This window comes from Aegilops tauschii, chromosome 7 (genome assembly GCF_002575655.3).
Source record: "Aegilops tauschii subsp. strangulata cultivar AL8/78 chromosome 7, Aet v6.0, whole genome shotgun sequence".
Lineage (NCBI taxonomy): Eukaryota > Viridiplantae > Streptophyta > Magnoliopsida > Poales > Poaceae > Aegilops > Aegilops tauschii.
Window position 1 is genome coordinate 651,628,007 of NC_053041.3, and position 71,301 is coordinate 651,699,307.

Here is a 71,301-nt window from a genome sequence, read left to right on the forward strand (position 1 = left end):
TGCCTTGACATGCTCCATATGGCTGAACTTGTCCCACTCCGTGCCAGATTGTCCCGCGGCTACCGCAGAGAGCAACCATAGCCTGCAGAATAACTGCAAATGCCTTGCCTTTATGTCTCGCATGTATTCTGGGAGTTTTTCCATGGTGTAATCCTTCACGACCAGCCTCTCGAGTGAAGCTATATGCTCCAGCACCTTCAACTTTGGGCAGTTGTAAATGGTAAGCTTCTGCAGATTGGGGAGATTGGTGATCCTCTCCAGGTCAGGGCAATCATTCACGAAAAGCTCAACAACAGAAGGAAAGCTCTCAATGTTGCTGAGCTGCTTGATATGTAGTAGACTTAACATTTTCAAAGAGCTTGCATTGGAGGCAAGGCCTGGAGGAACATGCCTCAGTCTGCATTTACTGAGCACAAGTTCCTCCAAACGACGCATGGCTTGTACTTGCTCCTCCCACTCCCACTCCCCCCATTCCACCATGTCGAACAATCTCAATGTGTTTAACCTTGGAAATGAAGCTGTTGTCGCCTGCACGAATCCGGTCCCCACATGTTTGATGCATGGAGCACGAGAGACCTGTAGGAACTGCAAATTGGGGAGCTGGCATAACCCATTGGGAAGTTGTGTGCAACAAGCCAGGTCAGAAAACCCTATAAACTTCAAGTTGTTGAAGGGCACCATCGATGTTGACAGCATCCAAATCGGGAGTTGCTGGCCAAAATACCCCATCATTTCAAGATATTCTATACTAGGTGGAGGGCAGAGCTCATCAAACACCTTCTCGATTCGTCGCTGCTCTTCCTCAGAGACACCTTCTTTCTCTTTGACCAACCCATCATCTCCCAGTCTGCTGGTGCAATTCAATAACAGTTCATTAAGATGAATCTTCTCAGCAAGCCTAGCATTAGCAGCAAATGAGGCAGCAGATACATTCTCCAATTAATGTAAACTGAGAAGTCTGAGTTGGGAAAGAGAACCCAACTCGTCCAAACTGCACCAATCACCATCCATGTGGCCTCGAAACCCAGTCAGTTTCCTCAGACTTGTCAGACAAAAGAGCCCTCTAGGTATCATACTTGTGTAGGGAAGCCCAAGAAACCTCAGCTGGCCAAGCTTCACAATGCTATCAGGAAGATTTACCAAATTTACACATTGGTCAAGTCTAAGGAATTGCAATAACTTCATCTTGCCAATGTTCTCTGGAAGTACAGATATATCAGTACTTATTAGCTCCAAATACCTCAGGTGCTTGAGTTGATGCAACGATTTAACCAATATAGTCACATCTACAGATTTTATATATAAAGTCCGTAAACTTGAAAAAGTAACCAATGAATCACCAGGCTTCATCTTGATCTGGGTAGTTGAGATTAATGTTCTCACTGATTGTTGCGCCCGTAGAGATTTCCAGTCAAGTTCATCTGATTGAGATCGGCTAGTTTCTATGGACAACCGAAGAAACTTTTGTGAACTGAGTTCACTAACAATATCATTGTCTCTGTCGTGAGCTATGAGTGCTTCATCTTTAGTCATATATTGAGCAAATGAGCGAACAACATCATGCATGCTGCAAACCCATAGATCATGAAAATATGATTTATCTGGCTCAATAAGATTCCTAGATACCAACTCCTTGTAGTAGTTTCTTCCTAATTCTTCTAAATTACTAGAGTGTCCATGAATAAATCCTTCGCTTATCCACATCGCAACAACTTGATCCAGACTAAAAGCCTTACTTTTAGGAAGAAGAGAGTAGTATAAAAAGCACTGCTTCAAGTAAGAAGGCATATATTCATAGCTTAAGTATACTGCATAGTTGAGCTCTTCAGGCATTTTAGTTGTTGACCATTCTGAATCATCCAAAACCTGCTGCCAGTCACAGCGTAGGCCCCCTCTTTCACGCAAGAGTCCTCCCATTACATTAACAGCAAGTGGTAAATAACCACATTTCTGTATAATTTTCAATCCAATATCCTTTAGCATATTGATGTGGTCTTCATCTTTCTCACTTGAGAGTACCTGTAAACATACAGTACATGGTCGATATAATTAATTAACTTGCAGTACATGCAGTACCAAGATACTCTAAGGCGCTCAAATTTACCCCCTAAGAGACCATAGGAATAGTTGATGTATCTGTCCATTTATTAAGGTATGTTTGAATATGTAAATATTCAAAGTACCGAAGTACTTGCCAAAAAAGAACTTTTATAGGATGTACCTACTTATCTTGATCCTTTCCCTTTTACAAAATGGAATGTATTGCTGGAAAAATATATTTGTTTGCTAATCTCTCATCACCACGACAGAAAGTTGTACTCCAAATTCAGCAGAAACCATACATGATACATTATGTTATTAGTTCCAAATTTTATGTTCACATGAAATAATCTTATGTTTCGGTCACCTTCTAGTCTAGTAAATATTTGTGTTATAATATTTTACTGTATTTGTAGGGGTTCACCACAATTGTTATTCTTCCTACTTAAAATATTTATCATTTATTATATATCCTATGGCCCTGCTCAATAGCTGCACCCTACATCCGAAGTTGAAAAATAAGGTTGAATTTTAGCAACAAATTATTCATTACATGAACATACAACCCATATATCTTCACTTGTAAAAAGATGCATATATTAGTTATCCAAATTTATAATTATTACTCAAGGTCGGCTAAACAAAATCTTAGTGTCTTGAACATGTGTCATGTAGGCATAAATAAAATATGAAAATCCAGATGACATTGTTATATACTTCCGTGTTTAGCACCTGCTTTGTTTATCAGTAAAAGCGCAAAGCTAATATTATCCTATACAAAATTATTGGCAACCTCTTACCTTCCAACAGGTAATAGTACATACAAGCTATTGAACGGTGATTGACTACTCAATTCATTAAGAAACATTAGTGTTTAATTGCATACTGACCTGCGTCTTGAGCAATAACCAAGCATCGTCGGGTGCTAATGTGTCGATGTGGTGGTATGGCCATATAGCTGACACCCCTCGGGCTACACCTTCATCTCTAGTGGTGATGAGGACACGGCTGCCTGGAGCAGCAGCATTGACTAACGGCGTTTTGAGCACATCCTCCCATGCTCTATAGTTCCAAACATCATCCATTATCAAGAAGGTCTTGTGGCCAATCAAGGCTTCCTTGAGGGTTCGTTGAAGCGTGGCCTTTGCATTTCCAACTGGCTGAGCGTCTCCTCTGACTTCAATGATGGCTCTTCTCAGCAGCTCAACCTCGCTAAAGTTCTGGTTGACGCTCAACCATATCTTTTTGCTGAAGTCACCTTGGATGGCCTCATCGTTGAAGACCTTCTGGGCGAGGGTGGTCTTGCCAATCCCACCAACACCTACGATAGCAACCACCATACTGTTGTTGCTGGCCTCATTTCCAGAGCGCGTGATCTGGGTAACCAGTGCTCTTGTGTCTTCCTCGATCTTGTCCCCAACCATACTGGACCGGTCGAGCTCCCCAGATGTCTCCCGGCTAGGATTACCCTGACGAGAGGCATGGGCATTGCTGCTATGACAACCCTCATAGGAGCCAAGATTGATGAAGTTGAAAGCAGCGCTCCGCTCCTTGATGGAGTCGAGCTTTTGGTTGAGCGCCTTGATGCGGGTGCCGATCTCACGAGCATGGAAGGGATTTCTCATGCAAAAGAGCAAGGGATTGCAACACCCTACATATGTGGAGGAAGACCCACGCTCCATGGCCTTGAGCTGGCAGAGGTCAAGGATGTCAGCAGCTTCGTACATGGCGCGCTTGAGCTGCCCCACCCAGACATTAACAGTCTCGTCGGTGATGTTTCTCCGATCGGCGTCGGCTAGGAAGTTCTTGAGGTCCTTAAGCTTGTCGCCCAACTTATCGATCTCACCGGAGACACCCAGCATTGTTCCCACCTCATCCTGTACCACCTGCTTGAGCAGATCAACCAAGTAGGATGAAAATGCATCCAACACCATCGCCATTGAGCTTGCTGGTCAAGTGAAATCTGAGAAGGAGAGATGAGGAAAACAAGCAAGAAGCAATTAACTAGGTGCAGTTCATCAAAATAAACAAAAAAGTTTGGCTAGGTGTGAATGAATAAAGAAATTAAACTTGGACTACTTGAGCAACCTTTTAGGGCTCTGATCGTCCTCCGGCGCAGCCTGTGAACCTACACCAGCCGCAGAATGCAGAGTAGCTGGCTGTAGCAGCAGGGAGAAGGCAAAAGGATGTGGATGGAAGGACCTTTGGTTTTCAGTGCGCTGTTGCTTTACTTTTAGGCAGCATATTCCATTCCTGGTGAAGAGCATAAATGTGGATGGAAGGATGCCAAGCCACCATAGCAGTTAAGATGGTATGGGGGCAAAAGTTGGCAGCTTGAGCATCCCATTCCCACCAGTGGAGAGAAGCAAAGTAAAGCATATCTCCTTCCCAACAGTGGAGAGAAGCGAAGCAAAGCAAAGCATTTCCCAACAGTGGGGAGAAGCAAGCAAAGCATCCCATTCACATTCCCACCGGCCAAGAGAAACAAAGGAAAGCATCCCATTCACATTACCATCGAGCACCATGTTCCGGGACAGGGAAAATGAGAATCTTATGGCCCATGGCACGTCTTTGATTAGCATATGGGAGGGATGGACTGGAGCAATTCGGTTTACGAGTTGAATGATGAAAACCGAGCCCAACACCGAAATGCTGTCAAGTAGAAACAGAGGCAGTTATAAATTTAACCGCCACAGATCTATAGTCCAGTGAATACCGACCATTTAAGCCGCAAAGGAGGCCTCCACTCTTGTTGCAGACACTGCAAGGCAGCACATCGTTCAATCTTTTTTTTAACCAGTCTCAAGTTAACTTGTGCAATAAAAGTTACACTACACTTGCCGTCTCAAGAGTCGCTTATTCCAGTCTCAAGAAGGACCAGACCCACCAAAACACAGCCATGTACGTACAGCAGGCATTATACGTACACAGCAAGACATAACAACAGAGACCATAAATGTTCAGGGTTATGTATGAAGCATGTTGAGTACTTGTGTTGCTTATTCAGAGTAAAAAATGGTACCCCCCAGAAAATTTAAACATGAGCTGCCCATTTAACAAGGGTACAGGAACAAACCATGAGCTATCGGCTAGGTCTATCAGATTAATTGCCTTCTGAATAAGTGAACAGTATTGATTACCATGCATTGATATCAGTGGCATATCACAAACACTAGGTTTTTATTTCGAGGATGAAAGAATGACTTTGATATCAGCTGCTAGCAGATCATGACACAACAAATCGTGCTATATAATAGTAATAATTACCGCAGTGAGACTTAATATGTACGTAATAGGAAAAATGATACCAAATTATGCAGTGAGGATGGTCTGATCTACTAGCTCTGCTTAATTATTTTACCGCAGTGAGTACGTAATAGGAAAAATGGTACCTTAGAGGCTACCTCCAACAATCCATCAAATCACTTGGCCCCACTTGTCATCTAAGGAAAGCCCAAGAAAAGGATGATTGGTTGGATAAATGTGGTCCTATTTAGTCTTTTTTTCTAAAAAAAAATCACTGGGTCCACCTTAGAGGCGAGTTGGAGTTTTCATACATTGTGAGTTTTTTCATTTGGTTAGAGGCAAGTCATGTGGATCATATTTTAAAGGCAGGTTGCCTCTACACACTGGTGATGCTCTTAGGCCCAGCTTGCAGTTGCTGAACTGTAGTATACTATACTAAACTTATTTTATAATAATTTGTTATGAAAAAAAAGTCGTGAAACCAATGATCTGGTTAGCCAAACAGAACAATTGACAAAAAAACTGATTGGAAAAACTGGATTGTCATAACCCACCTCAATCAGCCTGACCTAACTGCCTAAGCACATTATTCTACATCAGTAGTGTGCTGGATTTGGCCCAATCGTGTGAATTAGTTCTAATTTCCAGTGAGTTCCAGAAAAAGTAAATTACAAAGGGATCCTCAATGATTCGGCGACATGTCCCGGGCATCCTTCCAACATGATTATACTCGAAGCAAAATACTACTACTACCTGGACTTTGCTACAGGATGAAATACCTACGTAGGGTGTAGAGGATTAGAGGAGATTAGAGGAGGGGATTAGAGGAGGGGGGCGGCTGGGAGGGGGGGGGGGGGGAGGGGAGCCCCCGGTCGCCTCGCTCGGGGAGGCGACGCGGGGGGTACGGGGGAGGAGGGGAGGGGGAGGGGGAGCCGGGGCGCGCCCGCCGGCGGCCGGGGGCGGCGGGAGCGGCGGGGGGAAACCCTAGCGGGAGCGGGAGCCCCGGTCTGTCACCGACGCGGTCTTCTCCCCACTCCCCCATGGGTTGTAATTTTGATACACGGTCTAAAAGTTACAACTTTTTGAAAACCAAAGGAAATGCAGGTGAAGGTAACTCTTGGTGTCATAGTGCCTTTTTTGTCCCACTCGCATAGCCATGTTCCTGCCCCTACATTTGGGCAATGCTATACCTACGTAGGGTGTTACGAAACTTTTACGTAATTAGCCAGTTGGCAGTTATTTGATGGGATTAGGGCATGTACAATGGTTTAGACGAGGCATGTCTATAATCTCTTTCCATGTCATCTCTAGACAGGCACTAACGACAACTACCACAATGGGATGTCTATTTAATTGTCTACGGAACTGCACGTTCTGTAGGAAACTGAAATACTAGCCAGTGATTCAGGCGGCTGCAACGGGGAACTAAACCATTGAGGAAGAAGATAAATTCAAAATTACAGACACCCTTGATACAACAGGGAATAGGTCGTCGATAGGAGCCGATTTTCTAGCGCTATAGATCGGCTGCAATTTTACCGACGGACTGCCCACCCTGCTAAAAATGACCGAGGGCGAGAGAATTAGAGAAGGAAGATTACGTAGCAACTTTGTAGGTGTATGATTATTGCCTATATTTAGCCCGTGAAAAATGCATGCTACTTGCTCCCTTTGCCAATCTGTTGATGGACGATGCCCCCACATCGCCGCGATCCAACGGCACGGAAGGATGTGTGCTCATGGAGCACAAAAATATAACTGCACTTTTGAGACTTGCTACTTTAGGCAACATATTTAGTCAAACATTTACCGCTCACAAAAAATCTAGTCAAACATTTAATTTGACAAGGCTGTTAGAGCATCTACAGCCGGGCACCCCAAGCCAGCCTCCAACGCCTGTACGGACAGCCCGGTTAGTGACCGGTCAAAAAAAAGCGACCCAGACTGGCCCCTCAAACTGGCATCAAATGACCGGGCTGACCGGCGCCCATCATATCCAGCACAAATAGGGGGCGGATATGAGGAGGCCCGGGCGTGACTGGGCGCATCCACCACATCGGATCCGGCCCATGCTGGCCCACCCGACCCCACATATAATCATCCTTATCCGCTCCCCGGACCAAACCCTAGGTACTCTACTCCAGTCCCCTCTACTCCCCTCCGTCCTCCAAGCTCCCGTCCAGCGATCTCCGGTCTTTTCTGGCATGGCAGGCAACCGATCTCACCCCGACCAGTCCGGATTCCTCAACTTCGACCGGTGTGTCGTCCGCATTGTACAACGCCACTCCCGGGCGGACATTGCCCGACCTACGGGGGGATTTGTCCGGCATGAGTCCATCGTGTCGGTGCATCGGGCATTCGGATCCTCCGTGGATGGACCATGGGAGCCTTCCAATCTCCCTTTCCCCATCACCGGTCCGCCGGAGTACGAGAGGTAACAGGGCCGATGTGCCTGCCGTGGGAAGAAGAGGATGAGGGTGGCCGAGGCCAAGCTCATTGCCGAAATGGAGGCGATTGATGCAGCGGCGCGGGCTGCCGCAGAGGTGGAAGCCATCTGCGCCCGCATTGTAAAGAAGTGGCAGCGTAGGAGCACGTGCGCCCTCGCCTGAGAGAAGAATCGGGCGGTCCGAGCAATGGCAGGAGGAGAAGGAGGACAGTGACGGCAATGAGCAGATCCGGGCTAGATCGATACTGCGTCTTCTACTTCGGCGAGAAGAACGGCAAGGGCACCGGGAAGGGTAAGGGCAACCGTGGATGATCTTCTCCATAGCTAGCATGTAGGTAGACCATGCCAAAATTTGGTAGTCCGATAGCATGTCCTGATGTAGTAGGCGGACGATGTGTGCAATGCATCACTACGTAGTTGCATGAGTTTGTATGGATTTACCAAGTCCGGCTGTAGATGCTCTTACATGCATGCATACATAGCATACATACATTAAATGAGTATGCACCGACAAATAAAGGTATATAAACACATAGATGCATACATAGCATACGTATATTATTGTCAAAAAATAGCATAAGTATATTATATATCCGATATAACAGCATCTTCACGCTTGATAAATAAAGATACATAAGCACATACATACATGCAACATAGCATACGTGTATTATCCGCTATAACATCTTGACGCTTGCTTGCTGCTTTGATGGCCTTTGACGCCGATGGAGGAGCTCCAGATTGGTGCCGATGCTGGAGCGGGCGATGAAGGAGCAGCTGCTAGCTAGAGCCACATCGTTGCTGCGAGGACATGGATGAGGACATGGACGGTCTTCCCGCCATTCCTGGCAATGGCGGGGGCATTCGATAGAGCGTGCTGGGCGGCGCCAAAGGGGCAGCCGTAATTGCATGCGTACTGGCATTGCTCCTGGGTCAAGTTCTTCCCCTTGACGGCGCAATCATGAAGGCACAAGTCCATGCACTCGTCAGCGCCCGCTGGCGCCAGGAGACATGCCATCATCATCATCATCATGACAAGGCCGCTCACGACGACGACGATCCTTGAAGCCGGGAGCGCCATGGATATATCCCTTTTTTTCCTTTCCTCGTTCCTGCATTCCTTCCTTCCTTCCTTATATGCATGCATGCTAATCATACGAGTAGGAGTAGGAGTAGGTAGGTAGCTAGGGACCGGCCGGGAGAGCTTCCAGGAGAACCACACGCGCGCATATATATATACCTTTTCTTTCTTTTTTAGCGAGGGATATCTATTTACCTTGTTCATCCTTCAAAGGGAACCACAAGCTAACCTTCTCTTGTTTTATGTGGAAGGAACGAAATAGATGACAAAACAAATAACACGCTGGCATATGTATGTTTTTCTTCTTTGTAACTTGTAGCTTCTTCGGTACGAGTACTTGCAACCAGTGCTATCTACAATAAAGAGAAACTTGCATATTGTCTTAACAAGAGATTGATTTAAACAAAAATCAATCCGGTGAGAAGATCGCACGCCTATTTCGACAAGAGGAAATCAAATTGTACCAATGATTCAAATCCGACCTCATTTTGGAGGGAGACAACAATACATGATACTAACCAACAACTCTCTAACAGCCACACACGACTTGACCAAGATCTTATCTATATCTATCTATCTATCTGTCTGTCTATCTATCTATCTATACCTCTACACCTATACTAATTAGTCACTCTCAAGAAATTACCACGTTAATCAGTAATTAGGAGTCGTTAATCTGGTGGGACCAAATTATTACGGTGTAGATTGATCCATCTAATTCTCGGTTAAAAGTTTCAGCAAAAGAAAAAAAAATGATCGGAAGGCCCACAAATCTCTCACGGTTGAAGAAAATAGAAGTCACCATGCGAGATTCCCCTAAGATATCTCTATCTACTCCACGTCTCTTCTCAAAAATAAAAACAAGAAATATAGTACTTCACGTATCTTATCACTCCCCATAGAAAAATAACCTGAACCAATCGTGTACACCTTGGAATCTCTCCTATCTCTCCTCACGTCCATGGAGCATGGACACATACGCGATACAATGAAACTTTTTTAGCAGAGGAACAATACCAACCCAACATTAATCCTGAGAAACCAATGCAAATTGACCTTCCGATCTGCGAAGAACTCTCTGGCCAGATTTACCAATGTTTCTCATGTATATTAAAAATGTACTCCCTCCGTCCGAAAATACTTGTCATCAAAATGGATAAAGAGATATGTATCTCAAACTAAAATACGTCTAGATACATCCCATTTTATTCATTTTGATGACAAGTATTTCCGGACGGAGGGAGTATACAAAAATAAACAAATATGTGTATGAAAAAAGTTATCATGCAAAAATGTTAATCAAGCATTTTAAAAGTGTTAAATGTGTATAGAAAAAATGTTGACCATGTATTAAAAAACATTAATCCAACATTTGAGAAATGTTAAATGTGCACACAAAAAATGTTTACCGTTTGTTTAGAAAATGTTGACCATGTATTAAAAAAATTAACCAAGCTTTTGGAAATGTTATAGAAAAAATGTTGACCATGTGGGAAATACGTACACTCTAACACTGCCGCCAGCAGCACATGCAAAGAAACCACTACTGCAAAGCCCAAGGTAAAATCATGTCACAGGCAGATACACTTAACACAAGAATTTACCAGTGTCTAGTTAACTTGTGCTATAAAAACCTCTCACCCCAAGAGTGGCATTCCTTTTGAACTAAGCTCGCAGCCTCAAGAGAAAGCTGAGCCTGGAAAAAAAAATTACCTGTCAGAAATCAGAACATATATACTTGACCTTGTCATGGGCAGGCTTATGAACGTAATTTAAACTATACTAGTGAAGAAGTATACACATAAAAAAAACAATTATGCACGGGCGTGTAAACGTACACAGGAAGGCATAACAAAAGAGACCACAAGTACAGTACTAGAGTATGAATTATATCAGATCAGGTATGCACCTGGGTTGGACGTATCAAGAATTTTCACTTTCCATGCATACATACACAGAACAGCAGTTAGATTGCTTGGCCAAAGCATGCAATGCTAATTGAAGCACTGCAAAAGTTAAATGTTTTGCGAACCACTTGATTGTTTTCTGAAATATGTCAGCAGTATCGATTCCTGGTGATAACACTGACGACATAAACCATTCTTTTATTTCGAGAATGAAAGAACAAACTTTGACATGCTGTGGGAATCACGACATTTCAACAACATCTTGCCAATAGTAGTAACAACTACCTGCCGGCAGTGAAACTGGACATGTAGTAAGAAAAAAAGTTACCAAAATTATGAAATGAGAATGATCTGAGCTAGCTCTGCTTTGTGTTCCTTGTCTTCGTCCCCTGAGCCAAACAAAAAAATGGAACCAACAAGAGTACGTAGAACATACAAGTGAACAAAGCAACCTGACTTGAACAAATTGAAATGTAGGAGCACTTGGACCAGAGTTCTCTATGCTCTATAGTCTGTACATAACATCAACAGTTAAACACTTCAAAAACTGCTTCAAGATTTTAACCCAAGACCGCATCGTGTTGTTTGCGCATGAAAGAAAACACCCTCTCTATATGACCTTAATCTCCTTGAGCCAAGCCGTGTGGAGCGGGCATGGGTCTGGCATCCCTTGGGCAAGGGCCTTTTCAGTGAGAGAGTAAAACCAGCCATTCCTCCACTTGAACTGCGACATCAAAATGCTTGCATGTTAATTCTTAAGAAAATAAATAAATACTACAGGTGAAGATTCCATTACATCATAGATTGGCAGGGGTAGGACTTGCCTCTTTGACGGCGGTCGGGAAGTGCGCCACGGCTCTCGAGTAAGCGCAGAGCCTCTCTTCCATGCCCTCGTCGAAAGATAGCCCCCGCTCCGCAGCCGCGGCAGATGCTAACTCCGCTATGAGGCTGGATACCTGCAAAAAATTAACATGAAGGGATCCTGTTGGAAAAAAAGAGTGTCCGTTGTTTCGCTTACCAAGTTGATCATAGGTAGGTCTGTGAAGTGTGTATTTTTAATTGCATTCTCAATAAGTTAACAGTGTTGATTCTCGGTGAAAGAATGTGCAGTGTTGATTCTCGGTGAAAGAATGTGCAGGCCAACAAGTGCTTGGACAGTACGACGAGCATTTCACACGATAGTCAGCCGATGTTTTCCATCAGGCCGTTCATAAACATACAACACTCACTGCCATTATGCATGTTTTGCCAACTGAAGGATAGACATCACAAATAGTCTTCATGCAGCTACAGTATTTTTTTACTCGACCCATAAATAAAAGCGTCAGGTTACAGAAAAGCAACTGAAACAATACAAATCACAAACACGCCGTCTCCATGCACCTACATTATTAATTGTCTTCTCGATCACAAAAGCTTGCTGTTGACGATATATAAGGTACACAAAAATTTGTCTTTGCCACATAGATTCATGTTTTTGCAGCATCGCTTCTAACTTAACTCAGCGGGGTTTAAGTCATATCAAGCTTTTCCATTGTCAAAGTATATAAGCTTGTCCCTCAAATGGATGTATCTAGCACCAAGTTGGGACAAGCTTTTTCGGACAGAGGGAGTAGTATTCTAGAGCTGCTAACTTAACTGTCCAAATCATGCAACCTATCGAAATGAATAGACAATCAAAGCGACATAGCCAATACAGGAGGTAAATACACAATTGCCAGTCAGTTACTCCCTCCATTCCATATTACTTGTCGCTGATTTAGTACAACTTTGTTTGTACTAAATCAGCGACAAGTAATATGGAACGGAGGGAGTAGTAGGTGGTAACATTCTGCTTTGCACACTGATTAAATGTCACCCTAGCAAAAGAAGGAACTAAGAAGAGATCTGCGACTTGAAGCACCATTAATAGCAAGGGGAAGAAAATACCAAATTCAGTGAGGAGAACGTTGTCGTTGTGCTTCTTATTCCTTGTTTTCATCTCCTGGGCCAGATGCAACTACTGCTTCTTGTTCCTCCTCTGCAGCCATTGTGTGGAGTAACCAACAACAAATGAAAGATGGAATCATTAGGAGGGAATTACAAATTAATTAAATAGACAAAGTGTTCAAACAAACACACCAAGACATGGTAATTTACCTCCAGATGCAATCAAATGCTGGGATAGTGCATCCCTCACACCGATGGCGTCCTCATCTGCTACCCGCCGCACTTGCTCGATGTAATTATCCTCCTGATCGCTCGGCATGCCTGCACCCACCTCCTCCTCCTCCTCCATGTCTATCACAATGTTATGCAACATGCAGCACGTGTGGATGGTCAAGAACACGTCGCGTTGATCATTTGGATGCCACCCTTCTCCCTGCAGGCATTTCCATGTGCCTTTCAACCTTGCCAGCGCCCTCAGTGCGACAGCTGTAGTTGCAGAGTGTATTCTCCTATCGAACTCAAGTTTGGAATCCGTGTCTGAGAGGTCATGGTAAGGTGTGAGTAACCAGGGACGGAGAGGATATCCTGCAGCACCAATGATGTATTCCCCGACATCCGAGCCATCTGATAACTTCAGCTTACTGCCATTCAGGCAAGAACCATCCTCGCCCATCTTGAAGAGATCTGAGTCATGCAAAACGCCCAATTGGTTCATCATGCTACCTGACAGCCTGAAGCGGGTGTTTGTGAACCTCATATCTGGATCAACGACAGCTTGCATTAGCGTGTCGGCATACTCTTCATGGTCACAATTTTGTGATCCAAATTTGATGTGGGTTGTATGTACAACACCACAACAATTTGGCAGGCCGTGGATCCTGTCAAACTTGCGCTTGATCATCTCCATTCTAGCGGAGCCAGGCCAGCTGAAGTGGTGCAAGGCTCGCTCCCACATAGCTTCAACAAACACCTGAGTTACCAGTGAGACAGTTGACTCGTTCACACCAAGAGAGGATCCTACAGTAACCGGTGGCTTGCCAGAGTTCAGCATTACCAGAGCGAGAGCTACTCGATCTTGTAAAGACAATGCTCCTCCATCAACAAACGTGTGATCCGTTGCCATCATATCTTCGAAAAAGGGCACCCTCACCAAGCTGCAGATGTAATTAAAGGTACTTCTTCTCATTTTGTACACAGACTCAAATCCTTGTGCATCCACCATACAAGATGATAAGGTTCCTGCATGGAAGGTAAAATACAAAAGTGGTTGGTTACATAATATGTAATTTGAAAGGCCAGAGGCAACATATTACTCTAGATTTGTTAAACTCAAGGTAACCTAGCAGACCAAGTAATTAATAATACTGCAACCAAATCAGAAAGTAGCCAATAAAGAACCCACACATGAAGCTGGTGCAATGGTTAAAACTTAAGTTGACAGTCCAGTACAACCATCTTTTTATATCATCTGAAACAACTCCTAGTCATGTGAACAAAAAAGGTAGTACGAAATATATTCCGTCATCATGCAACATATATGGATGAAAGACAAGAGACAAAATGAAACGAACTTACAAACTGCCAGAGTGAGAGTGCCCAAACAAATTAAGGCAAAGCTTGATCTTTTATTTATTGTAAGTACCTTCAAATACGGAAGAGCAGCTAATATTTGAATCCAACTTGAAGTTGTCTCTTCTTGTGTACAACACGTACCATTTCCTTTGGTTGTCTCCATCAGGCGAATATGCCTTGACATGCTCCACATGGCTGAACTTGTCCCACTCAGGACCAGATTGTCCCATGGCTACCGAAGAGAGCAACCATGGCCGGCAGAATAACTGAAAATGCTTTGGCTTTATACCTCGCATGTATTCTGGAAGTGTTTCCATGGTGTAATCCTCTAGGACCAACCTGTCGAGTGCAGGGATACTCCCCAGCACCTTCAACTTTGGGCAAATGGTGATGGTAAGCTTCTGCAGATTGGGGAGATTGGTGATCCTCTCAAGGTCGAGGCTTCTAACCACTGTAAGCTCAATGACAGAAGGAAAGTTCTCAAGGTAGCTGAGGTGTTGGACATCATGTACGTATAAAACTTTCAAAGCCATTGCATTGGAGGCAAGGCCAGGAGGAGCACGCCTCAGTTTGCAATTAATGAGCCAAAGCTTCTCCAAACGGGGCATGGCTTGTACTTGCTCCTCCCATTCCCACTCCTCCCATTCCACCATTTCTCTAAAGCTCATCTCTTTTAAACTCGGAAATGGAGTTGCCACGGCCTGCAAGAATCTAGTCCCAACACGCCTGATGCATGGAGCACGGGCGACCTGAAAGAACTGCAGGTAGGGGAGCTGACACAATCCATTGGGAAGTTGTTTGCAACAAGCTAGGTCAGAAAATGTGAGAAACTTTAAGTTGTTCAGGGACACCTTTGACGTGGACATCATCCAACTCGGGAGTAGCTGGCCAAAATACCCATCGATATGAATAAATTCTACACTGGGTGGAGGATAGAGCTCATCGAACACCTTCTCGATTTGTTGTTGCTCTTCCTCGGAGACACCTTCTTTTTCTTTGACCAACCCATCATCTCCTAGTTTGCTAGTGCAGTACAAGAATACGTCGATAAGATGTATTTTCTCACCAAGCCTAGCATTTGCAGCAAATGAAGCAGCAGATACATTCTCCAAATGTATTAATTCAAGAAATCTGAGTTGGGAAAGAGGCCCCAACTCGTCCAAACTGCACCAATCACCATCCATGTGGGCCCGAAACCCATGTAGTCTTCTCATATTTGTCAGACCACAGAACCCTCTAGGTATCATACATCTGCTGGGAAGATCAAGTAACCTCAGCTGGCCAAGCTTCACAATGCTATCAGGAAGATTCAGTAAATTTTTACATCCATCAAGCCTAAGGAATTGCAATAATTTCATCTTGTCAAAGTTCACCGGAAGTACAGATATATCAGTATTTAATAGTGCCACATATCTCAGGTGCTTCAGCTGGTGCAACGATTCAACCAATGCAGCCACATCTACAGATTCTATATGTAGAATCCGTAGACCAGAAAAAGTAACCAATAAATCACTGGGCTTCATCTTGATCTGAATAGTTGAGATTAATGTTCTCACTGATTTCTGCTCCTGTAAAGATTTCCAGTCAATATCACCAGACTGCAAGCGGTTGGTTTCTATTGATAACCGAAGAAACTTTTGTGAATGAAGTTTAGTTAGATTATCGATGTCTCCATCATGAACTATGAGTGCTTCATCTTTTATCATATACTGAGCAAATGAGCGAATAACATCATGCATGCTGCAACTAAGGTGATTTACATACAATTTATCTGGCTCTATAAGGTTCCGATATATCAGCTCCTTGTAGTAATTTATTCCCAATTCTTCTAGATCATTTGAGCTTCCATGAACAAATCCTTCGCTAATCCACAAGGCAACGACTTCATGTGCATAATAAGTTTTATTTTGAGGAAGAAGAGAGTAATATAGAAAGCACTGCTTCAGATGAGGAGGCATATCTTGATAGCTCAAGTATACTGCATAGCTGAGCTCTTGGGGCATTTCAGTTATTGACCATTTAGAATCATCCAAAACCTGCTCCCAGTCTCGACGCAACTCCCCTCTTCTACGCAAGAATCCTCCCATTACTTTGACGGCAAGTGGTAAACCACCACATTTTTGTATAATTTTCAGTCCGATGTCCTTTAGCATAGTGATGTGGTATTCATCTATCTCACTTGAGAGTACCTGTGAATGCAGTTCAAGGGGCCGATAGAGTTAATTAACTATGTACCAAGCTCCTTTAAGGCATTCTAATTTACCACTTAAGAGACAAGAGGACCATCGAATGTGGCCACCCTTTTACTAGCTGAGAACTGCTGGGGATCCCCCGACAGTAAAGTTTATTAAGAAAAATTAATGTGTACTCCCTCCATCCGGAAATACTTGTCATGAAAATGGATAAAAGGGGATGTATCTAGACATATTTTAGTTCTAGATACATCTCTTTTTATCCATTTTGATGACAAGTATTTTCGGACGGAGGGAGTACAAGGGTTAGCAAAACTGCCTAAAAACTAGCCTGCATAAATATACAACTCATATTTCTTAGTAAGTGAAAATGATACATGTATAATTATCCCATATTTGTAATTACTAGCAAAAAGGCCCGTGCGTTGCAACGGGAGAAAAAAAACCACTCATATCTCTAGCTGGGTCAGTTGGACAAACTGTGCGTAGCCAGTTGGCAGGTTATCAGATCGAACCCTCTCATCGGCAATTTTATTTTTCTTTGAACCTGGGCCACAGTGCGCCGCCAGATGGACTTCCTCCGTTGGGCTAAAACGGGTGGCAAGTAACGAAACAAAATAGCGTATGTGAAATTAATTGAAGCGGGACCAAACGAAACGGGACGAAACCAAGAATATCACTTCCCTTTGATAGTAGGTATAGGTATAGATTACTTGGGCTTAGCAAAACAAAACCTCAGTGTGTTATGTAGCAACAAATAAAATACGAAAAAAGAAGTCGCGCTATGGTACACTTCCTTGTTTAGCACCATGCTTTCATGATATTAAATGTTTTTTAGTTCATTATTTGTAAAAGAGAAAAGATAATATAGCCTTACAAATTATTGACAGTCTCTTATGGTCTTGCCTTCAAGAGGAAACATACCATATAGATACTAGATATGAGCCAATGAATTACACATAATCAACAACGCATATAAATTCAAAAGAATCATAAAAATTCTCTAGCAACCTATTATTGTTGATAAATAGATGGAGATAGACTATCCACTTTATTAAGAGACATTAGTGTTTAATTGCGTACTGACCTGCTTCTTGAGCAATGACCAAGCATCGTCGGGTGCTAATGCATCGACGTGGTGGTAGGGCCATGTGGCTGTCATCCTTCGGGCAACACCTTCATCTCTAGTGGTGATGAGGACACGGCTGCCTGAAGCAACAACATCGACTAAGGGTATTTTGAGCACACCATCCCATGCTCCATGGTTCCACACATCATCCATTACAAGCAAGGTCTTGTGGCTAATCAAGGCGCCCTTGAGGCTTCTGTGAAGTGTTGCCTTTGCATTTCCAGCTGACTGGGCGTCTCCTCCGGCTTCGATGATGACTCTTCTCAGCAGCTCAGCCTCATTGAAGTTTTGGTTGACGCTCAACCATATCTTTTTAATGAACTCACCTTGGATGGCCTCGTCATTGAAGACCTTCTGAGCGAGGGTTGTCTTGCCAATCCCACCAACACCTACAATGGCAACCACCATGATTTTGCCATTGACCTCCTCACTTGTTTGCATGATCTGAGCCACCAGTGCTCTAGTATCTTCTTCGATCTGATCCCCAACCACACCTGACCGGTCGAGCTCCCCTGACATCTCGCGGCTGGGATCACCATGACGAGAGGCATTCACATTGCTGCTATGATGCTCGTAGGACCCAAGATTGATAAAGTTGAAAGCAGCGCTCCGCTCCTTGATGGTGTCAAGCCTCTGGTTGAGTGCCTTGATGCGGGTGCCGATTTCGTGAGCATGAAAGGGATTTCTCATACAGAAGAGCAAGGGATTGAAACACCCTGCATCTACAGAGGACGATCCATGCTCCATGGCCTTGAGCTGGCAAAGGTCGATGATATCAGCAGCTTCATACATGGCACGTTTAAGCTCCCCCACCCACTCTTGGACAGTCTCGTCGGTGATGTTCCTCCTATCGGCATCGGCGAGGAAGTTTTTGAGGTCCCGAAGCTTGTCACCCATCTTGTCAATCTCGCCGGAGACACCCAACATCATTCCCAGCTCTTCTGCTGCCACCTGCCTGAGCAAGTTGCCCAAGTAGAATGCAAATGCATCCAGCACCATCGCCGTTAATTGAACTTGCTGGATTTTGCTGTGATAATAAAGGTAAAGTGGAATTCAAGAAGGGTACAAGGAAAACAAGCAAGAAGGTAGCCTAATTAGGTAGGTGTAAGGAGAGGGACAAATAAAACTTGGACTACGAACCAACCTTTGAGATGGATGGATGTCTTGCTCATTCAGCTCTGGAAAGCAACTCAATCCTGGTGGAGAGGAATTCCTTGCCCGATTTGTGAATCTCAGTTGAACCAAATCGCCTGCTCCCGAGCTTGCCGTGAGACGACTCGCGACAGAGAGAAGACGTGGTGGTCAGCAGGCGCGAAGGCAACGTTGATGGATAAGTCTGTGTACTAGGGTCTTTGTGGGGCTGCAGCACATGGTCCTTGTGGTAGTTAGGAGGATAAAATCCTGGACCATCAAGGACTGGCTGTTAGGATAGAGTTCTGTTCTTGACCATCAAGGACTGTCAGTTAGCATCTTAGACTAGCATCTTAGACTGGCATCTTAGCAGCATCTTAGCATATGCTTGGCTGGCTAGCAGCAAATATGTATCCCCAACCCCTCAGGTTGGCATGGCATTGTGTGAGAAATAAACCAACGAAAATTGTCCCAACTCTCCTAGTGTCATCCACAACTATCAATGCTCAGGCTGAAAGGTCTAACAAGTGGTATCAGAGCCTCATTATCTTGTACCCTGAGCATTTCCTGCTTACCTCCCTCACCGGGAGCTGAGCCGCCCAAGTCGGTAGCAGCAGCTGCTCTGTCTGCCTCTGGTTACCTCCCTCTCTCTGGACTGTCGAGCAGCGGCTCGGCAACAACAGCCTCCTCTTCACGCAACAGCCCCCCTGCAGCGAGCCATGTCTGCAGGTCGCTCTCAGCACAGGGCTACCTTGAGCATGCGGCGCCGACAGGAGGCCGAGCGCGCCGTGGCAGAGGAGCGTGAGCGAGCGGCTGTAGCAGCAGCTGCTGCGGCGGCAAGGGTGTCGAGGCTGGCTGCAGCGGAGCTGGCAGCAGCCAGAGCGGAGGTAGAAGCAGCCAGGGCGGAGGTAGAAGCAGCAGCAGCCCGTGAGGCTACGGCGGATGCCAAGGCACTCCGCGGCGGCCCCGGCAGCTCCAGCAGCTCCGCGCCTGCGGACGACGGCGTCGACGCAGATCGCGCCAAAGTGGCGCAGGAGCGGACGGCGCAGTGGGCAGCCGAGCATGCCCGCGCTCCAGGTGGAGGCGCGCACCGCGACGGCGGCTGCAACGACCAGGACCGCGGCCTCTACGAGGTCCGGACTATGGTCAGGGATGTTGGTCCCAGTGTTGGGTGGCCTACCCTCACTAAAACCAACTACGTCGAGTGGGCCGGGATCATGAAGGTCTGGCTCCAGGTGCGGCGCATGTGGGAGGCGGTCCAGGACAGCAACGTCGACCACCTAGAGGATCGACGGGCGCTGGACGCACTCATCGCCGCGGTCCCGCCAGAGATGCAGTTTTCGCTTTCCAACAAGCGGACTGCCAAGGAGGCTTGGGACGCCATCGCCGCGGCACGCATCGGCAGCGACCGTGCTCGCAAGTCCACCCTGCAGGCACTTCGTAAGGAGTGGGAGAACCTGGGCTTCAAGCCAGGTGAGGACGTTGATGACTTTGCTCTCCGTCTCAACACTCTGCTGCAGAAGATGGTGAAGTTTGGCGATGACACCTACACCGAGGAGAGAGCTGTCGAGAAGCTTTTTCGGTGCATTCCCGAGAAGTACAAGCAGATGGCTCGCTCGATCGAGTCGTTGCTGGACCTCTCCACGATGACAATCGAGGAGGCGATAGGTCGTCTCAAGGTCGTCGACACCGATGAGCCACAGCCTCCCTCGGGGCCCATCACCACCGGCGGGAAGCTGCTCCTAACTCGGGAGCAGTGGGATCCCAGCCTTGGTGACAGGAAGATGTTGGAAATATGCCCTAGAGGCAATAATAAATGGTTATTATTATATTTCTTTGTTCATGATAATTGTCTATTGTTCATGCTATAATTGTGTTATCCGGAAATCGCAATACATGTGTGAATACATAGATCACAACGTGTCCCTAGTAAGCCTCTAGTTGACTAGCTCGTTGATCAATAGATAGTCATGGTTTCCTGACTATGGACATTGGATGTCATTGATAACGGGATCACATCATTAGGAGAATGATGTGATGGACAAGACCCAATCCTAAGCATAGCGCAAAGATTGTGTAGTTCGTTTGCTAGAGCTTTTCCAATGTCAAGTATCTTTTCCTTAGACCATGGGATCGTGCAACTCCCGGATGCCGTAGGAGTGCTTTGGGTGTGCCAAACGTCACAACGTAACTGGGTGACTATAAAGGTGCACTACGGGTATCTCCGAAAGTGTCTGTTGGGTTGGCATGGATCGAGACTGGGATTTGTCACTCCGTGTGACGGAGAGGTATCTCTGGGCCCACTCGGTAATGCATCATCATAATGAGCTCAATGTGACTAAGGAGTTAGTCACGGGATCATGCATTACGGTACGAGTAAAGAGACTTGCCGGTAACGAGATTGAACAAGGTATTGGGATACCGACGATCGAATCTCGGGCAAGTAACATACCGATTGACAAAGGGAATAGTATACGGGATTGATTGAATCCTCGACATCGTGGTTCATCCGATGAGATCATCGTGGAACATGTGGGAGCCAACATGGGTATCCAGATCCCGCTGTTGGTTATTGACCGGAGAGGCGTCTCGGTCATGTCTGCATGTCTCCCGAACCCGTAGGGTCTACACACTTAAGGTTCGGTGACGCTAGGGTTGTAGAGATATGAGTATGCGGAAACCCGAAAGTTGTTCGGAGTCCCGGATGAGATCCCGGACGTCACGAGGAGTTCCGGAATGGTCCGGAGGTGAAGAATTATATATAGGAAGTCCAGTTTTGGCCACCGGGAAAGTTTCGGGGGTTATCGGTATTGTACCGGGACCACCGGAAGGGTCCCGGGGGTCCACCGGGTGGGGCCACCTATCCCGGAGGGCCCCGTGGGCTGAAGTGGGAAGGGAACCAGCCCCTAGTGGGCTGGGGCGCCCCCCATGGGCCTTCCCCCTGCGCCTAGGGTTGGAAACCCTAGGGTGGGGGGGCGCCCCACTTGGCTTGGGAGGGAAGCCACCCCCCCCCCCTTCCCCCTTGGCCGCCGCCCCCCACCCTAGATGGGTCTTGGCCGGCGCCCCCCCTCCCAGGGGGCCTATATAAAGGGGGGAGGGAGGGCAGCAACATAACAGCCTTGGGCGCCTCCCTCCTCCCCTGCTACACCTCTCCTTCTCGCAGAAGCTCGGCGAAGCCCTGCCGAGACCCCGCTGCTTCCACCACCACGCCGTCGTGCTGCTGGATCTCCATCAACCTCTCCTTCCCCCTTGCTGGATCAAGAAGGAGGAGACGTCGCTGCTCCGTACGTGTGTTGAACGCGGAGGTGCCGTCCGTTCGGCACTCGGTCATCGGTGATTTGGATCACGGCAAGTACGACTCCATCAACCCCGTTCATTGGAACGCTTCCGCTCGCGATCTACAAGGGTATGTAGATGCACTCCTTTCCCCTCGTTGCTAGTATACTCCATAGATGGATCTTGGTGAGCGTAGGAAAATTTTAAAATTCTGCTACGATCCCCAACAGAAGAAGGGGGAGCCTTCTTCCACGACGGGCGGCCGCAAGCGTGGCAAGCAGCGTAAGGCGCGAAGAGGCCCCCCGGGCAGGGCACAAGGACGTGCCGAGGGTGACGCCCGCGGAGGCGCCAAGGACGGCGCCGCTGGCAAGCCCAAGCCGGCACAAGACAACAGTTGCCACAACTGTGGCCGGTTTGGCCATTGGGCCAATGAGTGTCGGCAACCACGACAAGGCCAGGCTCACGTCGCACAGGCGAAGGAGGAGGAGACGGCTCTGTTCATGGCGCATGCAAGCATTGAGCTACCTTCAGCGACTCCAATCGCAAAGGCTTTCATCCACCTCGATGAGCCAAAAGCACACGCTCTTCTCGGCGATGGCTCCGGGAAGGACAAGACTACGGGGTGGTGCCTCGACACCGGCGCCACCCACCACATGACTGGTCGAAGGGAATTCTTCGCCGAGCTCGACTCCGATGCGCGAGGCTCCGTCAAGTTCGGGGATGCCTCCGCTGTGGAGATAAAGGGCGTCGGCTCCGTCATCTTCACCACCAAGACGGGAGAGCACCGGCTGCTCACCGGTGTCTACTACATCCCCGCGCTAAGGAACTCCATCATCAGCTTGGGACAGCTGGATGAGAACGGCTCACGCGTGCTGATTGAGCATGGGGTCCTACGCATCTGGGATCGCCAGCGTCGCCTTCTCGCCAAGGTGCCCAGAGGTGAAAATCGACTCTACGTCCTTGATGTGCAGGTGGCACAACCGGTCTGTCTCGCTGTCCGTCGGGACAATGAGGCGTGGCAGTGGCATGAGCGTTTTGCGCACCTTCACTTTGAGGCCCTGAAGCGTCTAAGTGCCAAGGAGATGGTGCGAGGCCTGCCATGCCTCGACCATGTGGAGCAGTTCTGCGACATCTGCGTGCTGACGAAGCAGAGACGACTCCCCTTTCCCCAACAGGCGAGTTTTCGGGCCAAGGAGAAGCTGGAGCTCGTGCACGGAGACCTGTGCGGCCCGGTGACGCCAGCCACACCAGGAGGTCGACGCTACTTCCTGCTGCTCGTCGACGATCTCTCCCGCTACATGTGGGTGATGATCCTCGGCAGTAAGGGAGAAGCAGCGGACGCCATCAGGCGCGCGCAGGTTGGTGTGGAGGCGGAGAGCGGCCGCAAATTGCGTGTGTTGCGCACTGACAACGGTGGCGAGTTCACGGCGGCTGAATTCGCGTCGTACTGTGCCGATGAGGGCATCCAGCGCCACTACTCCGCGCCGTACAGCTCGCAGCAAAACGGCGTCGTCGAGCGGCGCAACCAGACGGTTGTGGGGATGGCTCGGGCTCTCCTCAAGCAGAGAGGGATGCCGGCTGTCTTCTGGGGAGAGGCGGTGCTAACGGCCATCTACATCCTCAACCGCTCTCCTACTAAGGCACTCGACGGCAGGACTCCGTACGAGGCCTGGCATGGGCGGAAGCCGGCGGTCTCTCATTTGCGGGTCTTTGGCTGCCTTGCGTTCGCCAAGGAGCTCGGCCACATCGGCAAGCTCGACGACAGGAGCACTCCAGGAGTCTTCATCGGCTACGCGGAGGGCTCAAAGGCCTACCGCATCCTCGACCCAAAGACACAACATGTGCGCACAGCGCGAGACGTCGTGTTCAACGAAGGGCGAGGGTGGCAATGGGACAAGGCGGTGGACGACGGCTCGACGCCGACGTATGACGACTTCATTGTCGAGTACGCCCACTTCAAGGAAGCTGGGGGAGCAAGCAGCTCCTCTTCGCCGCGCATGTCTACCCCGGCCCCCAAAACTACATCGACTCCGGCGCCTGCTACGCCGATGACACCACAACCGGCGACGCCGCATACTCCAGCCTCGGCGGTCACCACTCCGGGCTCGTCTTCATTAGCACCAGCTCACGCAGAGCACAACCCGATGAAGTTCGCTTCCCCGCTCACTCACGACGAGGAGCGTATCGACGCGTGGCATGACGGCGAACCGCTGCGGTACCGTACGATGGATAATTTGCTCGGCGACCAGCCGGTGCCGGGACTGGTGTCACGTGACCTGGAGGCGCAGCTACAGCTCGCGTGTGAAGACGGCGAACCACGGTCCTTTGCAGAGGCCGAGAGAGACGCGGCATGGCGCGCCGCGATGCAGTTGGAGATGGATGCGGTCGAACAAAACCGCACCTGGGAGCTCGCTGATCTCCCTCGTGGTCACCGCGCAATCACTCTCAAGTGGGTGTTCAAGCTGAAGAGGGATGGAGCCGGCGCCATCATCAAGCACAAGGCTCGCTTGGTGGCCCGAGGCTTCTTGCAACAGGAAGGAGTCGACTTCGACGACGCTTTCGCTCCCGTGGCACGGATGGAGCCCTCCTTGCGCTGGCTGCCCAGGAGGGCTGGCGTGTCCATCACATGGATGTCAAGTCGGCATTCCTCAACGGCGACTTGAAGGAGGAAGTCTACGTGCATCAGCCACCGGGATTTGCGATCCCTGGCCAGGAGGGCAAGGTACTCCGCCTGCGCAAGGCCCTCTATGGCCTACGGCAGGCACCTAGGGCGTGGAACGCCAAGCTGGACTCCACGCTAAAGAAGATGGGCTTCGAGCAAAGCTCGCATGAGGCGGCCGTCTACCGACGGGGCAGTGGAGGAAATGCCCTGCTGGTGGGCGTCTATGTTGACGACTTGGTGATCACCGGCACCAAAGATGCGGAGGTGGCGGCGTTCAAGGAAGACATGAAGGCCACCTTTCAGATGAGTGATCTGGGGCTCCTCTCCTTCTATCTAGGGATTGAGGTGCACCAGGATCACTCCGGGATCGCACTTCGACAGTCCGCCTACGCCAAGCGCATCGTTGAGCTAGCTGGGCTCACCGACTGCCACCCAGCCCTCACCCCGATGGAGGAGAGGCTGAAACTGAGCCGCGACAGCACGACGGAGGAAGTGGACGCTACGCAGTACCGACGCCTTGTGGGGAGCCTTCGCTACCTCGCCCACACACGGCCGGACTTGGCCTTCTCCGTCGGCTATGTCAGTCGTTTCATGAAGCGACCAACGACGGAGCACCAGTAGGCAGTGAAGAGGATCGTCCGCTACATGGCATGGACCCTCGACCACGGCCTCCACTACCCTAGGTGTCCGGGGGCGGCACACTTCGTCGGATACAGCGACAGCGACCACGCCGGCGACATCGACACCAGCAAGAGCACGAGCGGGATCCTCTTCTTCCTCGGCAAGTGTCTCGTGAGCTGGCAATCGGTCAAGTAGTAGGTGGTGGCCCTGTCCAGCTGTGAGGCTGAGTACATAGCGGCCTCCACCGCCTGCGCTCAGGCGCTCTGGCTCGCTCGACTGCTTGGTGATCTTCTCGTTCAAGACACCAGAACGGTGCAGCTCCTGATGGACAGCAAGTCCGCCCTGGCCCTGGCCAAGAACCCCATTTTCCATGAACGGAGCAAGCACATCCGACTGAGGTACCACTTCATCCGCAGCTGTGTGGAAGAAGGGAGCATCGAGGCGAGCTACATCAACACCACGAACCAGCTCGCAGACCTGCTCACCAAGCCTCTTGGGAGGATCAAGTTCCTCAAACTTTGCTCCAGGATCGGGATGATTCAACCCTCCCACAAAATGACGTACAAGACTTAGGGGGAGAATGATGGATAAGTCTGTGTACTAGGGTCTTTGTGGGGCTGCAGCACATGGTTCTTGGGGCAGTTAGGAGGATAAAATCCTGGACCATCAAGGACTGGCTGTTAGGATAGAGTTCTGTTCTTGACCATCAAGGACTGTCAGTTAGCATCTTAGACTAGCATCTTAGCATATGCTTAGCTGGCTAGCAGCCTATAAATATGTATCCCCAACCTCTCAGGTTGGCATGGCATTGTGTGAGAAATAAACCAACGAAAATTGTTCCAACTCTTCTAGTGTCATCCACAACTATCAATGCTCAGGCTGAAAGGTCTAACAAACGTCACCTCTGTGAGCAGCAGCTCTGCTCCTCCCTCTGGGGTGTCGCTTCCTGTTAAGCTACACCAGCCGCAGGATGCACAGTAGCTGGGCAAAAGGATGTGGATGAGAGGACTTTTTTCCAGTGCTTTTTTCCCAGGTCCGCTGCAGCTTTATTCTGATACTTTGCTTTCCTTTCCTTTGTTTTCATACGAAGAGACAGGATCACAGCTTCAAATTGCCTCGGAATGCGGGCAACGATACATTTACTTACCAGCAATACAGTACTCCCTCCGTTCCAAAATAGATGACCTAACTTCGTACTAACTTTAGTACAAAGTTGAGTCATCTATTTTGGAACGGAGGGAGTACATGTTAGCGGTACTCTGAATAAATAGGATCACAGTTGATTACACAGCAGCCAGGCCACCACAGCAGCAGTGAAGATGCTTATGGGTGCACACTCTCTGGCTCTCCCTTGGACCACAAATTCTGCAGTTCCTTCCCTTTTCGTAAGAGCTAGAGACACAGAAATTAAACTTGAAACAACTCAATAGACAAGGTAAGTTATTAAAAGAGAGACACAAATTAAACCCGGACTACCTCACGGCTACTGGCCACCGAGATGTAACGCCGACACAAAAATTGAAAGCATCTCATTCTGACGACAAGTAGAGAGAAGCAAGCAAAGCATATCACATTGCCACCGGTGAAGAGAGTTAAAGCAAAGCATCTCATTCCCATTCCGACCGCTGAAGAGAAGCAAAGCAAAGCAAAGCATCATATTCACATTCCCACCGGTGAAGAGACTTTTTTTTATAGGAGGGATACCGGTGAAGAGACTTATGAGTTATGAAGTGGTTTCAAACACATACAGTGAAGGACTAGACCCGCAAAACACAACGATGTACAGGCACTAAACGAGTACACAGCAAGTTAAAAAAATAACAACAGTGACCATAAATGTTCAGGGTTATGTATGAAGCATGTTGAGTACTTCTGTTGCATATTCAGAGTAAAAAAGGGTACCCCGACCCTGAAATTTTGAACATATTCTGCTACACAGAACCATGAGCTGAGCTACCCATTTAGCAACAAGGGTACAGGAACAAAACATGAGCTATCCATCCAGCATATTATATTATGCGCACACGTGAGAATACTTGGGTATACTTAATTTGGTGCCCAGGTACAGTTAAAAGCATTCAGATCAGGTATACAATCATGCGCCTGGGTTTTTTCACTTTCCATTTATACAGCACAGCAGCTAAATTGATTACCCAAAACATGCATGCTAGTGGTCTAGTGGATGCATCGCAAAGTTAAGTTAATGTTTTGCTTACCATACTGCTATCAGCTTAATAGCTTTGTGAGTTTATTGATATCAGTGGCATATCACACAGACTATGTTTTTTTATTTCAAAGATGGAATGAACTTTGACATGCTAGATGCAGGGAACTTGAGAATCCCGACGCAACAAATTGTGCTAATAGCAGTAACAATTCCCACGGTGAAACTGAAAATGTAGTAGAAAAAATGATACCGGATTATGCAGTGAGGATGGTCTGATCTACTAGCTCTGCTTCTTGTTCCTTATCTTCATCATCTGAGACAGACGGAAGATGGAATCAATATGATGACATTCATACCGAGTGAGCAGAGCAACCTGACTATAACAGATTAAACACTTAGCCCAGTTTACCTCCAGCTCCAGGTCCTGACAATCTGCAGGCTAACAAGTGCTTCAACAGTATATCCCGCATCCTGATGCCGCCGTCATCTTCTAACTGGCGCACCCTGCTCCTCACTGTCAATCAGTTTGTATGCAACATCGTCTAGTACACCTTGATCATTTGAACCGTCACAAACACTCTAGATGCACTGTCATCTCTGCTCTTCTCTGAACAGCGACAGCAGACACATTATGATGACATACCCAGAACGGCAGAACGCGCTTAACGCTAACAGCTGCTACAACTGAATTTTGCAAAAACACCGGCCATTTTTTTTTGCAGAATCTTCGGTTTGCAGCAACTGAATGAAGGATATAAACCACAAATAGCCTGTCTCCATGCAGCAACACTGTTAGTTGTTTTCTCCACCGCATAAAAGATTGCTGCCAATAATATAAATTACACAGCACTTGTGTTTCCCATACATACATAAGGTTATTTTCGATGGGCATACATGGAGGAATATATGCGCAGAGAGTTCTCTATACTCTATAGTCTATACACAACATCAACGGTTAAACACTTAAAATACTGCTTCAAGATTTAACCCGAGACCGCATCGTGTTGTTTGCACATGAAACAAAAATCCTTGTCTATATGACCTTAATCTCCTTGAGCCAAGCTGTGTGGAGCGGGCATGGATCAGGCTTCCCTTCCGCGAGGGCCTTCTCGGTGAGCGAGTAGAACCAACCGTTCCGCCACTTGAACTGCGACATCAAAATGCTGGCATGTTAATTCTGAAGAAAATAAATACTACAGGTGAAGATTCCATTACATCATAGATTGGCAGGGGTAGGACTTGCCTCTTTGACAGCGGTCGGGAAGTGCGCCACGGCTCTGGAGTAGGCGCAGAGCCTCTCTTCCATGCCCTCGTCGAAAGTAAGCCCCCGCTCTGCAGCAGCGGCAGAAGCTAATTCAGCGATGAGGCTGGATACCTGCATGCAAAAGGAAAAACATGGACAGAAGATTATGTGTTGAACAAAGAGTAACTGTTGTTGTTCTTGGAGAGATATGTTGGCAAGCACTAAAGCTCAATCCTGGAGCATTAAATACGTACGAAATTTAATCGCTCAAGTAAACTGAAGGAATGATCTGATGTACAGTAAAAGAATTCAGAAAGGTAACAGAGATATCTAAAAACCTGTGCCCCTGGACCAGTTGTTTTTCGGCGACTAATGGAACACAATAGCTCGGGACTCGAACAGATCCAAGAGAGAGACCAACAGGGAGAATTAAAATTACCTCGGATCGGTATTCCTTTTCAACAGCACCCACAGTGGCCCCTGGATGGCGAGCTCCGACGAGCATGAAGGCTGAAATCCAGATGAGCTTCTCTAGCATTTGCTTCTCGAAGGCGTCCTTGTCAAGCACCTGAGAAATTCCACAGACCAGCATTGTATTGTATTGTATTTTTCAGATAATGGTCAGGACTATGAGTGGTAGGTACTACACTAAGCCAGAAAGTTTGGAACATTTTACTATTAAGCTGATGAAAATCCAGTGGAAGCTAACTATGGACCTACCTTGCAGGTGAGGCCGCCGTTCTGGAGGCGCGCGGCGACGGCGGGTGCCCAGTTGCCCAAGGCGGCTGTGAGCCCCTCCGGGTTGGCGTCGGTGATGCCGTCGACGGGGGGCTCGCCGAGCTTGGAGACGGCGAAGTAGGCGAGCACCTGGTTGGCGCCGGCCAGGCCCTTGCTCTCCAGCCACGGATCCAGCATCCCGTTCTGGAAGAAGACCAGGTCGGGCCACCGGGATTTGGGGGTGGCGTCGAGCACGCCGTCGAGGTCGTCGTTGCGGGTGCAGACCAGGATGGGCCCGGCCGGCGCGGCGGGCGGGAGCGCCTCGCCGCGGCGGAGCAGGAGGTCCCCGGAGGAGGGGCCCATGGAGAGCAGCGCCTGGCCCACCCGGCCGCCGCCCACCACCACCGCCGGCTGCACCGCCGTGGCCATCACCGCTGCTGAGATCCTGAGAAGCCTCGAGGCGGCGCCTTTGCCCCTGGAGGACGAGGAGAGGTGGTGGCGGCGGAGTGTCGGCGTGACGGCGGCGGGGACGGAGAGAAAGACGGCGGCTTTGAGGCCCATCAGCTCCGTTCCGGCGGACTGGACGAGGATGAGGTGGGCCACGCGGCGCATGATAGATAGATAATACCTGATGGGCCTTCCTTTTTACAGTGGATAAGGCTAAGACAGTCCAGTTTGTGGCCTGTGTTTTTCTTCCCTTTTTTTTCTCATCAAAGAACAGAAAAAAAAAATGTATGTACTATTTTGCAATGTATTTTCTTCTGTTCTTTCTTGTACTCTTCTTTCCCTTTTTCTCTTTCCTTGAGAAAAAGTGCCCGTGAGTTGCAAGGAAAAAAAAATTTACAAGCTTCAACACCATGCGCTGAAATACGAATCTTATTTAATGTATGATACTCCCTCCTTAAAATAATATAAGAGCGTTTAGAATACTAAAATAGTGATCTAAATGCTCTTATATTAGTTTACAGAGGGAGTACACATCAATTATTCCCAACATGGATAAGAATCGTGATTTCGACCATACCGTATTTGCAAAACGATTAACAAATGTCTGCGGTTTGGTTTGCGGCTTTCTTTTTTTATTCTCACTTCCATTTTTGTTTCAGGTGCATTCCACTCATGATTGTGTACTAGTTATCCGTGGGGAAAGAGGCCGGAGGAGTAGTGGATGAGTAGTGTCAACGGTCGACATTCGGTTCATGCTGATGGTGCGAGAGCTTCAAAGACCGGACTAACTTCATACTCGTTGGACTAAACTCCTACGGATGAGCTGGCTAACAAAGCGACACAATTTTTGACATAGGAGTGACATTTCGATGACCGCACCGAGGTGATGTGTGAATTTGCAACATTTGATTCACGTCTGTGGATGCAATACCAACAATTGGATCAGGGGAAAAGTCTAGGGGGTTGGCGGCATCTACATGAGTATATTGGGATGAGTAATTGGAAACTTTCTTACCGGGCGTCGGTCGGCGTAGGCTTGTGGCTATTGGTATAGATTGAACAATTGGAAATTCCTCATTCACGAAGCATGATTCGGGCTATTTCTGTACTGTAATGGATTTTAATTGTTTATGTGGTCCGCATGGTGCGTATGATTTCGGCTAAAGGAGGCCTGAAGTCATGTTGCTATTTTTTTTGCGTGGCTCGCGGTCCATGAGAAAAAGGTCAGTTGTGCAGCGATCTGAGGGTCCAACTGTGCAGCAACATGGCCCCATACAGCCGAGGCCCGCGTGCGTGCGGATGACAAGGGACAATTTGTCATCATTGCCATTTTGTGAACAGCATGGGTGCAGAGGGCCTTTCGTGCCTCCTGAAATCCAGTTCACAGTCATCTACACTCGCAGGTATTAGAGTGGCGCCAACGGCTCCTGCCGTTAACCACCTTCTTTTCGCAGATGACAGCCTGTTGCTTTTCAAATCTAGCGCTGAGGTTGCAGAAAGAGTGTCAAACCTACTAACCATTTATTGCAATGCTTCGGGTCAGAGAATTAATACTGAGAAATCATCAATCTTTTTTAGTAAAGGGTGCCCACAGAGTCTTAGAGATGAAGTGAAGAACCGTCTGAATGTCCACAATGAATCGCTTAATGAACGCTATCTTGGTATGCCAACAGATGTGGGTCAGTCGAAGAATGGCACATTCAAATATTTGCGTGACAGAGTTTGGGAGAAAGTGAAAAGCTGGATGCAGAAGCTGTTATCGGCGGCAGGGAAGGAAATCCTCATGAAATCTGTGGCACAAGCGATTCTGGTATTCTCCATGGCTTGTTTCAGGCTACCTAGGGGACTTTGTGACAACATCACATCCATCATTGCCAATTCTGGTGGGGAAGCAGAAGGGGGAAACGCAAAACAGCCTGGGTAGCGTGGGATGTCATGACCAAGCCAAAACACATGGGAGGTATGGGGTTTAGGGACATGGAGCTCTTTAACCTAGCTTTGCTTGCTCGACAGGCGTGGAGGCTTCTGAATGATACTGACTCTCTAAGTGCAAGGCTACTGAAGGCCGCTTATTACCCGGATGTATCACTTTTTCAAGTGGAGTTGGGTTCACACCCGTCCCAGATTTGGAGAGCAATCTTAGATGGAAGGGATGTGATGGCTCAAGGTGTGGTTAGAAGAATTGGTGATGGTGCTTCAACTGGAATCTGGGACCATAACTGGATCCCTCGAGCAAGTTACAAGAGACCGATCGCAGCCCGGGTGGCAGCCCCGCCACGTTTGGTTTCTGAACTAATTGAGTCGTTTACGGCTTCATGGAAGGAGGAGATGATCCGGGCAGTGTTTACTGAGTTTGATGCGGAAGCAATAATGCAAATACCTTTGTGCACACGACGTGTTGATGATTTCTGGTCCTGGGGAGAAGAACCAAGGGGAAATTTTTCGGTCGGTTCTGCATACCGTATATTAGTTCGAACAAAACATGATAGAGAGGGATGGCTGGATGAGGCAGAAGCAACATCTTCCAGTGAGGGCGAAAGCAAAGAATGGAAGTCAATTTGGAAGGTCACAGTACCAAGCAAAATAAAGGTCTTTCTATGGCGCCTCGCTCGAAACTCGATACCGTCGGGAGACGTTTTACACAGGAGGAATATGTCAACGACAAGGGCATGTGGCTTGTGTGGGACGACCGACTTTTGGAGACATGCGATGCTCAACTGTCCCATGGCGAGATGCACCTGGGCGCTTTCATCGGAGGATATACTGGACCAACTAAGTTCTCAGCAGCAAGAGTGCCCAAAAATATGGTTATTTGCTTTGATGAGAGCTCTCAAACCTGATGATTTTATTAGGTTTTCAGTTACACTGTGGGCTATATGGGGTGCAAGGAGGAAAGCTTTGTATGAGGGCATTTTCAAATCACCACAGGCGACACATGGGTTCATAAATTCTTACATAGCTGATTTCCAGATTATAGTCCCAAATGTAGAAGCATCAGGAAGGGGAATTGTGCAACACCCGGTCTGGATTGCGCCCCCTGGAGGCTACGCAAAGCTGGATGTTGACGCTGCGGTGGGTAGCAGAAGCCGTTTCGGAGCTGTGGCAGCAATATGCCGGGACCAGGAAGGAGGCTTTCTTGGTGCATCGGCCTTTATTTTCAAGCATGTTAAAGATCCAACCACTTTAGAAGCTTTGGCGATGCGAGAGGGCCTTGATCTTGCAGCAGACTTACATATATCAAGGGTACATGCAGCTACAGATTGCAAGGGTGTGGCAAGTGAGATCGGCAGGAGGAGCAGTGCGGCGTTTGGTGCAGTGATTAGGGAAATAGAGATGCAAGTTTCTTCTTTTATTTCATGTAACGTAGTTTATCAGTCTAGGAGCTCAAACTTTGATGCTCACAACTTAGCAAAGCATGCTTTAACTTTGAGTGTTGGCCGCCATATTTGGTTAGGCCAGCGCGAAGGTATTCCTTTCGTCCCTGTAAACATTGTGACGACGTAATAAAGCTTTGCGAGGTTGCCTCAAAAAAAAAAGGTCTGCTCTCTTCTCTTCTCTTTTCTTCTCACACAATGGCAATAAAAAATTCACACACAATGTACATTTTTGGTATACATCAGGAACATTTTTGTATACATGCTTAACATTTTTAAATACCTAGTTAACTATGATTAAATATATGCTTCTGATGACTACATTTATTTAATGTACGTCCTACGTTTTTCATATACATGAAAAACATTGTTTCTTATGTTTAACATTTTAAATACATGATCAACATTTTTCATACATATTGTATTTGTTTTGTATACATTGTTCGTATCAATGACAAAAAAATCTATGCACATTTAATATTTTTTTAACATTTTTTAAATACTTAACAAACATTTTTTAAATGATTGACTAATATTTTATGAATACATGATCAACTTTTTTCTTACACATTGTATACATTTTTTTATATGTGAGAAACATTTTCTCTATACACATGTAACATTTTTCAAATGTTTAGTTAACACTTTTCCAAATGTTTATGTAAAAATTTTTTGTAATATATACATTTAGAATATTTGGAAGTATAAAGAAGGTAATTAATAAAATAAAGAAACATCGCCTCCTGCGCGCTGGGCCGACCGATTTATGGATGCACACGCGAGTCGACTAATCAAAGACTTTTAGGATCTTCTTTACATCAGGTAAATCTGCACGCTAGATCTTGTTTTAAGCGAGACATAACGCTGTCCGTGTCTCAGGACGTTAGCCGGGCCGTTTAGGAAATTCAGTGCCTGAGAATGTCTAGGTTGTGGGTCATCCGAATGGCAATTGATTTCAGGCACATTCAGCGAGTTGAGCTTCCCATTCGCTGAAGCGTGCGCAAGCATATGGGCTGGCCCACTTCACGGTAGTACACTGCCTCGTTTTCTTTTCTGTTTTTCTTTTCACACTTTTATTTCGTTTTTTATACTATTTTTACATTTGATTGCACATTCAAAAATTCTAAGCATATATATTACAAAAAATATACTTTAGATAACATTTTGAAAAATATTAATCATGCATTTGAAAAACATTGAATGTGTGTACAAAAAATGTTGACCATGCATTAAAAAATGATTAAATATTTTGATCATTTGTATAAAAATATTAATCAAGAATTTAAAAAAAAATTGAACTGGTATTTAAAAAACGTTAGACAAGCATTGGAAAAATGTTAAATGTGTATAGAAAAAGTGTTGACAATGCACTCAAAAATAATGAAAAAAATTATCATGGGATATAAACACGTTAATCAAGCATTTAAAAGAATGTTGAACAAGATTTCAAAAATGTTAATCAAGCATTTGGAAAAATTTAAATGTATATAGAAAAAAAATGTTGACCATCCATTCAAGAAAATGTTAATCTTGCATTTGAAAAAATGTTGATAAAACATTTGAAAAAAATGTTAAATGTGCATAATAAAATGTTGACCATGTATTAGAAAAATGGTCGAACATAGGACAGCTAGAGGCTGGCGTAGTCTCACAGGGAGGAATTGTGTTGGGTTGGCCGAACATGCCCAGTTTACCTCTGGAGCAGGAGCCCATAGGACAGTTGGGCCATACAAATAGCTATAGAGACGAGATCCAATGACCAAAAACACCAAGTTTGGAAAATAGACGGCCAGAAACATACAAAATGTCGACACGAAATGAAGCATGATAGCGAGGAAGCATGATAGAGACCTAAAGGTACTACCGTAGAACCCGACACGAAATGTCGAGACCACATCAGTAAGCGGTACTACAAGCGGAACTAGCAGCGGTACTACTCCAAAGAGGCAATACATACATACATACATACATACGGCGAGGAGCTACACATGATTAATTAATGCAAGATTCTGCCATTTCGGAACTAGTCTTGTTCATTTCTGTCCTTGTCATGCGAGGAGCTACACATGATTACATCACATTACATTTCTGTCCGTCCCTTCATTATTTACCAGGCGGCAATACATACATACATACATACATGTTACCAATAATTACAAATAACCGACTACTACTATCTGTCTCCTTCCTTCCTACAGATCGAGTGCAGTGACAACCACAAGGTCTGTCTGTCTGTCTGTCTGTCTGTCTGTCTAAGAAGAGGAATCCTCATCATCATGGGCAGCAGCAGCAGGAGGAGGCTTGGCCATCTGCAGGTAGCCCTGATGGGTGCACACGCGCTCCGGCTCCCCCTTGAACCACAGGTTCCGCAGCTCCCCCCGCTTCCACCCCAGCGACATCAGCGTCCCTGCACCCAGTCAATCACCCAACCAAACCAGATTTCACTTATCACTTCATTCAGGTGAGAGATAGATGCTACTTCTGGTTTCTTTCTTTCTTACTTACCCAGGGTGAAGGGCACGATGTAGAGCAGCGCTGGCTGCCCATGCCCGTCCATCAGGTTCAGCGCCACGTACGTGATCAGGAGCCCTGGATAGTATAAAGTCCCAGCAAACATGCCCAAAGTTAATGCCAGCACATGATATGAAGCTCTTGTTGTTCAGTGCCAGAATTGGCCCAAAAAGATATCAACTGCTCTGTTGGGGGGCCGCAGAGATGTGTCGCAGATCGCATTTACCGGTACCGTAGGCCGACGCTGACCACAGGAAGTAACCGCATCGCAGGCTCTTCTTGCCGGCCCAGTCATACCTGCAGCAAAAATGCAAAATGCAAAATCCAAAATGGAAACTGGATGCTGAGCTTCGTAACCAACCAAATAAAAACCGCGCACCACGGCATGCTGAATCAACTGCCATAAACTGAAGCTCCTGTTCAAATGACAGAATGACCGACCGCTTTGCCAGACTGACCTCATAGCAAACGCAACGACGAGCCCCGGAAGAAGGATGTCCCCAAAGCCAATGATGCTGTACCCGCCCCACGGGTCGAACATCCGCGGGATCTTCAGCAGCATGGGCACACCGTCCTCGTCTGTATTGTCACCGCGCGCAACCTGTATGGCCACAAGTTGTGGCCAGCATAAATGGGAAGACCAGCTATGATACAAAGGCACCAAAATATCATAACAGACGTTTTGAAATACCTACCGCGATCATCACGCTCTCATGGAACAGACTCTTCGAGACGAACACCCAGAAGATGTCGTACAGGAACGCGCAGCTCAGAAGGACTGAACCGACCTGATCATGGCCACAAGGTCAGCAGAACACGTGCTAGAAATGGTGTAAAGAGAACTCGTACCGAATCTGAACACCATGTTAAAATTGGATCTTAAAATTCAAGAGCAGCCGCATTACCTTGAGGTTGGGTACCCTGACGATCTGGATGACAGTGACTATCAGCGCGATGCCCTGAAACAAGCGCAGCGTCAGAAATGAACTGATACATGGCAATTACTACATTGGAAGACACTGCCTGGACACTACAGATGGCTTCAGCACTCACAAGGATGTCTTGGGCGATCCAAGCGTAGGGAAACTGGCGGTAAATAGCCCACAGCACAGCAAACACGACGCAGAATGGGGATACCGCCATTGTCAGGTATGAGATTGCTCCAAAGAACGGCACTTTCACAAAAGATCCCGCAGCAGATGTAAACCATCTGAAACATCCCATTAACTTTCAATCAGTTATGGACTAACAGTAAACAGAACATTTCTAGTGTTGCTGGACAACCGTAACTCTGGTGTACCTTGATAATATAGCCACCAAGCATGTTTGCAGGCCCTGCATAAACAAAAGACGTTGGTTCAAGAAAGGGGAAGCAGCAGGTCATCAGCTCAAACAACTGTTTGCATATCAATCCTACTTGGTCAGTTTGAATAAACAAGACGCAGAGCATCTGATGTTATTTATTGTTTCACCAGCATCAAATCTTTTGACAGATAAAACCGTACCTCTACACCGCCGATGCAGAAGATCACAACCAGTAGATCGATAAACCAGGCGGACATCAGCTTATAAAGCATTATTAGGAAGCACGACGCGACCACAACAAACATCATCGCCGATATCACGTTGATGTCCACGATGCCACTAGAACCTCCTCCCTCAACAGTCAGTGAGACTTCATGTCCATCCTTTACATTACAATAAGTGCATATGTCAGTCCCCACCCACATTATCAGTTGAAGAAGCATAACAAGTAATCATCGTAAGATTAGTAGATCAGAACCTTCAGGAGCTTTTCCTGTTCGGTAACAGCTTCTCTAGCGCTCCAAGCTGACCAGTAGGACGCACAGAGGACGGTGCCGACGGCCATGAGCCAGAGGAACACCTCCGCCGTATCGACTACGGGGCGATCTGGAGAGTATAGCTGCACACCAACTAAGATACAGAGATACATATGTTAGTAGGCTATTTTTGACAGAATGAATAACTAGAATCCAAGTTAACCTAGCACTCACATTTTTACAGTAAAAATAAGAAGAATATTAGGAGCATGCAGCAATGGGCTAAGGGGTTACCTGATGACGTATTAGCTGTAAGAAGCGAACGCAGAGCTTGGCCTGCATCTTTGGGCAAGAGAACTGCGGGTATGTGTATGTCAAGCTCCGTTTCGTTCTTCTCGCAGACCATCTTGTAAAGCTCTGCAGCAGGGTGGACGCAAAGCACGACATAAATAAAAACAGAACGGTCATTTGTTTGCTGAGAAAAACACAGACGGATGTATGTATGTATGGATGTACCGGTGCCGGAGTTAATGATGAGTATCCCGGAAGCGCCGGCGGCCTCGGCGAGCTTGGCCTTCTTGGTGAACTTGCATTTGCCCCTCTCGACGAGGAGGACGCCTCCGGAGACCAGCTGCAATACTCTTATTAGTGAGGATAAATACATACATACACAAGTGGAATGCCTGAACTTGAGTCATCAGACAGAAGAAGGCGAGCAAGCCTTGGGTTGGCTTGGCTTTGAAAGAAGAGCTTGGGTACCTTGTTTTTGGGAGGGGCGCAGGCGTGGATGGGGTCGGCGAGGGTGAGCGGCTCCCGGGTGGCCTGCTTCTCCTTGGAGACGATCTTGGGGCCGAAGCGCGCGCCGACGCCCACGAACTCGTCGCCCTCGTTGCCGCCCACCCAGCTTTGCACTTTGACCTTGTGAATTGAGACAGATGGAGTGAGTGTCATGTGTTGGGGTTCAGAAAGTTGAGATTTTTTTCATTTTCTGAAGAAAGGTTGAAAGCAGGCATGGAGTCCAAGGAACCAAATCCTGCACTGCCCTACGCGCCCAATCTAAACCAATCCAGTCCAATCCAGTGCAGCTTATTTCGATTTCGATTCCCCACGGCCACGGCCACGGGATGAGCCTAGGGAGTAACCCTAGGTAGTACAGTAGGTAGCAGTAATGGAGTGGGGGGCGCGGTGGAATTCATCCTATCCTATCCTATCCTAGAAAGGGAGGAAGGGAGGAAGGGGGAAAGGTTTGACGGCTTACGAGGACGAAGTCGTTGTTGCAGCCGGGGATCTTGGGGGCCTGGTCGTCCTGGTGCACGATGTCGCCGCCGGCCGCCGCACCCGCCAGCGCCGACGCCAGCAGCAGCGCCAGCACCGCCGACGCCGCCATCTCTCCTTTCTCTTGTCGAGCTGCGGCTGGAGGTGGTTCCGATGTGGAGCTGGGGTCGCCTGCCGGCCGGAGACGACGAGGAGGAGGGGAAAGGTGGAGGAAGAGGACCAAGTACCACAAAAAGTGTTGACTTTTATTTTCTCCACTCAAACCGGCACTGATTAATTAGTATGATAAACAAGAAGATAAAACTGTGTACGATCCTCCCTTATATCTAGATACATCCATTTCCGAGACAAGTAATTCCGAACGGAGGGAGTAGATAAAAAAACTATTTAAAGTAAGTTTTATTATGAGGGAGGATCTTTACCATGAGTTAGAGTGACCAAGCAAAACGGTGTCAAAAGAGGACATCGACAAGGGCAGACATGGAAGGGGTGAACACGGAACCAAATGCTCACGCCGGATCCGAAGCGAAACACGATAATATATTGGCTTTTGCAAAGATGGAAACAAAATCCTCTTAGCGGGAACAGAGACGGAAAAGGAACGACGGTTTTCTGCAAGTAGATGCGTAAAAAGCTTCCATTTTCTCACGGGGATCCAACGATGCATGCATGGGTTGATGAACCTCTAGGCTTTATTGTTCTTTTTTTTTTGTGGATGGTGCAACTACCATTTGAGTCACGGTAAAGTAAGTTATGATGGAGTGACCGGCTAGGGAAAATGATGAAAAAGGGCAGCTACTGGGACACCACAATACCGTAGTAGGACATATTTTTTAAATTTGGTTTAATATTTTTTTTTACACTCTTTGAAGTGAGTTTCTTCTGTTTTCTCTTATTTTCTTTGGGTTTTTTTTTCTCACTGGTTCTCTTTATTTCTTTCTTCGATTTTCACCGGTTTTTGTTGGTTTCGTTGTTTCTCTCTCTTTTTTGAACACATGTCTACATTTTTGTGTACGTATTGTATACTTTTCATATGCACCGGGAACAATTTTTATACACATCTAACATGTGTAAAAGACATGGTTACATTTGCTTTCTTCTAAATACATTCTCTGATGTCTACTTTTTTTCATACACTATGTACGTTTTCGTATACATCTAAAACATTTTTTATACACATTTAACATTTGTAAATACAGTGTTTGACATTCTTCCAAATACATGTTTGTGAGCATCTCTTCAAATACGTGGAAAACATTTTCCAAATACACTTTGAAACTTTTTTTGAATGCTAATTTTTCTAAACTATGCAAACATTTTCTTATACTGTATAAATTTTTTAAATGTCACAAACATAACTTTGAAAAACATGAACATTTTAAAAAAGCAATGTGTATTTTTTTGAATGGTACGAACAATTTTCAAAAACAAATTACACAAACATTTGTTTACATTGTATAAAATTTGTCAACAATGGCACTAACATTGTTCTGAACATTGTGAATAGTTTTTAAATGTCACATACTTTTTTTGTATGGTATAAGCATTTCTAAAAGTCATGAACATATTTTTAATGTGTGATGAACACTCGAGCTATATCCGATTCAGCGACAACTAATATGAATCGGAGGGAGCAACTTAATTATTATTTTAAATACAGGCAATTAGTTTATTGGATAATGTTCTCAGATTCATTGGATCTTGATATGGCCCATTAACCATCATGGCATCAGGCCATCATTGGATCTTGATCAAGTTGGCCATGACCTGTTTCTAAAAAAAAAGTTGCCCATAACCCAGCAAACATCTTCAAGAATTTGTAAAATGCTCTCAGATTCCAAAAATGTTCGTGAGTTGAAAAAAAGTTCTCCAATTTGAAAAATGTTTGCAAATTCAAAAAAATTCATTATTTTAAAATATGATTCTGAATTTGGAAATAATGCTCACGAATTTGGAAAATGATTGCAAGTTCAAAAAATATTCATGCTTTAAAACAGTGTTTGTGGATTGAAAAAAATGTTTATGAGCTTCAAAAAATTCATGATTTTCAAATAGTTTAACAATTCAATAAGTGTTCACGGTTTCAAAAATACTTAAAATATGTAGGAATTTAATAAAAATGTACATGATTTTAAAATAAGCTCATGAATGAATTTAATAAATGGTCATGAAGTTTAGAAAAAAGTTTGTGAGTTCGAAAAATGTTGATTAATTTCAAAAATGGTTCAAAATTTTAAAAAGGTTCACGAATTTCTAAACAATTATTCATGAATTTTAAATCAATTGTGTAGGAATTCCAAAAAAATGGCCATGAATTTACAATTGTCCATGATTTTTATAAAAGTTCATAAATTTTGAAATTGTTCATGGTTTAAAAAATATTAAGATTGTTTTTTTCGAATTGGAGAAAATAAATAAAAGAAAAGGAAAAGGGAGAAGGAAAGGAAAAACAGAAAATGACAAAGAAACATATAAGAAAAATAAAAAACGATAACTGAAAAATCCTCTATAAACAAAGGAAAAACAAAAAAATCAGTCTAGGGAAGGGTCTAGATCCTTCTCAGAACCGGTAGAGAAAAAACCCGAATGAGGTGGACGACCAAGTTGTTCATTGGTCAGTACTGGAGCATCCATTGGAATTAGTCTTGACAGAAATAGCCAAGTTCTAGCTTGGAGCAAAGGACGGATACAACTCGAAAGTACCAAAACTATACTGGTGCAAAATGCAAGCGCCACACAGATAAGAACAAACTCATAGGCACCGGAGCTAACACTATGACTGCTCCTTACTGAAGACCAATGAAATGTCTTGCTCCTTTGAAGTCTACACAGTAGTATCCAAAATTTAGAACGACAACTAAAGAGTTTTTACCTCCAGTGTAAATGGTTTGCTCCCAATATTACGGCAACTTGTCCAAAGCCTCTGATCTTCAGCAACCCACTAATGAGGACCCAAAAAAAATTAAACCGCACACACTGATGAGGGTTAACAAATTCCTATTCCATGTTTGTTGAATATTAGAGATCAACTACAACAAATGAAAAGAATTAATTATTTTGGTTAATTATAATTTTTCCATTAAATATATTAATGTGAATTTGGTCACAAGTGTGCATTGTATTCAGAAAAGAATTTTGGGGGTCCACCATATAAACACTTATTTACACTTTGAAATGTGTGCTAATAAACTGTTACTTACACTTTTAAATGTGTGTTAATAATTTTATTCCACATCTAACCCAGAGCAAGCTTTTGTGACGATGTCCAAGGGAGCGACATGCTCTACACCATCAGTTTGACACATGCAACATGTGACATAGGCCCGGTCTACTAGAAACGGTAGCTTGCATCTCACAATAAACATTGTCAACTTGTAGTATTTTCCAAAAGTATATTTAGTTGGGTTGTGGAAAATGGCACATACATTTTTCAGAATGTGTGAGTCTTTTTAAAATGTCACATACATTTTTTTTTGTATTGTACAAGCATTTTCTAGAAGCCGAGGCAACAGTTTTGATACACCGCATGAACACATTTTTAATGTGCGATGAATACTTTAAGAAAACTAACTGAATTATTTTGTAAATATACTTAATTAGTATTTTGGAAATATAAACAAAAGAAAAAACGTGTGTGACCTTGTCATGGCGTCAGCCCGACGAATGGCTGCTGGGCCGGCCCGTTTATAACCTCTAAAAAAATACTGTGTCGCACGAGGCGAGACATAGGATCATCTAAAAAAAACCGCACCTAGGAGGAGGAGGCGGAGTCGGGCGGAGATGTCACCGATTCCAATTTGGAATCTGTTGGTGATTCTCTCGATCGATCTATCTATCTATTTATACTCGATTCTTGTTCAGTTCAGATCAGGTCAGATCGCACCCATCGATTCGATCCTTCCTTCCTTGTACTGCGACTGCGAGTTGCAATTCAAGCAAGGTACTTTTGATTGATGGATCCATCGATTCACATACAAACAAATTTCTTCTCCAAATTAAACGACATCGTCTTCTGTATAATCATCTACTGTAGCTTCCAGATCTTCTAGCATGCACTGAATATATCTTCTTTTTTTATATAGTACAGTACATAAATTTCTTCTCCAAGTTGAGATTTCTGTTAATCCATCTGTCTATCTGTGACGCCCGGGTAATTAAGCTACAGTAATCCCACGCTAATGGTGCCACGTTAACTTCGTTACTGTTGCTAATCTATCGTTAGATCAAAACCGGTCCAAAATTCAAAGTTCAAAATCAAGCAAACAATAAAAGTTTTGAAATATTAAAACTAAAATGTTCGGAGTGAACCAAATATTGCATAGATAATAATGGTGGAGAAACCTAACTTTAATAAAATGTTTAAGTGTTCAAAAAATTTAAAATAGAGGTCTAAGTATTGAAATAAATGCCTTTTGAATTTTATAAAATATTATACTATTTTAATTTGGGTTGAGAATTATTGTGGCAGTAGTATATTTAAAAATATTAATTTAAGTGCTAGTGATAATTTTTATAAAACTAAAATAAAAGAAAACTAAAAGTAAAACAGTAAAAGAAAGATAAATAAAAAGAAAAGAAAGAAAACAGAAAATATAACTAACAAAAAAAGAAGAAGAAGAAGAACCCTCGGGCTCCGGCCCAGCAGGCCTGGCCCAACCAACTGGCCGGCCCACTCCCTCTCCATATCCCCCCCGAAACCCTAGAGCCCCACCCCACTTCCCCCACGTTCCCCACCCTCTCCCTCCAGCGCCGTCACAGGAGAGGGCGCACGACCCCATCGCTCTCCCCACTCTCCCCTCGCTCTCTTCCCCCATCCGAGGACCCGATCTGGATCGGGGCGCTCGCCTCCCCCGATCCCGGTGACCCCGTCGCCCCCGAAGCCCCTCGACCTCGTCGTCATCCATCGCTGCCACCCCCCCTCGTGGAGCCGGCCCCTCCCGTCGCCCCACCGGCGCCCTGCCGCCCGTCCCCGACCACGCAGTCACGGGACCCCGCCCGGTCACCGCCTCCTCCTCACCTCCCTCCTCGCTGCCCCCCCGACCCCGGCGTGCCGACGCCGCTCGTCGTCTCCGGCATCGCCAGCGCCGCCCCGCCGACGCTTCTCGCCGCCACCCGGAGCTCCTCCGCCTCGACTACATCGACGCACGCGTCCCCGTCCTCCTCCCCGAACGGCTACAACAAGCCACGTCGCCCCCTCTACCCTCCATCGCCGATGAGGCCCCGCCTCCCGCCTCCTCCCTTTCCTCCCGTCGCCGCGCCGTGTACCACGCCCCGTCCGGCATGCCCCTGTTCGCGCGCCTCCGCGCCTTGCCGCGCGCCTCGCCCGCATCGCCTGCGTTCGCTGCCGACCGCGGTCCGCGCTTCCCCTGCTCGCCCCGCCGCGCCGCCCTGTCCCCTCGCCCTGCCACGCCGCTGCTCCGGCCTCAGCCACGGGCCACGCGCCGACCCCTTCCTCCCCGTCCCCTGCTGGCCGCGTCGGGCGCCGGCGCCCACGCGCCCGCTCCGGCCCCGTTCCGGCCTCGCCGTGCCCTGGCTTGGCCCAGTGGCCGCGTGCGGGAGGCACAGCCGTGGCTGGCCGGCCACAGCCGCCGCCCCACCCTGGGTCACTGACCACAGGGGCCCCCGCCCTGGCCAGATGGGCCAATGACATGTGGGGCCTAGCCCCAGATCGATAATTAAAAGAAATAAAAAAAATAAGAAAAATGATTTTTTTTAAAAATTAAATTAATAAAAATAAATAAATAATAAAGATAATTAATTAAGATAATTAATCCTGTTAAATTAAACTAATTAAACTTAATTAACCTAATTAACCACTGTTAATTAGCTAAACAGTCCCTGACAGGTGGGACCCACCTGTCAGGTTGACCAGGTCAACGGTCAATGTTGACTGCTGACGTCAGCATGACATCATGCTGATGTCATAAATCCATTTTTGAATTAAATTAAATAATTAATTAAATTCCAGAAATTATTAAAAATCTTTAGAAAATCATATCTTTTAATCCGTAACTCGGATTAAATTATTTTCAACATGAAAGTTACTCAGAACGACGAGACGAATCCGGATACGCAGCCCGTACGTCCGCCACGCGTCCCTAGCATAGTGAACCTGCAACATTTCACCTCCGGCACCTCTGCCCGAAAACGCGAAACACCGGGAACACTTTCCCGGATGTTTTCCCCCTTCGCCGGTATCACTCCTTACCGCGTTAGGGCACAACTAACACTGCGTTTGCTTTGTCATGCATCATTATGCATCTGTTTGCGTTGTATTCATTGTTTCTTCCCCCTCTTCTCTCTGGTAGACTACGAGACCGATGCCGCTGCCGGTGCCCCGTATGACTACGGAGTTGACGACCCCTCCTACTTGCCAGAGCAACCAGGCAAGCCCCCTTGATCACCAGATGTCGCCTATTCTTCTCTATACTGCTTGCATTAGAGTAGTGTAGCATGTTACTGCTTTCCGTTAATCCTATCCTGATGCATAGCCTGTCATTGTTGCTACAGTTGTTACCCTTACCTGCTATCCTACTGCTTAGTATAGGATGCTAGTGTTCCATCAGTGGCCCTACACTCTTGTCCGTCTGCCATGCTATACTACTGGGCCGTGATCACTTCGGGAGGTGATCACGGGTATATACTATATACATTATATACATGACACATGTGGTGACTAAAGTCGGGTCGGCTCGTTGAGTACCCGCAAGTGATTCTGATGAGGGGGCTGAAAGGACAGGTGGCTCCATCCAGGTAGAGGTGGGCCTGGGTTCCTGACGGCCCCCGACTGTTACTTTATGGCGGAGCGACAGGGCAGGTTGAGACCACCTAGGAGAGGGGTGGGCCTGGCCCTGGTCGGCGTTCGTAGATACTTAACACGCTTAACGAGATCTTGGTATTTGATCTGAGTCTGGCCATTTGGTCTATACGCACTAACCATCTACGCGGGAGTAGTTATGGGTATCCCGGCATCGTGGTATCAGCCGAAGCTCTTCTTGACGTCAGCGACGGAGCGGCGCGCGCCGGATTGGACCGGAACGCCTGCTTGGCTAGGTCTGCTTCCGGCCGCGTACGCAACGTGCAGGTGTGCAATGGGCGATGGGCCCAGACCCCTGCACGCATAGGATTTAGACCAGCGTGTTGACCTCTCTGTTGAGCCTAGGTGGGGCTGTGACGTGTTGATCTTCCGCGGCCGGGCATGACCCAGAAAAGTGTGTCCGGCCAAATGGGATCGAGCGTGTTGGGTTATGTGGTGCACCCCTGCAGGGAAGTTTATCTATTCGAATAGCCGTGTCCCTCGGTAAAAGGACGACCCGGAGTTGTACCTTGACCTTATGACAACTAGAACCGGATACTTAATAAAATACACCCTTACCAGTGCCAGATACAACCCGATGATCGCTCTCTAACAGGGCAACGAGGAGGGGATCGCCGGGTAGGATTATGCTATACGATGCTACTTGGAGGACTTCAGTCTACTCTCTTCTACATGCTGCAAGATGGAGATGGCCAGAAGCGTAGTCTTCGACAGGACCAGCTAGCCTCCTCTTATTCTGGCATTCTGCAGTTCAGTCCACTGATACGGCCCTTTACACATATACCCATGCATATGTAGTGTAGTTCCTTGCTTGCGAGTACTTTGGATGAGTACTCACGGTTGCTTCTCTCCCTCTTTTCCCCTCCCTCTTTTCCTCCTTTCCTTTCTATCTGGTTGTCGCAACCAGATGCTGGAGCCCAGGAGCCAGACGCCACCATCGACGACGACACCTACGACACTGGAGGTGCCTACTACTACGTGCAGCCCGCTGACGACGACCAGGAGTAGTTAGGAGGATCCCAGGAAGGAGGCCTTGCCTTTTCGATCGTTGCTACTTTTGTGCTTGCCTTCTTAAGGCAGACTTGTTTAACTTATGTCTGTACTCAGATATTGTTGCTTCCGCTGACTCGTCTATGATCGAGCACTTATATTCGAGCCCACGAGGCCCCTGGCTTGTATTATGATGCTTGTATGACTTATTTATGTTTTAGAGTTGTGTTGTGATATCTTCCCGTGAGTCCCTGATCTTGATCGTACACATTTGCGTGCATGATTAGTGTACGGTCAAATCGGGGGCGTCACAAGTTGGTATCAGAGCCGACTGCCTATAGGAATTCCCCTTTCCAACTCCTTGGCCGAAGTCGAGTCTAGTCATTGAAAAAGTTTTTACTAACATGGCTGTGCGGCTTACGGGCCCACGTCGCCATTGGGTGGTATTAGGATCTTTTATTCCTCGATCCTTACTCTGGGACTCTGAACTCTTTCCTATTCGGGTTAAATGAATTTTGCTAAATCTAACATTAGGATCTCGTTATCACTTTGACCCGGAGAGCCCCTTATTACTGATGATCGTCTGCTGCACGTGAAGACCCTGAAGACACTCTCCGCTGTTAACCCGAGAACTTGTGTTCATCGCTTTTGCAATTCCCTTCCATCGATAAACTCCTATGGATAACCACGTATACTCGCCATTCATACATTGTTTCCCAGTTGATCTTGTTATTACAAGATACCCCGAAATTCTCTCTGTTGTTACGAGAATCCTTTGAGCTTACTGCCTTGCTGTTCTTTGTCACCTGAATACCCCTACGGATAATTCTCGCACTTACCGAGTATCCGCTCATCCCCAGTTGATTCAAGTATTTCACAAAAGTGTTCAAAATACCATTCGATCTACCGAAAATCCTGAGCAGCCTATTGCTCTTGAAATTCTTGCTTGCTTGCATTATGGTTAATCCCATAAGTCTCGTAATCTTATAGTCATTCCTTGTCATTATCATTTTGAGTCTGTTGATTCAAAATATTGCGAATGCTCACAATCCTCAATCAGATCCCAGAATTCTCCCTTCTGGCTCAAACGTCATTTTAAACATGAGCTGGTATCGACCAATCGAATTGCCATCGATTGTACCCCTAAGGCTATTCAACTTATCCATCCTTAATCAGAGCGTTTGCTTCTGATCCCTTGATTTGGAAATCATAATCCCTTTGCATTTGAGCTTTGAGTTAGCCAGTTGTTTCTATAATCTGATCCCCTTGCATTCTTTCTTCCTCTAGATGAGTACCAATGCTCACATCTGATCCCTTGTGGACCGCCAAATCCTTTGTTAGATTATTATCCGACAGTGCCCTCATATTTAATCACCTTGTGAGTTATCTCCCTGATACATAATGCCTTTAGTAAATGGTATCCTCTCGATTTGACACCCATGCTCTACTATCGAGCTTGAGTTATTTACCCCTGAAGCTTGTGGTATATGTTTCCACGATGCCCCGATGGGTTGAACCTATGCCTTCCTTAATCTGTGTGAACCCGAAAGTTTTCCAAGGTTCATACTCCTCTGGTAATTCACCAGGTAGGTCTTCGCACTCAAATTATTTTAATAGGGCAGTGAATGAAAGGTTATGCATTGCCGAAGTGGGAGTCGACCTTGAACTTTGTGTTCATGCCCATGGACACGATGTAGATCTTATCATTAAAAGCTTCTCTTAAATTAATTATTACCTTGGTATAAGTTCATCTTATATCTGGGATCTGGCCTTTTGCAATCGTGGTTCCGACCATGTTCTCCTTTAAACACCATTTCTCGTGCAAGTTTAAGCACTTGTCTTCTGCAAAGCAATACCCTAGTCCAACCTCTACCTTGATCTGTCGTCGAGTATTACCCCCTGGTATCTCGAGATTATCATGGAACTGCATAACTTCTTATGAGTTCTTCATCAAGTGCTACATTCTCACTGATTCCAATCTTTCACGGGCTCTGAGTTATTAATCACGCAAAGACACCGATAACTGAACCGAGTCCGCACTACGGTTCAACAACTCTTAGTAATCTTCTTTAAGTACGAGTTTGTACCCGATCACGCCATTCCTAGCGTGTTTGGCTATATCATTATCTTGATGATTTTAACTGTGCTACCTGGTCCTTATTCCCGGAGCACCACTTTCGACGATGAGCTAAGCTTACGTCGATTTTCCTCGCCATATCGTTTCACCTCGAACAACAAACTTGACCCCGAGTTTGTGTAGTATCTGTGGCTCCAATAATCTTTTGTTGCATCAGTCCTTTTGCTTGATGCAGTCGCTGATCAATTGCTTCTTCGTGGATCCCCTCGACAACAAAATGTCGTGATCATCATCAACCTTTTGACTCGTTCCAGGATATCAATGGAATTCTTGATGATAAGTGCCATCCTCGTTCCTTGGTAATTTGAGTTACCATCGACAACATCCTTACATTCCTTTCATCACAAACTTGATCATGTTATGGAGCTCCTTGCTAACCAGCTTATGTTATGTTCTACCTTGGAGTATTACCATCTTTTATGTCAAGGATATTGTGAGAATTTCTCCACCTCTTGAGAATTCTTGATATAGTAATACTTCTCGCCATCTCCATTTGTTTTCCGATCCCCGTGTTGTTTCTAACCGGAAAACCGACAATTGAACTATGATGTGCGACTTCAAAACTTCTAGCAACCCTATTGCTTTGAAGTTAATGGTCGATATTTCATTCTTAGACCATTGGTTATCGAATCACCGTTCTAACATTGATCATTCTACCTAAGCCCATATTTCGGGTGCACCTTTCAACCAATGTTTAATTGAGTATGTTTTCCTCGAGCATACCTCACTATATCATTTGATCTGACAAATGTTATCTCCTTGTTCACATAAGTGTGGAAATCCCTCTTTTTGGAAATCTCGAGGAATTGTCGCTGAGTCCATCAGCCACCCCTCATCCTCTCCTTGGTTTAATGATGAACTCTTGTTTCGGAACTTGCTTCCATAGTTCAATTCTCGAGAATCTTACAATGTCATCTCGACAATTTGTGTTGCACCTTTCTTCTCAGGCATCCTGAGTCTGAGTTATCCTGACACCAATCAGATCTGAATCTCGGTCAGATATGATGGTTGGAACATATTTCCAAGAGTTATAACGTTGGTCTTTATATGACCCGGTAAGGTGGTCTCATACCTAGCCCTCCGTCCCTATTGTTATAGTTTTCATTTTTAGCAAGGTTATCCATTCTTTCCATGAGGAAATTGTAAGACTTACTCTATATTTTGTTCCTGATGGATCCTTTGTGTGTCCATAGCCTGATCTCACCTGTTGACCATGTCAATGCTATCTCGAAGCATGTCTATGGTACTCCGATTTTCAATAGGAACATTTGAAGCCCAATGCTAAATGTTTCCTGCTCAATTATCCAAACACCGTTGTATGGGTAATGTCATGAAAATTCTCTCCCGTACCTAAATAGTTTTCTACATTATATCCTGTCAAGGATATCATGCTCTGCTTGTCCTTGGGAAGGAAATACCCCTGTAATATGTGTTTAAACACATTTTCCTTTCCATTGTTCTGTTTAATCTGATAATCATATTTTCCTTTCCATTGGTTGGTTTAACGTTTCTGGTGATCATTATGATCTAAGCAGTATTAATTCCTTGCTTGTACAAACACCTCGGTGTACAACTTTGTCAGTAAGACCCTGTTACTATTGTTGGTGACATTCCGGTAACCACCGATGGACGAGAACTTTGCCTATTGGTCCGCGTCGTTTCAACGAGCAGGAAAATGGTTCTCTTCGTCCCTCGCCCTTGGTACTGACGATGTTGCTGACATATAACTGACAGGCTACCCTCTGACATGCCTTGCTATCATGATCGTGTAAGATGTCACCGCCCTTCCTACTTTAACCACATGGTGGGCCCATAACCCACAGTTCCACAGGATCAAAACCTGACTCTCCTGTGCACCCCCTGTTCCCAAATTAATTCATCGCGCGTGGCCTCGTATGTAATTCACGAGCCACCTTCAAGTCTGATATCAGACACAATACTTATTCCCGTTGCCTTGAACCCCTTTCACGTCCTGTAACAGGCATCGAACGATTGCCTACCCGCTCGAAACTTCCCAGGATACCTCCTTACTTTGCTCTCGATATTTCCGTAAGTTTCAATTCGAGAGTTACTTTCCACCACCTTCCCCGATGTTAGCTACCGGATAGTCAACCTTGCAGAGGTCCGTTCTCCTGGAATATACCCACCCTTTATTCTTTCGTAAGTACGATGGAGTTCCCAAAGAAAGGATGCCAACTTCATCATGATGACCTAAAGCAGAGAAATGAAGACATCAACATAATGGATCGACCTCTCTGAGAATAGCAACCAAGACCGAGAAGACTCGTTAGAATTTCGCGACCAAATCCCTTCCCCCTTACTTCCCCTCTTAAATCTCGGGACGAGATTTCTTGTAGTGGAGGAGAATTGTGACGCCCGGGTAATTAAGCTACAGTAATCCCACGCTAATGGTGCCACGTTACCTTCGTTACTGTTGCTAATCTATCGTTAGATCAAAACCGGTCCAAAATTCAAAGTTCAAAATCAAGCAAACAATAAAAGTTTTCAAATATTAAAACTGAAATGTTCGAGTGAACCAAATATTGCATAGATAATAATGGTGGAGAAACCTAACTTTAATAAAATGTTTAAGTGTTCAAAATAATTAAAATAGAGGTTTAAGTATTAAAATAAATGCCTTTTGAATTTTATAAAATAATATACTATTTCAATTTGGGTTGAGAATTAATGTGGCAGTAGTATATTTAAAAGTATTAATTTAAGTGCTAGTGATAATTTTTATAAAACTAAAATAAAAGAAAACTAAAAGTAAAACAGTAAAATAAAGATAAATAAAAAGAAAAGAAACAAAACAGAAAATATAACTAACAAAAAAAGAAGAAGAAGAAGAACCCTCGGGCTCCGGCCCAGTAGGCCTGGCCCAACCAACTGGCCGGCCCACTCCCTCTCCATATCCCCCCCGAAACCCTAGAGCCCCACCCCACTTCCCCCACGTTCCCCACCCTCTCCCTCCAGCGCCGTCACAGGAGAGGGCGCACGACCCCATCGCTCTCCCCACTCTCCCCTCGCTCTCTTCCCCCACCCGAGGACCCGATCTGGATCGGGGCGCTCGCCTCCCCGATCCCGGTGACCCCGTCGCCCCCGAAGCCCCTCGACCTCGTCGTCATCCATCGCCGCCACCCCCCCTCGTGGAGCCGGCCCCTCCCGTCGCCCCACCGGCGCCCTGCCGCCCGTCCCCGACCACGCAGTCACGGGACCCCGCCCGGTCACCGCCTCCTCCTCACCTCCCTCCTCGCTGCCCCCCCGACCCCGGCGTGCCGACGCCGCTCGTCGTCTCCGGCATCGCCAGCGCCGCCCCGCCGACGCTTCTCGCCGCCACCCGGAGCTCCTCCGCCTCGACTCCATCGACGCACGCGTCCCCGTCCTCCTCCCCGAACGGCTACAACAAGCCACGTCGCCCCCTCTACCCTCCATCGCCGGTGAGGCCCCGCCTCCCGCCTCCTCCCTTTCCTCCCGTCGCCGCGCCGTGTACCACGCCCCGTCCGGCATGCCCCTGTTCGCGCGCCTCCGCGCCTTGCCGCGCGCCTCGCCCGCATCGCCTGCGTTCGCTGCCGACCGCGGTCCGCGCTTCCCCTGCTCGCCCCGCCGCGCCGCCCTGTCCCCTCGGCCCGCCACGCCGCTGCTCCGGCCTCGGCCACGGGCCACGCGCCGACCCCTTCCTCCCCGTCCCCTGCTGGCCGCGTCGGGCGCCGGCGCCCACGCGCCCGCTCCGGCCCCGTTCCGGCCTCGCCGTGCCCTGGCTTGGCCCAGTGGCCGCGTGCGCGAGGCACAGCCGTGGCTGGCCGGCCACAGCCGCCGCCCCACCCTAGTTCACTGACCACAGGGGCCCCCGCCCTGGCTAGATGGGCCAATGACATGTGGGGCCTAGCCCCAGATCGATAATTAAAAGAAATAAAAAAAATAAAAAAAAATGATTTTTAAAAAAATTAAATTAATAAAAATAAATAAATAATAAAGATAATTAATCCTGTTAAGTTAAACTAATTAAACTTAATTAACCTAATTAACCACTGTTAATTAGCTAAACAGTCCCTGACAGGTGGGACCCACCTGTCAGGTTGACCAGGTCAACGGTCAATGTTGACTGCTGACGTCAGCATGACATCATGCTGATGTCATAAATCCATTTTTGAATTAAATTAAATAATTAATTAAATTCCAGAAATTATTAAAAATCTTTAGAAAATCATATCTTTTAATCCGTAACTCGGATTAAATTATTTTCAACATGAAAGTTACTCAGAACGACGAGACGAATCCGGATACGCAGCCCGTACGTCTGCCACGCGTCCCTAGCATAGTGAACCTGCAACATTTCACCTCCGGCACCTCTGCCCGAAAACGCGAAACACCGGGAACACTTTCCCGGATGTTTTCCCCCTTCGCCGGTATCACTCCTTACCGCATTAGGGCACACCTAACACTGCGTTTGCTTTGTCATGCATCGTTATGCATCTCTTTGCATTGTATTCATTGTTTCTTCCCCCTCTTCTCTCCGGTAGACTACGAGACCGACGCCGCTGCTGGTGCCCCGTATGACTACGGAGTTGACGACCCCTCCTACTTGCCAGAGCAACCAGGCAAGGCCCCCCTTGATCACCAGATGTCGCCTATTCTTCTCTATACTGCTTGCATTAGAGTAGTGTAGCATGTTACTGCTTTCCGTTAATCCTATCCTGATGCATAGCCTGTCATTGTTGCTACAGTTGTTACCCTTACCTGCTATCCTACTGCTTAGTATAGGATGCTAGTGTTCCATCAGTGGCCCTACACTCTTGTCCGTCTGCCATGCTATACTACTGGGCCGTGATCACTTCGGGAGGTGATCACGGGTATATACTATATACATTATATACATGACACATGTGGTGACTAAAGTCGGGTCGGCTCGTTGAGTACCCGCAAGTGATTCTGATGAGGGGGCTGAAAGGACAGGTGGCTCCATCCCGGTAGAGGTGGGCCTGGGTTCCTGACGGCCCCCGACTGTTACTTTATGGCGGAGCGACAGGGCAGGTTGAGACCACCTAGGAGAGGGGGTGGGCCTGACCTTGGTCGGCGTTCGTAGAAACTTAACACGCTTAACGAGATCTTGGTATTTGATCTGAGTCTGGCCATTTGGTCTATACGCACTAACCATCTACGCGGGAGTAGTTATGGGTATCCCGGCGTCGTGGTATCAGCCGAAGCTCTTCTTGACGTCAGCGACGGAGCGGCGCGCGCCGGATTGGACTGGAACGCCTGCTTGGCTAGGTCTGCTTCCGGCCGCGTACGCAACGTGCAGGTGTGCAATGGGCGATGGGCCCAGACCCCTGCGCGCATAGGATTTAGACCGGCGTGTTGACCTCTCTGTTGAGCCTAGGTGGGGCTGCGACGTGTTGATCTTCCGCGGCCGGGCATGACCCAGAAAAGTGTGTCCGGCCAAATGGGATCGAGCGTGTTGGGTTATGTGGTGCACCCCTGTAGGGAAGTTTATCTATTCGAATAGCCGTGTCCCTCGGTAAAAGGACGACCCGGAGTTGTACCTTGACCTTATGACAACTAGAACCGGATACTTAATAAAATACACCCTTACCAGTGCCAGATACAACCCGGTGATCGCTCTCTAACAGGGCAACGAGGAGGGGATCGCCGGGTAGGATTATGCTATACGATGCTACTTGGAGGACTTCAGTCTACTCTCTTCTACATGCTGCAAGATGGAGATGGCCAGAAGCGTAGTCTTCGACAGGACCAGCTATCCCCTCTTATTCTGGCATTCTGCAGTTCAGTCCACTGATATGGCCCTTTACACATATACCCATGCATATGTAGTGTAGTTCCTTGCTTGCGAGTACTTTGGATGAGTACTCACGGTTGCTTCTCTCCCTCTTTTCCCCCTTTCCTTTCTATCTGGTTGTCGCAACCAGATGCTGGAGCCCAAGAGCCAGACGCCACCGTCGACGACGACACCTACGGGACTGGAGGTGCCTACTACTACGTGCAGCCTGCTGACGACGACCAGGAGTAGTTAGGAGGATCCCAGGCAGGAGGCCTTGCCTTTTGGATCGTTGCTACTTTTGTGCTTGCCTTCTTAAGGCAGACTTGTTTAACTTATGTCTGTACTCAGATATTGTTGCTTCCGCTGACTCGTCTATGATCGAGCACTTGTATTCGAGCCCAACGAGGCCCCTGGCTTGTATTATGATGCTTGTATGACTTATTTATGTTTTAGAGTTGTGTTGTGATATCTTCCCGTGAGTCCCTGATCTTGATCGTACACATTTGTGTGCATGATTAGTGTACGGTCAAATCGGGGGCGTCACACTATCTATGCTGATTCTAATTCTACCATTCAATCCATCCCTGCACGCAGGATCATATCGATCCATCCGTCCGTCACCAAGTCATCATCAGTCAACCGACCAAATCAGTTAGTTACCCCTCCTCCGTCGTGAGGGATGTCTGGTGTTGTTGGTGGTGTGCTCTACAAGAGGACCCCTCCTCCCAAAGACCAACACCACGACGACGACCACGATTTGCCCCCCTTGATGCCGCCGCCACCCTGGTAGGCAGGTTTCACTACCTACATTTTCGGTTTTATATATAGTTTACTATAGATGTATATACATAATATTCTACATCCACCCACCAACAATACTACTCTTACTCCTAAACACACACATATATAATCTTTTTCAATTAATCTACGACTCCATTGATGGAGGACTGCGTTGCCACTCCCCTGGTCCCGGTCCCAAGCACGTCCCTACCCGCCACGGCCGGCAAAGTCCCCGTCCCTACCCGCCAGCCCTTCTGGGGCCACTTTGTGATTGATGAAGAAGAATTGGAAAATATTGACTTTTCAGACAGGGATGATATATACCAGGACGACGATGATTGCAACTTTTACAACCCTGCGCTCAGTTATGCAACCGATGCGCTCGACCACTACAACGCCCAAGACATGAACAAGGTGGGTGGTAATACCACAAATGTGTGTCCCTCTCATCTCTTCAGTTTAGATGTTCTAAACTGGAAACTAATTTCACCTTGTTTTTCCTTGAGCATATGTAGATCAAGTATGAGCTCGTCAAAGCAATCATTAGCGGCGGCACGTTCATCGATGCGAGAGCATACTACGTGCACGTAAACTTCATGGCGAAAAGCACCCTGCATAGCTCTAAAGAAGAGCTCTTCTTTGCAGAGCTATACCTTGATGAAGACCGCGATGTATTTGTGCCTACATGCATAGTTTCCTTGGAAGGACAGGAAAGCGTTGGTTAGTTTCCAGGCCAAGTTTATGCCATTTCCCATTTATTTATTTTCAAATGCACCACAACAAAAAACCTATTTGCTAATGTTATTTTTTATTTATATATGTATATAGGTGGGATTCGGGGCGTCGAAGATGTCTGTTATGACGAGGAAAATATTCTTGTTTGTCCAGAAGACGTGAAGCACCCAAAGGATGGAACTTTGTGTGAGGCCGGTCATAGAAAGCGGACTTGTTATGGCCATTGCTGCAGTTGATAGGTGGTTTATATGCACGTGTTTCTTGCACTGAGAAATGTAGCCGAGAGGTCTGACATTCATTCCTGGGAACACCGTGAAAGGCATGTTGTTGACATTCAACTAGGACTTGGAGATGGCAATCTGCTTCAGAGCACTTGCATAAATGATATATCGTATCGTATGGTTGTTACTTGTTGAACGTTTTTAAAGCATGGTGTATGCATTCTAGAAATATTGAAGTACTAGTGTTCAACTCAAAATTGAACAGAATTAGCATTTTCATTTGTGCTGCCAATGCTCTGGCATTTTGTTATTGATGGAAATCATATTAATGGCGTGCCCCAATCATCCAACACCACTAGCTAGTGTATTCTATTATTGGTGACGTGTGACACACCGTGGGTCAGGCACGCCACCGGTAATAGGTATCAGTGGTGTCATATTGGTGGGTCAGGCATGCTACCCTCCTCAAACAGGCACACACAAACTACACTATACTAATTAATTAATTAGTAGAGTACCTTATCCCACATTACAATTGATGAACCCCAAATAATAAGACAAGAAAGAAGATTAAATTTGTCCTCTTATACAAAGTTTTATTATGCGGGAGGGTTTCTATTATAAGTTAGAATAATGAAGAAAAATGGGGCCAAAAGCGGGCATCAACGATGGCAGACCGCAAGGCACATGGAAGGGGTGAAAACAGAACGAAATGCTTACATCAGATCTGGAGTGAAACACTAAAACATATTGGCTTTTGCGGGGATAGAGGAAAACACAGAAGGAGGCAAAATCCTCTTCTGGAAATAGAGATGGAAAAGGAACGTCGGTTTTCGGTGTCAACTCATGCAATGCAGAATGTTTATGTTCACACGCCAGGCTGGTGTGCAATCAGATGCAATTCTTCATCGACTTCTCCTACACGGCACGACATTGACACTTCGTCGCCACAGGGACGCCATCAAGCGACGCATCATCGTCGACATGTCGCTGCAACGCCATCACCAACACTTCATCGCCAAGGTCTTCACCAACATCATCGTTGACACACCACCGCCGCCTTGTCCATAAGATGGACAACTAGCGTCCTCTGACAGATTTTTCTGCAAGACGCGACCACGACGATGGCATCGACCGCGTCATTCACGACAACCCGACTGCATCGACACGACATCACTACAGTAACGACCCCTACACGACCACACGGTTCTGGCAAAATCGGTGTGTGCTCGATGGGTTTTCTCTGGTCCTGGCAAAACCGGTGGACTCATCGCCGACGGCACCCTCTGACATCCGCAAAAGGTGCATTGTCCACGTCTGCAGCTCCATCATAGCGCATTTTTTTGCGCCTCCGGCTTTGTGCGGCTTCACCATCCACGACGACTACTACATCGACCATGACTACTGCGACCACGACTACGTCTACAGCAACACATCGGCAACAACTCCAATCAAGAGCGTCTGCATCGTCACCAGCATACATGCCACTCCCGCTGTGACTGCGGGAGGGTATAGAGGAGACACACAGAGGCACTAGAAAGGGGCGCATTCACCGCTCTAGGTGCCGACCCATCAGAGACGCAGTGATGATGGAGAAGCGGAGAAGACGACGGAAACACAAGACTTCAAATGCAGTCGCAATCGTCCGCTTTACTCCCGCTACGATTAAGAGGGGATGTTAGAGATATAATATTTGAGAGTTCAAGATAAATATGTATCCGCCTTGTACTCCAAGCCTATCCCTCCCTCTATATAATCCCTCAAGAGGGTCACGAGGGTCAGATCAACACAATACAATATTCATCCATCCTATAATTTCTCACATTTGGAAATATCACCACAAGCGAATGAGAGCTTAAACTTGAGAGGTTGATTTTTAGTCCTAAACCAAACATTTGATCCCTAGTAACCGGAGCCGAGGAGGATAATTCGTTCGGCCTTTTTTCTACTCATACTCATGCACATTGTGCTTGTTATGGGTAGATAGATATATGTATTTGTTTCTCTTTGAGATAGATAGATAGATGTATTTTTCACATACTTTTGCTTCAAACGTACTCTGAACAGTGTCAGGGACTTTTCCTAAAAGAAAACAATTTCAGGGACACAGCAGCAGTTAGTTAGGGGGCCGGCGTATCCATCAGGTGGCGCCCGATTGCAGTGCAGAGGATTTTATATACTTGGTTAATCGTAGGAGTAGTAATTAATTGGTAGAGGAGCCGGAGTCGGCCGGGGAGGGGATGTGATCGATTCCGATTCAGGAATCAGATCAGTTGGCGCGCGCGTCTACATATATATACGCCGGATAAGTCGGTTGATTCATAGATACTGGATACATACAGATACAGAGGTAAGCCAAACTTGCAGGAGATCCCCTCTTTCTCTCTCGCAACAGTACGGTTCCGATCGGATCTACCGGAGTTCCTTAGCGTCCATGTCCATGTCTGATGCTGGCGGCGGCGGCGGTGTGCTGTACAAGAGGATCCCTCCTCCTCCGGAACCCCAGGAGGAGGGTCCTCGTCTCCCTACCTCGCCTTCGTACGAATGCTACGCAGAAGAGTAAGTTCCTCAGGCTTTGCCTCCTCCTCCTACACACTAACACTAGCTAGCTAGTACATACTCTACTATGATGCTAATTAGTTAAGTGCCTAAACCCAATTATTAACCTAAGGTATTGGAGCATGGCTGACTACGTTCCCGCTGGCCACGGCCACGGCCACGGCCACCGCCAACGCCTCTCCGATGATTACAATGATTATAATGTTCCCACTTACAATATCGGTGGCGACAACTCGGCCTTTGATGCCATGTACGAGGACGAGGACCGCGGTCTCACCGCGGCGGACCTCGAGCGCCAGACAAACGAGTTCATTACCGCCGCGCTTGACCACTACAACAGCCAAGACCAGAACCAGTTACGTAGTACGTACTATATATATGTACCTCAAAAACATTTAATTACCCTCCCTACTATAGTAGTTTGCATGTGTATGTACACACAAATTTCCTAATTTACTTCGTCCTCCTTTTTGCCTGACCATATGCTAACAGGTCAAGTATGAGCTCGTGAGAGCCATATACACTAGCACCGGGATCATGGATGAGATATGCTTCTATGGTCACGTAAACTTCACCGCCAAAAGTAGCTTGGAGAATTCAAAGGAGGAGTTATTGTTCGCGGAGGTATATTACGACCACGCCCGCGATACATGGATACCCACCTGCATAGTTTCTCTGGAAGGGGAAAAAGGAGTTGGTTAGTTCTACGCGAATCCGAGTTCATGCATATCCTCTTCATTATTTTTGCTACTAATTCATCTCATTTTATATATGTAGGTGGGGTTAAGGGCAAGGACATTTGTGGTCCCTATCGTGGCATGGAGATTCGTGTCGACACTCAGCATTGCTACGCCTGTCTAGAAGCCGTGAAGCACCCGGAGGATGGGACATTGTATGAGACCGGTCATTACGTGGATAGTTGCTATGGCTATTTGTTGTAGTTAATATTAGTTATCAGTATATATATGTTAATTTTTATGGGTGTTGTTTTTTCATGGCAACTACCGCAGGCAAAGGATGACCCGAACCTTTTTTTTCTTTCACTAAAACCAATGACCAGACAAAACACAATAAGAGATGTAGGATGTTGTTGCAGTGAGTGATTTATATACTGATTTACTTACTATTTGTGTTGGTATCCATTATGTATGCACGCCTAGTTACTAATATACTCCCTCCGTTCCTAAATATTTGTCTTTCTAAAGATTTCAACAAATGACTACATACGGAGCAAGATGAGTGAATCTACACTCTAAAATATATCTATATACAGCCGTATGTGGCAGTCCATCTGAAATCTCTAAAAAGAAAAATATTTAGGAACTGAGGGAGTAGTATATAAATAGTGACAACATGTATATAGTATTGTTGTGCATCAAGGTTTGTAGGAGTTTGAACGGGTTTTGATTTGGACGCTGATAACTGCCACACGTGTGTCACGAAGTAAGTCCGCCCACACGTGTGGGCCGAAGGAGGACCCTGGTAGCCACCGTATACGTGTGGTATGTGGAACCCCTAACCACACGTTCGGTCCTGTGGGGGATTCGATCGAACGATTCGTCACAAACAGGATGCCACGACTGAACACCCTCCCCAGGGGACCTACAGGCCTGTTAGTTGTGAGACTGAAAAAAGAAAAACTAAAGCCCAGTTTGGCCTAATTATAAAGTGACTAAAATCCACTTTTGGCTGTGACTAATAAAGCAATATTTTCCTGTGCTATGATTTTTTTTTTGCAATGGTGGAACGTTAAAAATTCATGATACATAGAGAATAAAAATACCCAAAAAAATCCCAAAAAATGGAAAAAAGTAAAAGATGAAGGCAATTTACACCAGAACATGGTGGCAAGAAAAATGTAGATTAAAAATATATGACATCTTTACTATAAAAAGGATGAAGAGTGTGCATGATTTTTTTTGACATGTCAAAATAAAAGTAAACTTGCCATGCTACATAAATGTACATTTGTCGTAATCGAGGGAGGTAAAAATTGCCGTGTATGTGGAAAATAAAATTGCCACGGAGTTGAATGTAAAATTTGCTATGGCAATAAAAAAATTAAGTTTCCCATGGAAAAAAAAGAAGTAAAAGATTGACATGGCAAATATATTGCATGCACTATGGTGTTTGTTGGACACATAATATCCATGACAAAAATAATGCAACAATATTTACCATGATCCATTTAACTAAATTTCACATGGTTTGCGAAAAACAATTGCCATGGTTTGGGGAAAAATGCCATAAAGCATGGCAAATCTATTCCACTTTATTAAATTGTACATGCTTTGCAAAAATGTAGAATTGCCATGGCCAGGGGGAAAATGCCATGTCGTATGGCAAATCTATTCCAACTAACTAAATTTTCCATGGTAGAGGGGAAGAAATTGCCATGTAGTATGGCAAATCTATTCCATTTTACTAAATTTGCCAAACTTCATATAATAGAACTTATATGGTTAGGGGGGGAATTGCCATGTAGTATGGCAAATTCTATTTCAACTAACTACTTTTGCCATGGTTCGTAAAATAAACTTGATATAGTTGGGGCGGGGGGGGGGGGGGGGGGGGGATTGCCATGCAAACGAATTGTGTGCGCTATGACAATTTTGTACTCAATAAAAAATCCATTTAACTAAATTTGCCATGCTTCGTAAAAAATTGAATTGCCATGTTAAATGGGAAAAAAGTGCCATGTAGTATGGCAAATCTATTCCATTTTACAAAATCTGCCCTGATCTATTTAACTAAATTTGCCATGCTTCGCAAGAAATTGAATTGCCATGTTCAATGGGGAAAAAGTGCCATACAGTATGGCAAACCGATTCCACTTTATTAAATCTGCCATGATCCATTTAACTGAATTTCACATGGTTTGTAAAAAAACAATTGCCGTGGCCAAAGAAATAATGCCATGTGGTATGGCAAATCTATTCCAATTAACTAAATTTGCCATGGTTCTTAGAAAATAAACTTGCCATGATATAGGGCAAAAGATTGCCATGTAGTATGGCAAAACTTTTTGCCATATTTTACAAAATAGAATTGCCATGGTTACGGTGGAAAATTTGCCATGTAAAATAAACTTGCCATGGTGGAGGGAAGAAAATTGCCATGTAGTATGGCAAATGAATTGCATGCGCTATGACAATTTTGTACTAAAAAATCCATTTAACTAAAATTTTCCATGCTTCGTAAAAAAATTGCCATGTTCCAAGGGAAAAAAGTGTCATGTAGTATGGCAAATCTATTGCATTGCATTTAAGTAGATTTGCCAAGGTTTGTAAATTATTATTTTTGCCATTGTTAAAAAAATGACTAACCATTTCTGCCATGGTAAAATAGTGTGCCAATGTCCCAAATAAAATTTGCTATGGCAACTACTTCTAGGGATTCTGCCCATGGCAAATACTACAGAAAAGATTTGCCATGGCAACTACTCATGGAAATTTTGCCCATGGCAACTAGTACAAAAAATTGCCATGGCAAACTAATGCAGAATGTTGCCATGGCAACTATTATAGAACAAATTGCCATCACACCTATTCGTAGCAAAAAAAAAAACCGCGCACGACAACTACTATAGGAAAAATTGCCATGGCAAGTAATCCATAATGTTGCCATGGCAACTACTCACACCAATTATTGGTTGTGCATATCGCTGGGACATTGCATGGCAAAATTGAGAAGAATGAACTAAAAGATGAAACAAAACTGTTATGCAAGCACTATCATCAGATGCACAGCGAAAATCATTTCTGATTATGCAAGCACAAAACTGTTATGGAAGCACTATCATCACATGAAACTTCCATTTCTGAAGAGATAAATAAGTAGGTGATGGCAGTTTCTGACATATAGGCATGGCAATTAGAAAATAAACCACATGGGATCTTTTTCTTGTCTTGCGTTGTGAACTGAAATCACATGGCAACTTTTACAGCAAGTTAAAATGGCAGTTCTAATGCATCCTGAACACCTCGTTTGATGAAAAAATGATGACATAAGTGTTACTAAAAAAATGAAAACTGCCATCACTAGCTACACAAAGTACTGTGAAGATTGCCATGACCAAAAAACACAGTAAAAAGTTGTCATCTACTCCTATCTAGCCATTGCAGGAGTGTTGTGCCTCTCCTCCAATGAATTGACGGAAAGGGGTTAGGCGAATTGCTACCTGCAAGGAAGGCAGCAACCGCTGGGGCCTGGTGCAGTACGTAGCCGTGGTGGGCGCGCTCGAGCTGGGGTTCCGGTCGTCGCCGTCATCCCACGCTGAATCATTCAGCCCAAACCACAGTAGCTTCGCTGCTGCTGCCGAGCTCGGCATCGGACCGGCGGGGGAGGCAGAGGCGGTTCCGCGGGGTCGTCGCTGTTGGCCACCATGACCGCAGGGCAGTCGACTTTGACGACGTCCCCCATCGACCAGCTCCTCCCGCGTCGCCGACCAGTACCGGCATGTACTGAGGGCGGGGCGTAATAGGGAGGCGGGCCCACCCCCCTCACCTGCGCGGTCGCGGCGCAGCGAGAGCGGCACATCGGAGGTGAGCTCGACCCTCGGACGCGCGCGGCGGCGGAGGAGACGGTGCTTGGCCCCGACGAACATTTCATCTCCACCCTCCTATAGCTCTCAGCCCCCTCCGAGCCTCCGCCGCCAATCGCCAACACCGCACCGGGGGGAGTCGCCGGGGGAAGCGTGTGTCGTCGCGCAGTTCGTCGTCGGTGGATTTGATGGAGATGCAGAAATGGGGAGGGGAGACGATGGGGGAGGGGGAGAGGAGAGAGCTAGTGGATAAGAGGGAGGAAGAGGAAACAAATCGGTCGCCCGTTCGGTGGGTCGACGCGTCCGCCCGAACGCGGTGCCGTTTGGTGGGTCGACGAGTTCGCCCACACGAAAATTCTGACGTGTCATGTTATATGCGTCAAGATTCGTGCGCCCAGAATTTAATGGTATCCAACACGTGTGGTTCAAGTTGATAAGTGCCACACGTGTGGGCGTTAGTATTTTTGTTTGATTTTAGGAAATAGATATGGCCATTTCTAAGAAAATAAGTAGGAATAACATCAAGATATACTTCATCAATCGTCACTAATAACAAAAACCGCAACCAAAATTATATTGTTATGTGTTAACCGCTGTTGCAGCCTCCTTGCCCGGAGGATGGAACCAACAGCCTGCCATGACCTCATGTACCACAAGAATTGCACCGCAACACATGAGAAGAAGAAGTATTTTGATTATGATATTGTTTTACATATCATTACAACTTACAGCAATCACCTGCAAGTACCAGAAGAAAGTGTACATGTTGAAGAACCCTCGAGGAAAAATATACACGTGTCCATAATTAGTTACTCAGACAATGTGCTTCGTGACGTGAGTCCAAATAAGTTCCAGCATTACCACATCTACTAAGGATAATGCAGCACGGGGTGGAATTTCGTTCGGTGAAGAAAGCCAGAAAGACTGTGTTGAGCTAATTGAAGGCAAAATAAGGTGTCACATTCATGTTACTTGATAGTGTTATATTGCCCAAGGGTGCCTCACCATGTTGGTTGCCAGCCTGGTAGGCCGGCCCGAGTACCCCCTTGGTCGGTTCCATCCTGCACCATGATCGGCGGCCATAGGGTTCGATGAGAAGACTCCAGAATCCTTGTCGTCCAAATCAAGGAAGATGGGGCCGTGGAGGACTATCCTCCTCCGCCGATGGAACCGATTAGGTTGTGTAACTCTAGGACCTCAGGTATGTTATATAAGACCAGGGCCAGGCTAGTCGATAGATCATCTACAATCCCTTGGTTCTATACTTGTACTTTGAACACCCCTATCGCAACCAGTGAGTAGGAGTTTACCTCCACCAAGAGGTGCCGAACCAAGGTAAACTCGCCTCCTTGTTTCCCCTTCGTCCTAATCACCTCTTTGAGGCACCCTATTGAGGCATACGCGAGAATCATTCCCGAGAACTGAACACCGAGGTTTGATGGGATCTCCAACATAATCCAGTGCGACCTTTGGGTGGATCATATGTTCATCTTCGGCACCGACAACTTCATTGTCAACTCGGTTGGCCACCTGGGCCAGATCAAGAACGTCGTTCTAGGTCGGATCGTCAGATTCGGCAATCTAGAGTACGTTGTGGATTCTCACTGAGAACTGATTCTCCAGGGCTTTGCGTCATACTGGGCTCAGAAGCAGCAATGGTTGATTTTTTAATGCACCCACCACCCACCTGATCGCAAATATCAAGGACCTCACTAATGTGCTCGCTGGGCTAGTGCGTCGTATATTTTAGAAGGTCGATGTGGAAACAATTTCGGACGAGGAAGGGCATGCTATCATTCGACTGTTACGGTTGGTAACAGAATGACTATCTTAGTGGAAAGGAAAAAATAGGAAAAAATAAAATAGTTGATGGGGTGGCATATTTGATGATGTGGATAGGCTGCATGTTAAGATAAATTAGAAAATGGCAATAATTCTCCTAGGTATGTAGGATTAAGTAACACGAGTTTATAAGTTTCTCTGGTGGTCACTCCATTGGTTGCATACCGTAAATTTTATGTGCAATTTCAGATTTAGAGATGCGAAAGTAGGTTGTCACACGTTTCTAGCTTAAAGTTGAAAAAACAATTTCACCAACTACAAAGAAATTACCATTTCTTGAGAACAAAAAATTCGAGTTAGAAAAATACTGATGTGACACGTCTTATATTGTCATGATAAACCTGATGGTCAAAATTAGGCGCACATACGAGGAGGCTTGTTTATGGGAAATTAAATTCAAAACCATGGCCGCAAGCTCACTGGAATTAAACATATAGAACCTGCTAGCGTGATAATCAGTCACCCCGAAATATGTGCTTATGAACTTCCTTTGAGATCCGCTGGCTGCAATAAATTTTATAGACCCCGAAGTTCATATCGTCATCTTTGACACACGCTTTTACATCACAACAATTGTTTGATAAGTTGCTCTATATTTTTTCGTTGTTTCTTGACAATGCATTGGCATTTAACTAGTATAAAATACTTTAAAAATGGCCTGGGCACAAGGAGATGCATGCAAGGTTGAGATATGGCCAAGCATCTAGTTGATAAGCACATAATCATGTACACGTTGAGTGCTGGATATATCCATAGATCCTGCGCCAGGTTTTCTATAAAAGGCGAGCAAGCTGTGATGCGTGGCACACATTTGAGTGTGAAAAGTTGATAAAAGACATGCACCAGATGATTATCTCTAGAAAAATGCCAGTGACATGCGTAGAGCGTGAACCGTACCGGTCCCATGTATGCATGCGGGAATTCAGCCGCAGCTAGTGCCCTTCCCCTCTCCAAGTGGTAACAGCTGATCCAAAACAAAGGCCATGGTTTTTAGCACGCCTGCAGGAGCAATGCGAACCTAGTTGTGGCTGACACCCACAGGCACCACGGCATGGCGGATTAGCAATTAAGAAAACTATGGCTGGGTGTACCAGTCAATCTAGGGGCCAGAGACTTCCACAAAGTCACACAGTTTTTGTGTAAACAAATGGTAGGGGCTATACAGTATTTGCAGGTAGATACATCTATATCAAGCATCACAGAAAACAGCGGGCAATGCTATATATGCGCAACCAGCCGGTACCACAAATGTGAGTGTTTGTTTGCTTTGCATCACAAAGGCAAACACCAACAAGAGAAGCATGCATATGGCACCAGTAGGGGTAACAGGAATACCACGTATGCAAGCTGACATGTCATGGCTTGGATAGGTTTGAGAAACCTTGCTACTTGCCACCACAAGTATGTGGCTCCTCGAACATGACAAACAATGCACAGTTGTAAAGATGGGGAAGATATCTATCTATCTATATATCTATCTATCTATCTATCTATCTATCTATCTATCTATCTATCTATCCATAGCCAGTGCCACAAGATACAAAATTAAACAAAGGTCTGGAAATGTTGAGGCTTCTCTTGCAAGGGCCTTGCCAGTACACACATTTACTCCTATCTAAGCGTCTCCATGGATACCCCTAGCTCAATAAATTCCTTCCATAGTTATATACATCTTTATGGTTGCGTCCAATATTTTCGTCACCCCATAATCCATTGCACCAAAAGCCTCCACCATGGCAAATCACCTTTTTATATCGCAGAACATTTTCAAAAATGGCACTTACATTTGTTAAACGTGTGAATATTTTGAAGTGACACATACATTTTTTCTGTATGGTCCAAGCATTTTCTAAAAGTTAAGCCAACATTTTTGTTACACAACATTAACATATTTTTAATGTTTGATGAACACTCTTTATACATCTGATTCAGCAACAACTGATATGGACCGGAGGGAGTAACTTATTTTTTAAAATTTATGCAATTAATATTTTTTAAATAAAATATAAACAAAAAAGTTTGTGACATCATAAAAGCATCACTATGCAAATGGCTGCTGAGCCGGCTTGGCATGTCATTGCTTGGATTGGCTCGAGAAACCTTGCTACTTGTCACCACAAGGGCATGGCCCCTCTAACATGACAAACAACACACAGTTCTAAAGAGGAAGATATCTATCTATCCATCCATAGCCAGTGCCACTAGATAGAAAATTGAAAAAAAGGCTGGCAAATGTTGAGGCTTCTCTTGTAAGAGCCCTGCCAGTACACACATTTACACCTATTTAAGCGTCTCCATGGATATCCCTAGTTCATTAAATTCCTTCCATAGTATATACATCTTTATGGTTGCGTCCAATATTTCCATCACCCCAGGATCCGTTGCACAGAAAGTCGCCGCCATGGCAAACTACCTTTAAGTTTAGCAGCAACAGTTGGAGCTACCACCGGGGTTTAAGTTCCACCGGACGGATGAAGAGATCATCAACTTCTATGTGGTCCCCAAGGTACTGGATGAAAACTTTGCCGCCGTGGTGATTCAGGATGTGCACCTCAACAAGTACGAGCCATGGGAGCTACCAGAGAAGGCGAATATGGGGAGAAGGACTGGTACTTTTACTGTCGAAAGGACCGAAAGTACCCCACCAGGATACGAACCAACCGGGCGACGAAAGTTGGCTATTGGAAGGCCACCGGAAAGGACAAGGAGATCTTCCACCCATCGCTCACGCTCATCGGCATGAAGAAGACAATTGTCCTCTTCATGGGCCGGGCGTCTAGGGGGGAGAAGACTAACCTGATCATGCATGAGTATAGTCTCGAGAGCAACAAGCAACTGACATACAACCCATCCATCGCCATCTCCAGTTTCACCACCACCAACGCGGCTTCCAAGGTATATAATAAATTGATAGTATAGTTGTACTCACGAATCATCAACATGCCAGTAGTAGTTAGCTACTTATTTTGAACAAGAGGGGGGTCCCCACCTGAATATTACTCAAAGTAGCCAATACATGGGAACAATTACAAGGTTGCGTCGATGCGTGAGTGGAGGTAAAGCCACCATGACAAAGTGTCCTCCTTTTGAGTATGTTCCCAGAATGTATAGGTCAAAAGAGAAGAATCAACAATAATGTTCTTACTAGTAGGTCATGGAGTTTCATGAGTCCTAAATGTTCTAAAGGATCGAAAGGTTGGCCGAGCCCAATGTTGGAATCGAGGCCTAGCGGAGTCTCTGTGTCCCCAATTCGTGAGATGGGCACTTGTACATGGGTGCCTAAATACCCAAGTTATGCAATATATTTGCGGAATGTGAGCCGTTTATGACAAAGTATGATTGTCATCTAGGACAACAGCGTCACACCCGGGGTGTGCTACTGATCATAGTTGATTTGCACTTATTTAATTTATGTATGTTTGTAGGGACAGTGGGTGGTTTGCAGGATCTTCCATAAGAGCACCGGACTAAAGAAGGTGGTGATGCCGTTATATGCCATGCCAATGTCCATGGGAGCAGAACATCAGCAGGGCTTCGTCAACTTTGATACATTGCCTCCTCTCATGAACTATGACATGTGGTCAACATTGGCCCATCCACCGCTGTTTCCTGGAGCTTCGTACCAGTTGCATGACGTTGAGGCATGCTCATCGGTGATAGTTAGTTTGGCGCTTCCTATGATGAATGGCCACTACTTTGGGAACCAACACCACCAGATGATGGTCACCCCAATGCTGTCGTTATCGCTCTAGCAGCGCCAACAACAACATCAGCAGATGATGATTCATATGGGTGCAAATCAGGGATTCATGGTCGGGGCTAAGCCTGGGAGTGTGCCGTCGTCGATGGTGTCACAAGAGGACGCCGTGGCCGGGCTGAGGAACCACTTCCCTGGGAACGCTGCGACAACAGTAGTTGGCGAGACCTCGTCAGTGAACTTGGGTATGGAAGATATTTGGCAGTACTGATGATCAGATAACCCAACACTACTAGTTTTTCAATTGAGTGTATGTGTATTAGCTTTTATATGCACTACCCACCGCCACCGGGGTTCAACTAGCTACATATGCATGTGTTGTAAAATACTGCCAGGTGTACATCATGCATCTTTTAAACCCATGTAGAATAAACTATTTTTGTAATTATAATTTTCCATTAATTATTTTAGTGTGAATTTGATCACATGTGTGCATAGTATTTGGAAATGAATTTTGGGCATGCACCGACCTAGAGGGAGTTCCATCCACGACATACACACTTATTTACACTTTGAAATGTGTGCCAATAAACTATTACTTACACTTTTAAATGTGTGTTAGTAATTTTATTCCACATCTAATCCAGGGAGAACTTTTGTGGCGATGTCCAAGGGAGCAACATGCTCTACACCATGAGTTTGACACATGCATCATGCAGCATGTGAAATTTTTTATGCACGTCTAAATTTTTTCCAATACATGATTGACATTTGTTTTCTTCTAAGTACATGTTTTGATGTCTACTTTTTTCACACATTATCTACATGTTTTGTATAATCTAAACATTTTTAAATACATTAACATTTTTTCAAAAACATGTTTTGAGTATTTTTTGAATAAGTGTAAACATTTTTCAAATGTACTTCGAAACACTTTGTCTAATGATACTAATATTATTTTTAAATATGAAAACATTTCCTTGTATTGTATAATTTTTTTTAAAATAACACAAACATAACTTTGAAACGCGTGAACATTTTAGAAAATATAATGTAAAATTTATTGAGTGGTTCGAAACATTTTTGAAAAATTTATGCATACATTTTTTATATTCTAGAACGTTTTTTAGAAATGGCAGTTACATTTGTGAAATGTGTGAATATTTTTAAATGCATTTTTTTGCATGGTACAACTTTTTTCTAAAAGTTGAGCCAACATTTTTGTTACACTGCATGACCATATTTGTAATGTGTGCTGAACACTCTATATACATATGATTCAGCGACAACTGATATGGATCGGAGGAAGTAACTTAATATTTTTTTAAATACATGCAATTTTTATTTTGAAAAAATAAAATATAAACAAAAGAAAATCGTCTGTGAAGTCATCAAAGCGTAAGCCTGCGAATGACTGCTGGGCCGGCCTGGCATGTCATGGCTTGGATAAGCTCGAGAAACCTTGCTACTTGTCACCACAAGGGCATGGCCACTCTAACACGACAAACAACACACAGTTGTAAAGACGAAGATATCTAATCTATCCACCCATAGCCAGTGCCACTAGATGCAAAATTAAAAAAAGGCTTGGAAATGTTGAGGCTTCTCTTGCAAGAGCCCTACCAGTACACACATTTACTCCTATTTAAGCGCCTTGATGGATATTCCTAGCTCATTAAATTACTTCCATGGTTATATACATCTTTATGGTTGCGTCCAATATTTCGGAGCGAAAATGGACGGAACTGTGTGCTACCACATTTGTTTCCATATTTTTTTGCAGAAGCGGAAACAAATACAGAAACCCCAGAAATGAATACGGAAACAGATACTACCGGAAATGGACACGGAGCGAATACAAGGCGAACACGAAAACAAAAGTGGGCGTTGACCGGAAATTAAAAACCCCCTTTAATCATAGAGAAATACCCACAAAAATAAACAAATTTAATGAGTTGTTAACATGGCTACAAAATAATATCATTATGTTAGCAACTTAGTGTAGTGTTATAGTAGTACTGGACAATTGCGTATAGGGTCAAGGTGAGTTTTTGTGTGGTAGTAGAAGTTGGGCCTCAGATCCATTCTACTAATTGTGCCATTTTGTGTTGTTTGGTGGTTGAGCTACAAAACAACCATAGGTCTATAGTAAAAACGGAAATTCCATATTCACGGAAATGGAAAGCTCCGTTTCCATGCCCGTTCCACTGGAAAACACCGTTCCATTTTTGTTTCCGTTTCCGCATAACAAATTCCATTTTCACTTTCATTTTGCAAATTTCCGTTTCCGTTTTCACATTTCCTCTCCATTTCCATTTTTCCTCCGGAAAAACGGAAAGTTTCCACTCCATTTTCATCCCTACCCCAGGATCCATTGCACAAAAAGCCTCCACCATGGCAAACTACCTTCAAGTTCAGCAGCAACAGTTGGAGCTACCACCGGGGTTTAGGATG

General features: G+C 45.8%; 4 protein-coding genes, 1 long non-coding RNA gene and 3 pseudogenes across 6 annotated transcripts; 3 read left to right on the top strand and 5 right to left on the bottom strand.

Annotated features, from left to right (window-relative positions):
* LOC109782972 (putative disease resistance protein RGA4) overlaps positions 1-4,414 on the bottom strand; it is a 7,686-nt pseudogene extending 3,272 nt beyond the window's left edge.
* Positions 4,415-11,502: 7,088 nt separating this feature from the next.
* Positions 11,503-29,984, bottom strand: LOC109782986 (uncharacterized). 2 transcript variants are annotated; one of them, XM_020341615.4, is made up of 4 exons: positions 29,363-29,984; positions 29,082-29,210; positions 28,643-28,774; positions 28,196-28,546 (listed from the first exon to the last, which is right to left on the bottom strand). In XM_020341615.4, exons 1-4 carry the CDS (start codon positions 29,969-29,971, stop codon positions 28,433-28,435), a joined length of 984 nt encoding a protein of 327 aa, XP_020197204.2. In that variant the 5' UTR covers positions 29,972-29,984; the 3' UTR covers positions 28,196-28,432. The 2 variants fall into 2 exon arrangements, with proteins under 2 accessions (XP_073361715.1, XP_020197204.2); XM_073505614.1 differs by lacking the exons at positions 28,196-28,546; positions 28,643-28,774 and adding an exon at positions 11,503-11,676.
* On the bottom strand, positions 12,530-18,563 carry LOC109782988 (putative disease resistance protein RGA3). Its single transcript, XM_020341616.4, has 5 exons — positions 17,501-18,563; positions 15,073-16,410; positions 14,292-14,979; positions 12,860-13,888; positions 12,530-12,740 (listed from the first exon to the last, which is right to left on the bottom strand). Exons 1-5 carry the CDS (start codon positions 18,539-18,541, stop codon positions 12,685-12,687), a joined length of 4,152 nt encoding a protein of 1,383 aa, XP_020197205.4. The 5' UTR covers positions 18,542-18,563; the 3' UTR covers positions 12,530-12,684.
* LOC141027946 (uncharacterized) lies at positions 26,481-26,843 on the bottom strand. Its single transcript, XR_012189987.1, has 2 exons — positions 26,709-26,843; positions 26,481-26,624 (listed from the first exon to the last, which is right to left on the bottom strand). It is a non-coding gene; the product is annotated as an uncharacterized lncRNA (long non-coding RNA).
* A 2,546-nt stretch (positions 29,985-32,530) lies between the features above and the next one.
* Positions 32,531-33,310, top strand: LOC141027617 (uncharacterized). The gene has a single exon (XM_073504706.1). It carries the CDS (start codon positions 32,531-32,533, stop codon positions 33,308-33,310), a length of 780 nt encoding a protein of 259 aa, XP_073360807.1.
* Positions 33,311-35,172: 1,862 nt separating this feature from the next.
* Positions 35,173-39,012, bottom strand: LOC109782989 (signal peptide peptidase-like 5). The gene is made up of 14 exons (XM_020341617.4): positions 38,731-39,012; positions 38,232-38,390; positions 37,989-38,103; positions 37,767-37,889; positions 37,475-37,626; positions 37,197-37,379; positions 36,992-37,026; positions 36,745-36,901; positions 36,597-36,650; positions 36,387-36,479; positions 36,150-36,292; positions 35,918-35,988; positions 35,686-35,769; positions 35,173-35,587 (listed from the first exon to the last, which is right to left on the bottom strand). The coding sequence occupies exons 1-14, from the start codon at positions 38,857-38,859 to the stop codon at positions 35,433-35,435; spliced, it is 1,653 nt and encodes a 550-aa protein (XP_020197206.1). The 5' UTR covers positions 38,860-39,012; the 3' UTR covers positions 35,173-35,432.
* Positions 39,013-67,145: 28,133 nt separating this feature from the next.
* On the top strand, positions 67,146-69,292 carry LOC109782974 (NAC domain-containing protein 87-like; annotated as a pseudogene).
* A 1,395-nt stretch (positions 69,293-70,687) lies between these two features.
* LOC109782975 (NAC domain-containing protein 87-like) overlaps positions 70,688-71,301 on the top strand; it is a 3,862-nt pseudogene continuing 3,248 nt past the window's right edge.

Bases quoted from the DNA above. Each gene is read 5' to 3' on its own strand.
- LOC109782988 (XM_020341616.4), bottom strand. From the start codon at position 18,541: ATGGTGCTGGATGCATTTGCATTCTACTTGGGCAACTTGCTCAGGCAG. The intron at 16,411-17,500 runs GTCAGTACGCAA...CTGCATTCACAG, and splicing joins GGTCATTGCTCAAGAAGCAG to GTACTCTCAAGTGAGATAGA. The intron at 14,980-15,072 runs GTGTCCCTGAAC...CCCTACCTGCAG, and splicing joins GGATGATGTCCACGTCAAAG to TTCTTTCAGGTCGCCCGTGC.
- LOC109782986 (XM_020341615.4), bottom strand. From the start codon at position 29,971: ATGCGCCGCGTGGCCCACCTCATCCTCGTCCAGTCCGCCGGAACGGAG. The intron at 29,211-29,362 runs GTAGGTCCATAG...GGAATTTCTCAG, and splicing joins ACGGCGGCCTCACCTGCAAG to GTGCTTGACAAGGACGCCTT. The intron at 28,547-28,642 runs GCAAGTCCTACC...TTGATGTCGCAG, and splicing joins TCCCGACCGCTGTCAAAGAG to TTCAAGTGGCGGAACGGTTG.
- LOC141027617 (XM_073504706.1), top strand. From the start codon at position 32,531: ATGGCGAGATGCACCTGGGCGCTTTCATCGGAGGATATACTGGACCAA.
- LOC109782989 (XM_020341617.4), bottom strand. From the start codon at position 38,859: ATGGCGGCGTCGGCGGTGCTGGCGCTGCTGCTGGCGTCGGCGCTGGCG. The intron at 37,890-37,988 runs GTACATCCATAC...ACCCTGCTGCAG, and splicing joins CATCATTAACTCCGGCACCG to AGCTTTACAAGATGGTCTGC. The intron at 36,293-36,386 runs GTAGGTATTTCA...GTGGCCATACAG, and splicing joins ATGAGAGCGTGATGATCGCG to GTTGCGCGCGGTGACAATAC.